Source organism: Saccopteryx leptura, chromosome 3 (assembly GCF_036850995.1).
Source record: "Saccopteryx leptura isolate mSacLep1 chromosome 3, mSacLep1_pri_phased_curated, whole genome shotgun sequence".
In the NCBI taxonomy this organism is placed as follows: Eukaryota; Metazoa; Chordata; class Mammalia; order Chiroptera; family Emballonuridae; genus Saccopteryx; species Saccopteryx leptura.
The window spans coordinates 370,035,156-370,086,902 of NC_089505.1; the positions used below are offsets into that span (position 1 = coordinate 370,035,156).

General features: G+C 57.5%; 1 protein-coding gene across 2 annotated transcripts; it reads left to right on the top strand.

The window, feature by feature from the left end:
• Window positions 1-318: 318 nt before the first annotated feature.
• On the top strand, window positions 319-46,512 carry DENND3 (DENN domain containing 3). 2 transcript variants are annotated; one of them, XM_066379577.1, is made up of 23 exons: window positions 319-546; window positions 6,972-7,251; window positions 7,911-8,026; window positions 8,769-8,911; window positions 9,446-9,557; window positions 10,305-10,424; window positions 11,321-11,539; window positions 14,303-14,418; window positions 17,432-17,587; window positions 18,808-18,904; window positions 20,091-20,194; window positions 20,655-20,854; window positions 23,250-23,771; window positions 26,943-27,199; window positions 28,370-28,540; window positions 29,389-29,518; window positions 30,826-30,933; window positions 32,578-32,717; window positions 41,852-42,012; window positions 42,629-42,765; window positions 45,827-45,939; window positions 46,012-46,149; window positions 46,296-46,512. In XM_066379577.1, the coding sequence occupies exons 1-23, from the start codon at window positions 445-447 to the stop codon at window positions 46,494-46,496; spliced, it is 3,843 nt and encodes a 1,280-aa protein (XP_066235674.1). In that variant the 5' UTR covers window positions 319-444; the 3' UTR covers window positions 46,497-46,512. The 2 variants fall into 2 exon arrangements, with proteins under 2 accessions (XP_066235674.1, XP_066235675.1); XM_066379578.1 differs by having other exon boundaries at window positions 46,015-46,149.
• Window positions 46,513-51,747: the final 5,235 nt, after the last annotated feature.

Here is a 51,747-nt window from a genome sequence, read left to right on the forward strand (position 1 = left end):
TCCAGGGTGAGTTCGGGAACTTGCCAGAACACGGGATGCTTTCGCTCTCAGCGTGGGGGGACTGAGTGCCGTCACCCACCACCTGGGGACCTCACCCATTCCTTCTTTGGTGGCCGGGAGAGGGAAGCGCGCGCGCACGCGCCGGGACCCGCCAGTCCGGTTCGGAAATGACATCCCCGCACCGGGCCCTGTGTCCGCCCCTGCCAGCCAGGCCCCGCCCCTCTTTAATCGGCCAGCTCGGCCTCTCCAGACCCCGCCCCCGAGCAGGCCGGGTCTTTGCTCAGGTCCCGCCCCGCCGACGGCGCTCTTGGCGGATCCGGCCAGTTGCGGGTTGTGCGCGCGAGGCCGGGCGGCGGCGCTGCAGGGGCGCGGGGTCGTTGCCGAGAGGCCCGAGCGGCCCGAGCAGTGCTCCCAGCTGGCCGTGGCCGCGGCCCCGGAGGAGCCATGGCGGAGGCGGCGCCGCAGCATCTAGCGCTGCCCTCCGGGCTGTTGGAGCTGTGCGCGCTGCTGGGGGCCCCCCGGGACAGCCTCCGCGGCCTGGAGCCGGTAAGGACCCCGCGGGGAAACTGAGGCGGGGCGACGGTGGCAGAGCGGCGTCAGGACCCTGAGCAGCACCCCGAGACAGTGCCTGGAGGACCCCTTCCCCCCCCCCTGCACCCCCTCCCTGTACCTGCGCCGTCTTCGTGGTGTGGACCGTGCGCCCGAGGCCCTTCCAGGCCCGGCTGCCTCCAGCCTGCCTGGTGCCGAGAACAACAGGTGTTCTCCCCAGAGGTGGAGTCGCGGGTGGCTGCCGCTAGGCCCCCCCCCCCCCAGCACCCCTGGGTGGGGACCCGCTGGAGTTGGTCCAGAGATGACCGGGCAGGAGACCGCTGGCGTCCATCCCGCGTTTCTCTAGGACGCTTCACCTCCCTGGCTGCGGGTCTTAAGGACTCCGACCAGGGCGAAGTCGGGATGGGCGAGACCCAAGCGGCCTCTTGTACCGAGTCCTGGCCTGTTACCATTAAGTAATTTAACTCGTTGCACACGTTCACTGTTCAGAGCATAATGAGTTCTTTTAGATGTGAGAGCCTTTAAATAGCCCGCATTTAGTGGTTTTACGACGAAACCTAGCTGTTTCTCTCACTTGCAGTCGAGACTGTCCCGCCGGCCGCGCCCCGCCCCCCTTCTCTCCCTCTCTGCACGGAGCAGCCCAGGCGATAAAACTCACGTCCCTTTTTCCCGGAAAGCGGCAGTGTGGACATTCTCACTCCTCGTTTCTTTTCTGTGTTCTCACTTTTTCTGTTTTGGAACCCGGCTGTCTTTTGAACGGGTCCAAGGCTGTTTTTCTCTTGCCGAGGGTGCCCCTGACTCTGTCTTTTTTCCTCTGGTTAGAGGTGATGCTGCCTGTATCAGAGACTCCCCGACTTGACCGGCCAGTTCTGTGGGCAAGTCCATGAAAGGGCAGAGAAGGGAGTTGGTGTATTTTAAGACTGGTGGAGCCGATGCCACCAAAGGTTTAGATAAAAGTTGCCAACATTAACCAGATTTAATGTCTGCAAATGCATTGCTGGTCTCTACTCCTTGGCCAATAGCGATGCTTTCTGCATTTCCCTCCCCATGCTCACTCCCCGAACCCCCAAAATGTGTGTGCCCCCTTTTTAATCTGCCTCCTCTGACCCTTATGGGTTTGGTTAAGTTGTCTCCCTACCTCTAATTTGTCAAGTGGCTGTTCTTCTTTTTTCTTTTTTTTCTAATAGGAAATGGTCTGTTTTCTGCTGTGGTGTTCCCGCAGTTGGGCGTCTTTCTTTGCTTCTTGGGCAATTACCACACAGGGGTTAGTTGCCTCCATGGGAGACGTGTTTTGAGAGCAGGTGGAGTCCACGGAGTGTCCGCAGCACTGCTTCTGAGCCAGCCAGACGGCGACATCTTCCCAGGCCGAGTGGGCAGTGTGCTGTGCTGCCTGTTAGGGGTTTGGCAAAGGGCGGGGAGAGAAGTATATCGTTGAAGGAGTAGGAAAAACAGAGTGTGAAGACAAGAGTTACACTTCCTGGGATGATCCTCCTTGTATGATGCACATTAATGTGAAAATGAACCAAACATATTCTTTTATTTAGTTTTTATTTATTTGTTTATTTTTCTTCTTTTTTCCAAGTAAGAGGAGGGGAGGCAGAGAGACTCCTGTATGCAATCGAACTGGGATCCACCTGGCAACCCTCCATCTGGGGCCAATGCTCTGCCCATCTTGGGCCATGCTCTGCAACCAAGCTATTTTTAGCACCTAAGGTGGAGACTCCTTGGAGCCACCCTCATGGCTGGGGCTGATGCGTTCGAACCAATGGAGCCATGGCTGTGGGAGGAGAAGACAACAGAGAGACAGAAAGGGGAGGAGGAGGGGTAAAGAAACAAATGGGCACTTCTCCTGTGTGCCCTGGCCAGGAATCGAACCTGGGACATCCACACACTGGGCAGATGTTCTACCGCTGAGTCAACCAGCCAAGGCTTTGTTTTATTATTTTTTTAAAAATAGCAGTTCTGTTTTGAATGTCTAACGCTTTTAAATAACTTTTAATTTTGCTTTTTTAGAAAATACTTACTATTTCTCTGTGATTCAGGCATGCCTCTTTGGGGAGCCTAGAGGTATGAGAATATCCAGCTTAATTCCTAGGCTGGTGCAGTGTCCTAACATTTGGGTTTTTTTTTTTTTTTTTTTTTTTTTCATTTTTCTTAAGCTGGAAACAGGGAGAGACAGTCAGACAGACTCCCGCATGCGCCCGACCGGGATCCACCCGGCACGCCCACCATGGGGTGACGCTCTGCCCACCAGGGGGCGATGCTCTGCCCATCCTGGGCGTCGCCATGTTGCGACCAGAGCCACTCTAGCGCCTGAGGCAGTGGCCACAGAGCCATCCCCAGCGCCCGGGCCATCCTTGCTCCAATGGAGCCTTGGCTGCAGGAGGGAAAGAGAGAGACAGAGAGGAAAGTGCGGCGGAGGGGTGGAGAAGCAAATGGGTGCTTCTCCTATGTGCCCTGGCCGGGAATCGAACCCGGGTCCTCCGCACGCTAGGCCGACGCTCTTGGGCTTTTTTAAAAAAAAATTATTTCTTAGAGGAGGTGGTGTTTGTTTTGTTGATGGTCGTGAGAGAATTGGAGGATGCAGTTCAATCCCCATGTGAGTTACATGGTCAGTGACATTTCCTCGGTTGCTGTGGAGACCAAGCATAGATCCGTTCGCACAGTGAAGTAGGTGCACCGTTCCTCGTGCAGGCCACTCGCGTCGTACTTGTGCGTGAAGGCGCGTTTGTGGTTTTTAGCGGGGGGCATCCTGGCTCTCTGTTTCTAGGCCAGCACTACCCAAGAACTCTGTTGGTGACGGTCTGTGTTCTTCATCTCTGCCGTCCAGTCCGGGGGCTGCTGCTACGGAGGAACTGGATGTTTCATTTGATTCCATTTAAATGTAAAGAGCCATGTGTGGCTACTGGCCAAGTAGTTCTAGAGCTTTAAAAAATAATCACTGATTTCTGTTCCATTTTACAAACAAGGCGCCTTGCACAGTAAAGGTCAGGGCTGCTGTGTACTCAGTCCAACAGAAACCTGTGACTCAAATGAGTTAACAGTGTTGTGGTTTTTACTTGTTAGATATTAAGTGAGAGGAGGGGAGATAGACAGACTCTCACATGCGCCCTAACAGGGATCCACCCGGCAACTCTGGGGCTGATGCTCACAACTGAGCTATTTTTAGCACCTGAGTGGAGGCTCCACAGAGCCGTGCTCAACACCTGGGGCCAGTGTGCTCAAATCAATCGAGCCATGGCTGAAAGAGAGGAAGAGAGAGAGAGAGAGGGAAGGGGAGGGGTGGAGAATCAGATGGTCGCCACTCCTGTGTGCCCCAACTGGGAATCAAGCCTGGGACATCCATTCACCAGGTTGACACTCTACCACTGAGCCAACCAGCCAGGGACTAATTAGATTAAAAAAACCCACAAAAAACGAAAATGATGTTTTTTGGGAAGGGATTTACTAAGTCCCCGTCTGCAAGAAAAGAGCAGGAAATCACTTGGGCAGAGTCTGTGGGAATGGAACTGCCTTCCCAGGGTTAGGGTGGCAGCAATGTGTGTCAGAAAGTAAGAGCTAGACGCCCTGGGATTAAGGGTTGTGCTTTCAGGGGTTGATCCTGATTAAGGAGTTCTCACACCTGCAGACACGCATCAGTTTATTGGCGGGAAGACTTGGGAGCAACCCAGCTGTCCCTCAGTAGGGGGCTGGGCAAATATATTGCAGAATTGTCACAGTGTGACACCATGCAGTGTGAACAGGGAAGTTAGCCACAGTATGTGGTTAAGGGGGGGGGGGACCCATGGCTACATTTAAATAGGATGACTGTATTTATGGAAAAAAAATGCTATTTATATATTCATAAAAAGCAGGAAGAATGTAGGCCAGGCTGTGCAAAGTGTGTCCCCTGTGAACCATGGAACTGTGGGGGAAGGCCTCATTTCTAGAAAGAGCCTGTACCTGCTTATCCAGTCAGAAGGAGGAACAACGGAAAAGATGTCCACTTTGGGGGAAAAAGAAAAAGCTAGATGAGTGTTGACCTGCTGAAGGCCCAGCTTGGCTGGATTGGGCCACATCACTCTTAAGTGACCACAGATAAAGAAAGGGAACCACAGGCAGTTTATTGGCTTCAGTGTTCAAACCAGATGAGGGTGCCCCTGGCAGAGGGGGTCACCGAGTGCACAGGGGCAGCCACTAAGCCATCAGCTCAATCTGGGGACACAGAGGAGCACAGGGCGGTCCCTGCCTCACTCCACACACACCTCCAAACTCCACAGGTGATGCGGTCCCACTGCACAGGGCAGCCATGCTCTGGAGGGGACCAGGGAGGGGAGGTGGAGGGGGTGATGGGGGAGGGGGACGGAGAGCAGACGCTTGATTTTTGAAACTAAATTTAAAGGACTCCCGCAGGTCCATCAGAGGCACTTGAATGTTGTCTGGGACTGGGAAGGGGTCTAGGCTGGGCTTAGGACCCTGGGAGCCGTCCCCATGTGTGTAGATGGAACCACGTGAGTTTTGAGAGTATGTGAGGAGGGACTGAGGCCAAGGGCTCAGCCAGAAGGGGGTGTGCAGGGGGCCTGTGAGGAGCAGGAGGGGACTCGGGGAGGCTTCCAGAAAGGGGCCCATCAGCTGTCTCCTGTGTTGCCAGGAGTGAACCTGTGTGCTCCGCTGGCTGTCATATCCGTGGAGACTGTTCACATGTGCCATCTCGCCCACTCTGCGGATGTAACTCTCGCGTGAGGAAGAAATAGGAAGCATAGGTTCATAGTTAAATAGGTCCGAGCCGCTGGAGTTTGACAGTTGTACAGAAGAATTCATATAACCAAAGAAATGGTTTTCTCTGGGTACGATACGCAGAGATTTTAAAATTATACAGTGATTTGGATTTGCCCTGTTTGGGCTCGGTTCCTACTGGTATTAAATTCTATCCCCAAGTGTAAAGAAATGACTGTGTTTGAATTCTGTAGCCTAACGACAAGAGTGCTGGCTTCACATTGGATTTAGTGACTGAAAATGCCGTCACCCTATACATATACGTATACACACACACACACACACACACACACACACGTCATCTTGGGCGTGAGAGTCCCCCTGTGGGAACCGCTGGTTCTAACCCAGATGTTGATGTGGGCTGTGCCCTTTCTGCTGGTCAAGGTCATATTCCTCCTGGCGACAATTATGTCCATCCTGATGCTCTTCCTAGGGTCCCGTAGACCTTCATTACCCACCCCCACCCCAGCCTGGCTGTCTCTCCCCTCCACTTACCATTCTATCCAGAGGATTCTGCTTTAGGTGTGTCTATTTTTAGCTGGCTGGTCACCTGACCACTTCCTTCTCACACAGGCTGTTTCCTACCGGCCTTTTTTTTTTTTTTTTTTTTCCATTGATTTGAGGCAGGGGAAGGGAGAGAAAGTGAGAGAGAGAGAGAGAGAGCAAGAGAGAGAGAGAGAGAGAGAGAGAGAAGCATCAACTCACTGTTCCACTTAGTTGTGTACTCACTGCTTGCTTCTCGTATGTGCCCTGACTGGAGATCAAACGCATGACCTCGGTGCGCCCGGACAGTGCTCTATCCACTGACCAACCCAGCCAGGGCCCCTACGGTTCCTTTGAGACATGTGAAATGAGTCTGGCCAGCAATATGTGGAGTCCTAACTCGACTAAAGAAATCCATCAGTCCTCTACTAGGGAGCCCATGTTCATCATTTGGGGGAAGGGTAAAAAGAGGTTAAAAAAAAAAATCTTGTCCCACGTTAAAGTTTAGAAGAATTCAGGTGACAGGACCCCCTTTGAGTGGTTCCGAGAGACGTCTGGCTGAGTGGGGAAGGACATGTGTCCTTCCTCTGTGTCCTCACCGCTCTCTCCGTCTTCCCGGGTCAGTGGGGACGGCCCTGCTGGCGTGGCGGGCGTGGTGTCCGTAACACCACGTGTATGTCGGGCTGGACACAATACAGAGCCTGTCGCTGCACGGCCTTCCTCCCCCACCTGGGAGGAGATATGGGGACTCCCTGGGGACCCAGAGGGGTCGAGCACTTGACCTGTGGCCTCTCCTGTATTTCCCGCGCTCACCCCTGGGAAGGGAAGCTCAAGGCTGTGAGGACGTAACTCGCTGTCCTGGTTGGAGACAGCGCCTGTAGATGAAGTTTGAGGTCAGGTCTGTCCATCACAGGACCGAGCTTTTGTTCAGGACGGACGCATCGTCGTGTCTGTTGTTAGCAGCTGTAGAACCGGGCTCTGGGTCGGACCTACTGGCCTGCGTGTCAGGCCTGAGAGGTTCCTAAACGCCGCTGCCAAGGGGCCCACCCTGTCCTGAGTCCCCGGTGGGAGAGGCCACAGCCACGACCGCACTGCTGCCCGTGGAGCGCCCGCGGGGGCGGAGGGGAGATGCAGACGGACAAGGGCCGGCGCCCTCGCAGTCACTGTCCCCTCTCCCGTTCCAGGGTGCCCGGAGGAGGGGAGCCCACGGCCTCTCTTCCCTCGACCCGGAGGTCCTGTCCGTCTTCGTGCCTCCGTTTGTCGGCAGGGAGGACCGCCAGTCTGCCGCGGCGAACTGCGGGACTCTGAGCAAAACCCAGAGGCGCTCCTTCCGGAAGAAGAGGGAGAAGCCCAGAGCAGAGCCCGGCGAGGGCCTCGCGGCGGCCCCGCGGGGGCTGGACGCCGACAACGTCAGTGTCCCCAACGGCGTGGACCTGCTGGCCCTGCCTCAGCTCTGCTTCCCAGGTACCCCGCGCCCACGGGCCACACCCAAGGGCCACGCCCGCGGGCCACCCCTGAGGGCCACACCCGGGTTTCCATCTGGAGGTCAGCCTGTGTCCGGAACGGGCAGCCACAGGCGAGCTGGCCGCCCCTCAGGCCCCCGTGTCCTGTCACAGGACTGAGCTTCCTCGTTCTTGGGGGTTTCGAAGCTAAAAGAATTTAGCCCAGCCCTGTATTTTTTTTTTAACTTGAGTGTTAGAAGCCAGGGATGGCCGGGTCAGGCTGTATGTTGCTGGTGCTTTCCAAGGCTTTTCAGCTCCGGCAGGGAGCTAAGTGGTGTCCAGTTAGCCAGTTCTGCCCCCTCCTGCCCACCCTGTTTCCTGGGTCCCTGGGTTCAGAAGCACGGGTTGTGTCCCCCCCCTCCCCCAACTGGCCAGTTCAGCAAACCGGGGGCTCCTGTTTTGGCTGGTCTGGGAGAAATGTTCAAGCAGGTGATGTGGAAAACTCAGAGTGTGGCCTTGACGTCCGTGCCCGTCTGGTCGTCTCCACGAGAAACTGAGGCTGCCGCTGCCTGGTCTCGGGGAGTATACACCGGGGATCAGGTGGGACATGGCACCCCGTGGTGCTCGGCAAACAGCTGCCACCCCAGGCGTCATAAATTCTCTTTTTTTTTTCGTCTACAGGGGGCCTGTGTGTGGCCTCTGAACCGAAGGAGGATTATGTCCACTTCCTGGTGCTGACCGACGTCTGTGGGAACAGGACACACGGCGTGGTCGCCCAGTTCTACCGACCGCTGCACGTAGGTGGCTCCCACGCCTTCCCCCGGGAGATTGGGTGTGGGTTAGGGTATCAGGACCATCCCATTTTACAGACGAGACCATGGTGGCACAGAGAGGCCGGGTAACTTGCCTGAGGTCACACAGCAGCCAGGATTTGAACTTAGGCAGACCTACTGTAGAGCAGAAGGCACTCATTAAATGGTGGTGGGCAGGTGATGACATAGCCAGCTGTTTCCCGGCTCCTCCCCTTACCTGGCCATCTTACAGTCCCCTCAGGTTCAACAGGTCCCAAACGGAAGCTGTTGTCATGACCCCCATCCCTACCCAAACCCCCAGAGAGCCCCCTACTGAGGGCCCAGGTTAGCAGCCCACGTGTTGTACCGTCTATGGGCTGTGCCTTCTGCTGCGTGGCTTCTCTGGCTGGGGTCCCCTTGCTCCCGCCGGTGACAGCCACCTGGTGCCCGGGCACCCACGAATGCGGCATTTGTCCCTTCTCAAGCCAAGCTCCATGGCCCCTTCTGCTGCCTTGCTGTGTTCTAACTGAGCGTCCTTCTCGCCTGAGGCTGTGAGGTCTCCAGGGTGGGGACGCACCCACTGGGTCACCACGGCTGAAAGGCTGGTGCTCGCTGGGACTGGGCGGTGGGAGGGGAGGACTCCGTCCAGCCCCGGCCGTCCTGTTTGTCTGGGGACGCTGGCGCTACGGAGGATACCTGCCGAGATCCGGGGACCGGGGGTGACCGGTCGCGGCTGCCTTTTCTCCAGGACGAGCACTGTTTCTACAACGGCACGCCGCACTGGGAGTCGTCCAGGCCGGCCGTGAGCGCTGCCGGCCGCTTTGTGCCCTTCGCCGTCTGCGTGGTCTCCAGGTTCCCCTATTACAACGCCCTCAGGGACTGCCTGTCCTGGTGAGCCGCCCCCCACCCCCACCCCGTGCCCATGGACCCGGGGGGGGGGGGGCTACCTCCTAAAACTGACGGCTCGTGAGGGCGGGCTCAGGGTGGGCCCCACGCACTTGTGAGAACCCAAATCTTCCGGAAATGGGACTGACGTGGGGACTAGTGTGGGGAGGGCGTGTCGGGGTGAGTTTTGGAAACAAGCTGCTAAGTGCTCTCCTTTGAGAAGTGGTTCGGTCCTTCCTGGAGTGTGGCCTCTACTGAGAAACGCAGGCACTCTAGCAACTTCCGCAAGGGGAACACAGGCGTGTAACCAGCACCGGGTCAAGGAAAAGAACATGGCCAACCCCCCAACTCCCCCACATCCCCTCACGTCCCCTCCAGGCACTGCCCCGGCCCCGGGAAGCCGCGGTCCTGCAGGCTGACGCGCTGTCCAAGCCCTAGAATTGCAGATTTCCGCTTCGATCAGATATGCCGAGGGGGGTGGCTGGATTCTCAGACTTATTTTGTGAAACGACGTGACGTCTTTTTCTTTTTAAATTTCAGTTTATTGACGCATCTGAAGCTCTGCAAAGACTTTGAAGTAGACAACCATATAAAAGACTTTGCCGCCAAGCTGTCTCTGATACCTAGCCCCCCGCCGGGACCGCTGCACTTGGTAAGACTGTGTTTTCTTTTCCTTTGCAGAGTTAAAGGAACGCGCTGGAGGTGGGTTACAGGCATTCCAAGGCTTCGTAAGCTCTAGCCGTGTTTAGATTTTGCTTCTCGAGTTCCTCACGAGCATTTTATGCACGATCTCTCAAGGTCAAAAACCAGAAATTTGTTCCCTCATGGATGTGTGTGTGTCCCCTGTGTACGCGCTCACTGGTTGCTCCGTCGGTGCCGTGACCGGGGATGGAACCCGCGGTCCTTGGCCTGTCGGGACGACGCTCTAACCAACTGAGCCACCCGGCCAGGGTGACATGTTATTTTAAAATAACATTCAGGGGGAAAAAAATGGAGCGTCTCTCTTAAAATTTTTAAAATGTCACGTCTCTACGGAACTTTGTTAAGTTGCACACCAAGAGGAGACATGCTACATGGTAACGGGGGTGAGGTCCCCTCGCTACGAGTCAGTCGGACGCGTTTGGTTCAGAGCTGGTGCCCGTGGGGACGGCTGTGGTTCTTTTCGTCAGAGCGGGAGGGAGGTTGGCTGAGAGAACCGTGCCGTGCCCCGTTGACGTGCCTGCACGGTGGCCGGCCCCGTGTCCGTCTGGACTGTTCCTCTGTCACACGCGCGGGGACGGCCCGTGTCCTCTACGTGCTTCCTGGCTCGGCGCCGTCTGAGCCGCGGCCGGGAGTCTCGGCGCCTGTCCGCCTCCGCTGGGCGCAGCCCCCTGATCCTCACGGGAACGGGTGTTTGCAGGTCTTCAACATGAAGCCGCTACAGATCGTGTTCCCCTCGCGAGCCGACCCCGAGAGCCCCCTCGTCGACCTGGACCTCCACCTGCCCTTGCTGTGCTTCCGTCCCGAGAAGGTGCTGCAGGTGCGTGTCCGGCCACCCTGGAGCGCCTCGTGCCCATCGGCCCCCGGGGGCACGGCGGGAACTGCTGTCGTGTCAAAGATGATTCGAGCCCACGGCGTGTCGAGACCCCGGACTCGAGATGTTAATGTTTTGGCTTAAAGCCGACATGCACTACAGCACATGTTATTTGCAAATGGCACTTTTTCGGGGGAGAGGGGGCATGGGGGGGTCCCAGTGGCTATGCTTACGGCAAACGGAGCTGGGAAACCTGGTAGAACCTGTACCCCAGGTGCTGGCTTTGTTGTGGGGGGCGTGCTCACAAGCGTCCTGAGTGGGCTGTGCCCAGTGGGATGCGTGCCCCATGCCCTCCCCCCAGGTCCTGACCCCAGGTGCTGGCTTTGTTGTGGGGGGCGTGCTCACAAGCATCTTGAGTGGGCTGTGCCCAGCGGACGCGTGCCCACGGTCTGCCGTGCCCTCCCCCCAGGTCCCGACCCCGGGTGCTGGCTTTGCTGTGGGGGGCGTGCTCACAAGCGTCCTGAGCGGGCTGTGCCCAGCGGGACGCGTGCCCACGGTCTGCCGTGCCCTCCCCCCAGGTCCCGACCCTGGGTGCTGGCTTTGCTGTGGGGGGCGTGCTCACAAGCATCTTGAGTGGGCTGTGCCCAGCGGGACGCGTGCCCACGGTCTGCCGTGCCCTCCCCCCAGGTCCCGACCTCGGGTGCTGGCTTTGCTGTGGGGGGCGTGCTCACAAGCGTCCTGAGCGGGCTGTGCCCAGCGGGACGCGTGCCCACGGTCTGCCGTGCCCTCCCCCCAGGTCCCGACCCCGGGTGCTGGCTTTGCTGTGGGGGGCGTGCTCACAAGCGTCCTGAGCGGGCTGTGCGCAGCGGGACGTGCCCACGGTCTGCCGTGCCTCCCCCCAGGTCCTGACGTGCCTCCTGACGGAGCAGCGGCTGGTGCTCTTCTCCGCCAGCTGGGCGCTGCTGACGCTGGTGGCGGAGTGCTTCCTGGCGTACCTGCACCCCCTGCAGTGGCAGCACACATTCGTGCCCATCCTGTCGGGGCAGATGCTGGACTTCGTCATGGCTCCTACATCCTTCCTCATGGGCTGCCACGTCAGCCACTTCGAAGAAGTCAGCAAGGTCAGGTGTGGAGCCCCTGCGGGCCCTCCTGGTGGGGACTCACGGGAAGCTGCTTATCAGCAGGTGCTCAGAGCGAGGGCTGAGTCCCCAGAGCCACAGAGAGGTCACGTCACTTCCGTCTCGTGTCCCTCCTTGTCCTTGGGTGCCTGACACACACAGTGCGCTCTCCCATTGTCCTCACTCCGGCCCCCTGCGGGCCTCGTGTCTGCTCAAGGCCACCGTGTTCTCAATGCTGTGTCACTTCTCCATCCACGTGGGGTCGCGGCGCCTCTACTGGCTTCCCAGAGATGGTCCGTGAGGAGAGTGTAGGCGTGGGAGTCAATAGAACCCTATTTCAAGTGTCACCTCTGCTGTTAACTAGTTCTGCAACTGGGAGTTACCTGCCTTTGTCAAGCCTCAGTTTCCCTCTCTGTGAAATGGGCAGGGCTCTGAGCTGCGGACACTCCCACGCCCCCATCCAGTGCCCGGCATGTGACTGGGTCTTGGACGACAGCAGCTGCCGTGGTGACTGCTCCGTAGTCTTTCTTCTAAGAAACTTTCATTAGGCTTCTGTTATTCTGTGGACCTTCTTCCTAGAAAATACAGGTGGAGACTGTGTGTGGCTCAGCGTTAGTGAGGCTCATGGGCCTTGCTGAGGTCAGTGGCCACGCTCCTGCTGTGTGGCTGGCCTGTGACAGAGTGTGGAACCCTTTGGTGTCCTAGTTGTGAAAGGACATTAAGTGAGCTGGCCTCGTTGTTATGGCGACGATCAAAGGAGTGGATGGATCTTTGTGGAGGTAGCTGTTTGTACTGTTACGCTGCCCAGGGATGGCGTGCATTTTGACAGTGAACCAGCGCCACGGATTTGTGATAAATAGGGAGAGGGCAGAGCGGGTTAGGTTGTTTCAAAATAGCTTCATTCAGATACAGTGTATGTCCATGAGGTGTGCCCAGTTACAATGTACAGTTCAGTGGCTTTTGGTAACTTTATATCGTGTTGTGCCAGCTAATGTTAGATGTTTTCTTTACCCCCACAAAGAAACTCCGTCTCATCCACCCCCGGCCCCCCGGCCACCACTGTCTTCTTTCTGTGTCTCTGGACTCTCCTGTCCCACGTCCATGGGTTTTATATCAATGGAGTCGGTCGATACGGCCTTTCGTGCCTGGCTCATGCACTCAGCACAACGCTCTGAGGGCGTCCACGCTGCGTGCACCTGGACTTCGCCCCTCCTGCCGAGTGGGACTTCCTGGGGCCAGCGTAGCGCAGTCAGTCTCTCCGTTCACCAGCTGATGGGCACTGGAGCTGTCTCTACCTCTTCGCTATTTCGAATAGTGCCGCTGAGAAGGCCCCTGTGCACGTCTGTGTGTGGACACACTCTCCATCCCCGCAGGAGTGGGGTGGCTGGCCGGTAGCAGCCGTGTTGACCCCTCTCAGATGCGGCCAGACTGTTTTCCGCCCCATTTTACAGCCCCTCCCCCCCCAGCTGCCTGGAGCATTCCAACTTCCCCACATCCTCACCAGCACTTGTCACTGTCTGCCTTTTGCAGTTTAGCCGTCCTGGTGGTGGGCGGTGGGGTGTCATTGTGGCTGTGATGTGTGTTTCCGCAGTGGCAGCCAGTATGGAGCACTGCCCACGGGCAGTTCCTACAGGGCAGGTTTCCAGGTGAACTCCTCACTTGGGAGGTCCTTTTAGTCCTTTTAGAGCAAGGCCCAGAAGGCGGAAGGTGCGGTGCTGGCCCGCGTCCTGGGGAGGAGCCTGGCGTCTCCTGGTGCCTGCCAATGCCCGTGACTCACCAGGATACAAACACACTTTGAGAAAAGGCCATTCAGACCTTCACGGAAGGAACGGAAAAATCTCGCCCGGTCCGCCCTGCACATTAAAAAAAACAAAAACAAAAACATGGCCATACTCTGAGGTTTAAAATTGTTTCTTTTGCCATTGGGGGGGGGGGGGGCGGGTAGAGAGAAACCATCTTGTTTCAGACCCTTGAGAAAGGAACACTTTGTTGCATTTACTTAACGGCTGCAGTCAGCCTCCGGGGAGGAGCCGTTAATGATTTCCCTGTTCCAGAGGGTACAGGTCGGGCAGCTGGATTAACAGATAGCCGCTGGCAGCTCGGATGCCAGCCTGTAGCACGTCTGTGCCGTGGCCTGCGGCATCCGCACGGATGATGCTGGCCCCCAGGCTGACTCGGTACCCTGTGCGTTCGCCCTGGAAGACGTCGTCTGCGTGTTTCACGCGAGGTGGGACCCCCCCGCATGGGAGCTGGGAGTGGCGACCTGCTGGGGACCCCACGCCACATTCCAGGGACTGTGGAATCTCAGGACCCTAGGGCGTGACGCATTACTTGTGTATTTTGACCCAGATAAGACTTCACAAGTAAGCCATGTCCCTATTTAAAAAATTTTAAGTGTGCGCGGGCAGAGATCCCAGGGCCCTGCCCATGCCGCTGAACGGCCTGGTTGGGTGTTGAATGTTGGTGTTGCTCTCACCGGGGTTCTGGAATGTTCTCTCCGGCTCCCTGAAGTAGCCCCGGCAGTGTTTGTCCCTGGGCAGGGAAAGCTTGATGGTGTGTATTATTGGATTCTTGACTCAGAGACAGAGGCATGTAGCTCATTGACGTAACTCGTGGTGTTGACTGCACCCTGGGGGGGGGGGGGGGTCATGTCCAGCTCTGTGTCCACACGACGCGACGACACCGTGTCAGCGGGTGTGGGACGGATGGCTGTGTGTTCAAGGATGTGCTCAGGTTCTTACGTCCATCTGTGCGCGTCTTTTCCAGGAAGCTGACGGTTTAGTTCTGATCAATATCGATAGCGGGAGCATCACCTCCTCGAGTGACGATGGCCTGGACGTCCCTGACATCCCCTTCCTGGCTGCGCAGACGTTCATTCAGAGGTAGAGCTGGAGGTCGCCTCTGGTCCGGTTCTTCCGGGCTGACCTCGAGTCCCTTTCCCAGTCTTATGTTATTTTTTTTTTTGTATTTTTCTTATGTTATTGATAGATGGCTTATGTATTTATAGTTTGGGAAATTATTTGCGATTTTCTTTTCAAACTAAAAGTCCTCTGTCTTTTTTCTGAGCTTATCTAAGTATTAATTATGGCCTTGTAGAGACTGGGGATGTCACCTCTCTCCCAGGGACCCTGCCTCTTCTGTGCCCCACGATCCTGTGCCTGTGATCTTAGAAGTTCTCTCTTGTTCATTCACCCAACCATCCATCTGTCCGTCCATCCATCCATCCATCCATCCATCCATCCATCCATCCCTCACCCCTTCCTCTCCATCTGTCCATCCATCTGTCTATCCATCCATCACCCATCCATCCCTCACCCCTCACCCCTCCCTCTCTCCCTCTCTCCCCATCCATCTGTCCATCCATCCATCCGTCCACCCCTGGGTAGGTTTCTAGTGCTGGTTATGCACGGCCCTGGGACACGGTCAGTCCTGGGGTCCCACGTGGATGTTCTTCCCCCCTCCCCACACTTGGTTGGTGCTCTTATGTTTTCACACCTGGTTATACAGCTGTGGTGGGTTTTTGCATCTCTTTTGCTAGGCATCAGCAACCTTCGTCAAAAAAGGACCAGGTTAGACCCTGGCCAGTTGGCTCAGTGGTAGAGCATCGGCCTAGCGTGCAGGAGTTCCGGGTTTGATTCCCGGCCAGGGCACACAGGAGAAGCATCCATCTGCTTCTCCACCCCTCCACTTCTCCTTCCTCTCTGTCTCTCTCTTCCCCTCCCACAGCCGAGGCTCCATTGGAGCAAAGTTGGCCCGGGCGCTAAGGATGGCTCTGTGGCCTCTGCCTCAGGCGCTAGACTGGCTCTGGATGCAACAGAGTGACGCCCTAGATGGGCAGAGCATCGCCCCCTGGTAGGCAGAGCATCGACCCCTGGTGGGCATGCCGGGTGGATCCCGGTCTGGTGCATGCGGGAGTCTGTCTGACTGCCTCCCCGTTTCCAACTTCGGAAAAATACAAAAAACACACACACACACAAAAAGGACCAGGTTATAAATGTTGTAGGCTTCGCAGGTCCTGTGGCCTCTGTCGTGGTGCTGAGAGGCTTGGCGGGGGCCTTCTGGGGAGGACAGAAGGGGTGTGGTGACTGTTGTGTCGTGTTGAGGTGCGTCCCAGGCGTCTGCCAGGCGGGAGAGCAGGTGCGGACGGGTGGGGAGGGGCGGGCGCGGTCTGCCCCTGGTTTCCGACTCGGTGCTGTAGTCACCTCGGGCTGTCACCCACACCTGTGTTGTCCAACGGTGCTGGAGGCCGGGGTCTGAGGTCAAGGTGTGGGCAGGGCTGGCTCCTCCGGACGCCTCTCTCCTTGGTGTGTAGATGGCTGTCCCATCCTGGTGTCCTCACATGGTCGTCCCCTCTGTCTGTGTCCTAAGCACCTTCTCCTCTAAAGACACCAGTCACAGTGGGGGGTCCCACCCCACCCCACCCCACCCCAGTGACCTCACTTTAACATAATCACTTTCCCCCTACGACAGTCACATCTGAGCAACTAGGGGTTAGGACCCCAACGTGACTTTGAGGGACGTAATTCAACCAATTGTCCTTCTGCCTGTGAGGTTTCTGCAGAAGATACAGGGGCCCCACCTCTGTGAGCACCCCACCCGCTTAAAGAGTGTGGCGGACCCTGCACCCAGGCGAGGGACACCCGTCCTCCCAGGGGGCTGTGCCGTGGAGTCCTGCACCCAGACGAGGCACACCCGTCCTCCCAGGGGGCTGTGCCGTGGAGTCCTGCACCCAGGCGAGGCACACCCGTCCTCCCAGGGGGCTGTGCCGTGGAGTCCTGCACCCAGGCGAGACACACCCGTCCTCCCAGGGGGCTGTGCCGTGGAGTCCGCACAGCTGTCCTCTGGGGCCGCTGGCCAGCTCGTGCCCAGGGGCCTCAGCCATGTGTCCTGGGGGGCACGTGTGTCTATAGAGCCGATATTCCCAGTCGCCTGATCACTTTCCGATCAGCAAAAGCCACTCGGCCGTGGTGTTCGGGGGCGACATGCGGGGGCTGGGGTTTGCTCGTGTTTGGAGGGGCGTCTTGTGCTCCCATTGGTTAGGGGTCCCCATGGGGACTGTCTGCTCCCCCAGCAAGCCCACGCGCCCCACGAGGCCCTTTGGCAGCCGGTGCCCTCCCCCCGTCACTCACGGCTGGGTACACGCTGCCTCTCACTGCCCAGGACCACCGGGGCCTCTCTCCTCGAGCACCCGCTAGGCCGCCTCCTGGCTGTCTCCTCACTGACTCCCCACTTCACTCTCGTGAGCTCGGGTGTTGTGGGGCACCTGTCCGTTTTCCTGTTCCTTCCCGCTCAAACGTGAGCTCCACATACCACACAGCTGACCGGGCTGGCGTCCATGTTGTCTCCCACTCACACAGACGGTGCCCGGATTGGCTGGTCAGGGCTCGGAAATACTGGTGGGACGTGTGTGGGGGGTGCGTTTATTTTGTGTATTTCAACCTGGGAACGCCTGGGTTTCCCAAGTGTCAAGTGCAGCTGTGGGTAGTGTTGGGGAGGCTGGGACCAGCTCATGGTTTAGGACCTCTGGACATGTAAGTGGCTGTCCCCCGGCAGGCCAGGGGTAGGGACTCACAGGACGTTGGGCGCATCTGAGCATGCCTGGCAGGGTGTGCGGTCAGGAGGCCGGGCGGCAAACCCTTTGGCCACTAGGAAGGGGTGTGTATGCCCTCACCGGGCAGAGCATGGGCCTCAGAATGGTTCACTTTGGGTAAAAATGTGCAAAGTCGTGGCCTCCCCTCCGTGAGTTCTGCACTGACTATCCCTTTGTGTTGGGAGGGGACACACTCATGGGGGGGTGTTGTTAACGCCCCCCACCCGCCGTTACTGGTGGGCATTCTGAGCACCTGGGTTCCCGCGTGTTCTCCCCACCGTGACCCCCGCGCCTGCCCCTTCCAGGGTCCAGAGCCTGCAGCTGCACCACGAGCTGGACCTCGCCCACCTGGGCGCCAGCACCGACCTCGGCGACTGGCGAGCCCGCCGGCGGGCCTGGCAGCACCGGCTCAACGGCCAGATACAGCAGCTCAGCCTGCAGCTGCTCGTCGGCATCTTCAGGTGCGTCCCGCGTCCCCGGGTCTGTGAGGGGCGCGTCCTGTCAGAGGGGGCGGCCGGAAGGGCCCTCCGCCCCGAGGGGCTTAGGCCAGAGCTGGCCGGCTGGTCCACACGCCATTCTAATGGCCGAATTCCTGTGTGTGTGTGTGTGTGAGAGAAAGAGACAGAGAGGAAGGGAGAGAGACGAGAAGCATCGATTCTTCGTTGTGGCTCCTTAGTCTCCTTACTTGTTCATTGATTGCTTTCTCATCTGTGCCTTGACCGGGGGGTGGGGTGGGGCTACAGCAGAGCAAGTGACCCCTCGCTCAAGCCAGCGACCTTGGGCTTCAAGCCAGTGGCTGTGGTTTTGAACCTGGGACCTCAGTGTCCCGGGTTAATGCTCTGTCCACTGCTCCACCACCAGTCAGACTGGCCACATTCCTCAGATGTGTATATTTACATAAAACAAATCATGGACTAGGAGGAAACGGGATGGTGTCTCACAGACAAGTTGTGTTACCTTTTTGCTCAAAGCAGTATAATTTGGTCGTAGAAATGTTTTCCTTTTCTTCTTTTAAGAGGAAATCTTTCACGAGCAAGGTTTTTTGTGTTTTTTTTTTAAAACACTTGAAAAGCTTTCTGAGTTCCTAAAAAAAAGCAGAAGGTGTGGTTATGTTATAGATAATAAAACTTTGTCCACTCCTCACAATGGAAGAAAACACCCTATTCCGTACTGACTGTCACTGTGAGATCATGGGTTGTATTTGCAGATTGTTACTTTAGATCTGGGAGACCGTCTGCCAAAGTCCCCATGGATTTATAGACGAGGACATGTGTAGGGCGGGAAGGTGGCCTGGGGTGGGGGGTCAGGCGGCAGCCTCGCGGGGTTAACACCCGGAGTGCGGCTGCCCTTCCTGGCTCGCCACCGGAACCTGGGTTGGTTTGTGCGAACAGTTATGGGTTGTTGCACCTTCAACTGTGTAAGGGACACTGTCCGGGGGCCGGACGATGACAGTGACATGCTCTCCTGGGTCCTCATCCCGGTTGGAGGGGAAAGGCGCACCTGATGTGGCTGAACAGCGCGGCCACAGAGCACAGCCACGCGCGTCCCTCCCGCGGCCGGAGCGGTCTCCCCGGGGGCGGGCTCTGCTCGTGTCTCCTGTGGCCGCTCTGCTTCCGGTCGGGACGCGCGTTTGGTGTGTTGAGAGATGCTTCCCCCGCCGGACGCGCTCTGTCTTTGTCAGGGAGGTGAAGAACCATCTCAACTACGAGCACCGAGTGTTCAACAGCGAGGAGTTTCTCAAGTCGCGGGCTCCCGGGGACCAGCGCTTCTACAAGCAGGTCAGAGGCGTGCGGGCGCGCGGGCTGGTGGGCGGGCCCGCTGGTCACGGGTTTCCGTGGTTAAGTGCGCGTGCGGGCCGGTGGGCGGGGCCCACTGCTCACGTGTTCCCGTGGTTAAGTGCGCGTGCGGGCCGGTGGGCGGGGCCCACTGCTCACGTGTTCCCGTGGTTAAGTGCGCGCAGGCCAGCGGGGCGGGGCCCGCTGCTCACGTGTTCCCGCGGTTAAGTGCGCGTGCGGGCCGGTGGGCGGGACCCACTGCTCACGTGTTTCCGTGGTTCGACCGCGCTCCACGGCCGGCGTCGGCGTCATAGGTGCCTGTTAATACTGAAGGGCGTGTGAGCCTTCCCCGGGGGTCGTTTAGCCTGGCTCCTGTCCGTCCTCTGGCCGCGTCTTCTTTGTAGAATAATTAACGAGGCGCACCCGTGTTACGTGTTGCGTGTGATGAGTTTTGACACGGGTGCCCACCTGGGCCACCTCCGCAGCCTGGAGGGAGACTGGCGAGTCGCCCACACCGCCCCACGCTCCCCTGTCCCCCCCCACATGTCACCGCGGGTGCGTCCGTCGCTGGCAGCACTCCGCCGTCAGGGGCAGCGGTCAGCGTCCCTCTCCACCTGCTCACGGGCGTGCGGCTCGGCTCAGGTCTTGTCTGCCGCGAGGGGGTGGTGTTCTGGGGCCTCTTCGGGGGCCTCGCAGCACAGCTCTGAGCCCTCAGGGCGTCTCCACACTTCCAGGGGCGGCCGAGCCCCTGCACGTCCCCCTCTGTGGGCCGGCTCCGTGGCTGCCCCTTTGTTCCTGGCCTGCTGCGGCCCGCCGACCCCTCCGGCCGTGGAGGCAGCGCCCACGCCGCGTCCTTCTGCACGGCCCCTCTCTCCCTTCACCTTCCTGCGGGCGCTCGCTCGCTCGCCTGCGGGGCTCCCCAGCCCCCCTGCGTGGACCCCAGTGTGGTGGCCGCCCCCTCCTGCCTGTTCTTGTCCTTCCCGGCATGCCCGCCCACATCCCAGGGGCTGCAGGACGCGGGTGTCGCCGTGGAAACAGCCCCGCTGTGGGAGGCTCGTCCTCGTGTGGGAGGCGGGAGCTCGGGCCGTCCCTCTGCAGACCCGATGGAAGGCGGGCGGGGGGCTGCTGGGAGGGACGGGGGCAGGGAGGGTTGCGGTCCCCACTGAGCCACCTCTGTCTTCTCCTCCAGGTCTTGGACACCTACATGTTCCATTCCTTCCTCAAAGCCCGGCTCAGCCGCAGGATGGACGCCTTTGCTCAGATGGAGCTCAGCACGCAGTCCGAGGAGGACAGGTGTGGCCGCGGTGCGCGGGCGCACGGCTCTCTGGGGACAGACCCTCCCGCCCTGTAGCCTCACCTGCACGGATGAGCGGTAGATTCGGTGGGAAGACTCACCTTCAGCAGCTCGTGAGGAGCTGGGCCACAGGCAGGCTCCGCCCTGCGCTGCGCGCACACGGCGGGGTCCGCGGTCAGCCCCACCCCCCGGCTTCCTTCTCGCTCCCGGTCGCGGTGCTTTCCCTGAAGCCTCCCACGTGCACCCCTGCGGGCGATGCCCTCGCTGGTTCTGCGTGCCGTGGCCTCTGGGGGGCGCCGTCCACCCTCCAGCCTTCAGTGTCCCCCTCCCCGGGGAGATGGAGACACGCCCCATCCGCTGGTGTGGGAGCGCTGACCACCCCCCCAGGGACCGCCTGCAGTTGAGGCTCGTTCCTCTGTCACTGTTCTGCCTACAAAGCGTTGTTTCTTTCTCCCCCAGAGTAAACGGGATGCTTCTGAGTCCTAGACGACCAACCATAGAGAAAATGGCCTCCCGCAAATCTTCGCCCCAGCGCGCGGCCCAGCGGCGCATGGTGGTCAGCATGCCCAACCTGCAGGACATCGCCATCCCCGAGCTGCCGCCCAGGAACTCGTCGCTCCGGAAGATGGACGCCACGGGCTGTGGCGGCGGCAGCACAGGTGACGGAGCCCCCGCCCCTCTCTCCGGGCTGTGGGCGCGCACATCGCAGGTCGTGGGGAGACAGCAGAGCTCGCGTTCGTAGGAGGGGGCAGGCGCGCTGTTTAAAAATTTTAACAGTGTATCTGTGATATTTTTAGATGATTCACTTTGCAAAAATGTTTCTTGCCCAAATATCCCATAACCGATCTCGCTGCCCAAGGTCACAGCTCTGTGCGGGGTGTCTTGCGCCCATACGTGCGGACGTGTGCGTGTACAGTACACGGTGACATCTGATGGCCCCAGTAAGTGCCAAGTCCATCCTGACCCCGGAGCGCAAGGGGCCTGTGCGCCCGCCCTGTGGCAGTGACGCTCGTGGGGGGAGCAGACGCCGCCCGGATCAGCCCGGACGTGGGTCCTCATGTCACCGTGCGGAGGTGGCAGGGTCGGGGACGCGATGGGGCTCCGAGTGTGGGAGCGACGTTTCAGCAGAGACAGGAGGGCGCGGTCCCTGGGGGGAGTGACGTTTCAGCCGAGTCATGAGGGCGTGGTCCCTGGGGGAGTGACGTTTCAGCAAAGACAGGAGGGCGTGGTCCCTGGGGGAGTGACGTTTCAGCAGAGACAGGAGGGCGTGGTCCCTGGGGGAGTGACGTTTCAGCAGAGACAGGAGGGCGCGGTCCCTGGGGGAGTGACGTTTCAGCAGAGACAGGAGGGCGCGGTCCCTGGGGGGAGTGACGTTTCAGCAGAGACAGGAGGGCGCGGTCCCTGGGGGGAGTGACGTTTCGGCAGAGTCAGGAGGGCGCGGTCCCTGGGGGTGTGACATTTGGGCAGAGACAGGAGGGCGCGGTCCCTGGGGGGAGTGACGTTTCGGCAGAGTCAGGAGGGCGCGGTCCCTGGGGGGAGTGACATTTGGGCAGAGACAGGAGGGCGCGGTCCCTGGGGGGAGTGACATTTGGGCAGAGACAGGAGGGCACGGTCCCTGGGGGAGTGACATTTGGGCAGAGACAGGAGGGCGCGGTCCCTGGGGGGAGTGACATTTGGGCAGAGACAGGAGGGCGCGGTCCCTGGGGGGAGTGACATTTGGGCAGAGACAGGAGGGCGCGGTCCCTGGGGGGAGTGACGTTTCAGCAGAGACAGGAGGGCGCGGTCCCTGGGGGGAGTGACATTTGGGCAGAGACAGGAGGGCGCGGTCCCTGGGGGGAGTGACATTTGGGCAGAGACAGGAGGGCGCGGTCCCTGGGGGGAGTGACGTTTCAGCAGAGACAGGAGGGCGCGGTCCCTGGGGGGAGAGACAGGAGGGCGTGGTCCCAGGGGGGAGGTGTTCAGCAGGACACGGGCACGCGGGAGCCCATCTCCGCGCTGTGAGACTCGGTGGCTGTGTCTCTGAAGCAAACCCATGAGCGCAGCTCCCAATGGTGGCGTGGGGCCTCCTCGGCACACGGACTGCTGTGAGACATCTTTGGACGTGTGTGAGCCCGTCTTATTTCTGTGTGACCTGCAGCCAGCCGTGTGACACCGGGGAATTACACTCAGGGCCCCTCTCCGAGCGGGTGGACTCTCACTCCCCCCAGGGCGCTGAGGCCGGGCGCTGTGAGCCGCGTGGGCCCCCGTGGCTGCTGTCTCGGGCTAAGGCTCCAGGTACCGGTCGGTGCCTCCTGATGACGGAGGGCTGGGGACTGGACGCGGAGCCGCCGCCCGGACACCAGAGTGTCCTCTCTGAGAGGACCTGGAAGGCAGAGCCAGCGTTCTGGGGCGACTGTGGGGCCCGTGTGCTGCACCCCAGCTCCCGGCTGTGACCTGCGCACCTGTGTCGCGTCTCCTCCCCGGGCCTCTGCACCACGCCCGCTCCTCTGTGGGGACAGTTCTGTGGCCTCTGGGCTGTCGCCCCGAGCTCCCTGCCCCCCTCCTCCAGGCCGCACGGCCGAGACCCCAGTCCCCTGGCCGAGCGCCTGCCGGCAGGGGCTCCCGGGAGGTCCTTGGTGGCATTTGCTGAAGGACAAGGTGTGGCTCTGGCACTGAGTACCGGTGTCGGTTGGGAGCCTGTCTCCACATCTGTAAGATGGGTGTAACCACACCCGTCTCTGGAGCTGCGGCTGAGGGAGTGAGACGGCGCCGTTCCAGGGCGGAGCCTGGCCTGGTGGGGACACCTCAGTCCTCCCCTGGAGACTCGCTGACCGCTGCCACTCAGCACGATCGTTCCACCAGATACAGTCGCCCGGTCTGGTCTCCCAGGTGCCCTGGAAGCAAAGCGTGGGCCTCCTGCTCAGCTGGGGGCTCTGCGGAGCTTCCTGGAAGAGGCCGCGGGTTCTCGCTTGACGTTGCCAGGGGTCCCCGTTTTCCCGGGACGATGTGAGGGGTGGGGGATGCGGGGTCGTCGGCAGGTCTGTGCTAACGGTCTGCTTCTCCCCCTTTGCTTAGTTCTGAGCGTGAGCCCCGCGACGACGCACACATTCAAGATCCCGGAGATCCACTTCCCGCTGGTGAGCCAGTGCGTGCGGGCCTACTACGCGGACTGCGTCGCCCTGCTGAGCAAAGCCATGGGCTGCCTGGCTCCCGACAGCTCCGTGCTGCTGGCCCGGTACCTGTACCTGCGGGGCCTCGTCCACCTGATGCAGGGCCAGCGGCTGGAGGCCCTGCTGGACTTCCAGAGCCTGTACAAGACGGACCTCCGGATCTTCCCCGCCGACCTGGTGAGGAGCACGGTGCAGTCCCTGGCGGGCCCGGCGCGCGCCCAGGCCGAGCGCACTCCCGAGCTGCGGAGGCTGGTGAGCCAGGTCCTGGACAAGCCCGGCGAGGCCCCCAAGGCCGACGAGCACGTGAAGAACTTCGAGCTGCCCAGCAAACACCTGCCGCTGGAAGACTTCGTGCAGAGGGTCCAGGAGTCGGGCATCGTCAGGGACATCCACATCATCGGCCGCCTGTTTGAGGCCTTGACCGTAGGTGAGAGGGGGCATGCGTGAGAGCCGGTCGGCTCCCGGGCGAGACCGTGCAGTGCAGGGCCATGCCGGAATGGGCCGTGCTGCCGGCCTGGGCGCTGACCGGAACGGGCGGGGTGCCATGCCTTTCGGGCAGCAATCCTCCCGCCATGTCCGACAGCAGAGGCCGCCTTGGGGTGGGAAGGTCTCGGGCAGTCTGATGGGGGACCAGGAAGCCCCTGCAGGTCCCCTCCTGTCCTGTGGGGTCTACTCCCAGTGTGACGGTCCCTTCCTCGGATGTGTGGCAACGTGGTGTCACCTGGAGCACTTCAGACACACATGGAGGGCACAGGATCGGCGTGACAGACGCCACCCCCCGCCACCGTCCCGAGCGCTGCAGTTTCGCATTCACTGCACTTGTCTGCTTTGCTCAGCACCCTTCTGCCCTCAGCCCAAAGGGACCCCTGTCCCCAACTCGAGGGTCTCCTCTGACCACGTTCCGATGCACTTTCCACAAACGGGTGTGCTAGAGAACTGTCCTCAGGTTTGTGTGTTTCACTGTGTCTGAGTCGACACGTGTCTGCGGACGGGGTGGTCGTGGGCGGGAGTTCACCTCCAGGCGCTGTCCTGCGTGTTTGTCCTCTCGTTGCCGGCACGGTGACTCCACTCTGCCTGTCCCCGGGTGTGCACGTGGACAGCTTTCCCCAGGATCTGTGCAGGAAGCCCGGCCTCGGGAGCGGGGACCCGTCCTGACAGTGGGTGGCCTTGTCCCTTGGGGGGGCCACAGCCCCTGTGAAGTGCGTGTTTCCCACGCCTGGGCGTCACTTCCTGCTGCAGCCTGCCTGTCGGGTGACGTGGTGTGGTGGCTCTCGGGAACGTCTGCTCACAGCTGGGAGACACTCTGGGTCTTTTCCTGAGCTGCCTTTGTGTCATCTTTGTCCATCTCTATGTGGGGACACGGCTCTTTCCCTCTGCTGTGTGGGTGCTCCCGTGCACCCAGGAAGGTCCTCCTTTGCAGGTAGCAGGGCTGGCAAGGTCCCCCGGTGACCACAGACTGCGGCGTGGGGCGTTTCTGTACACGTATGCGCTGTCTTCCTCCAGGCGGCGGTGGGCTAGTTCGCTGCTCTGTTCACGGCCCCGGTTAGTCTGACGAAGGGGCCAGCTGGTCCGTGCTCCCTGGTCACTCCACGTGCTGCTCTGTGTGGACACTGAGAGCAAACGGCATGTGCTGGCGCAGGCAGGTGTGGGCGGCGCGTGTCATTGGGGGTCTTGGTTTGGATGGATGTGCCCAGAAGATACCCATGGGGCCAGGCAGCATGGGGCAGTGAGCTGTGCCCAAGGGGGACAGGAACCCACAGGGACCCGAGTAACAGTACCCGGGGCTGCCGTGAATGGAAGCCAGGACATCTGGGGGCTCCGCGCCTCTCAGGGTCCCCTCCCCCTGTGGGGTCGTACCAGGACACGTGGGACCGTCAGCAGACTGAGCCCCGTGGTCACTGTGGCTTCGTTCACACTGCAGAGGTCACTGAATGGGCTTGACTCTGGGACGTGGGTACCACCAGAGTGTGGCTCCAAATGTACATTTCGGTCTCAGGACCACGTGGTAGAAAAGAGTTATTAAGTCAAAGCTGCATGTCACCCACTTGGAATGAACTGGTGTGAATAAGAACACACCTGCTATTTTATTCCAGTGGCGTCAGTCAGGACTGGGCTCTGCAGACGGGGAGAGTGCAGGTGGGCGCCCCCTGGTGGAGATTCTCCTGACAGCGCGGCGCCTGCGCCTGGCATCTGACTGCCGGTTTTTAATTCCAGCAGTGCCAGCCTTTCTTCTGCTGAACCCCTCCTCTCACAGTTGGCTGCTGTGACTGCTGAGCTGGGCTGGGCTGGCTCGCTGCAGCGTGGTACCAGGTCCCCTGATCCCTGTTGCCCAACACTGTTATGTGGGGACATGGCCACACACCAGGCTGGGGACAGGGGGCTCCCGCCGCAGAGCGGGGCTCCAGCAGGGAGGCAGATCGAGAGCGCACAGCAGTGGGGCTGCCCGCCTGGCCTCAGGCCTGCCAGCAGAGGCTTCCCGCCCCATGCCTCAGTTTCCCCACTCGGGCACGCGCCCGACAGGAGTGCTGCCTCCGAAGGCGGCTGGGAGGATTCCACGGGACCCGTGTCGTAGGTGGAGCGCAGGGAGTGTTGCTGGACGTGGCGGCCGCGAGGCGTTTGATCTGGGCCTTGGAGGATGGGTAGGAGTTTTCCAGCCCAAGCACTCCACACCCAGGTGTGCTCCTGCACGTGACAACATGGCCCTCTCAGGGCACACTGGGTGAGACTGGAGTGTGGGGTGTGGAGGAATCTGGGGCCTGCCGTGGATGAGGAGCCCCGAATGTTTGCACAAGGCAGTGGGGCCCCTGCTTGTGTCTGGTAAGCAGACTGGGAGCGGGGTGGGCCATCTAGGAGCGGCTTCCTGCGCAGGACAACGGTGGTGGATGGACCGAGCTGGGGCGCGGCACGGAGGCAGGACGGGAGATCAGAATGGGCCGGACCTCCCAGCGGCCGTGCGGTGTCTTGCCAGGGTTGTGGGGTGCGTTGTGCGGGGTTGTCGGGGATGGGGTCGTCCCACCTCTGCGGAGCTGGGCATGGAGACATGTCTGTAAAGGGTGCCGCGTCCATCAAGGTCACCTTGGTCAATAGTAACAGAAGTAATTTGTTCGCTCGTGTAACCGAAGATAGTGAGCTGGCTTCTAGCACGGCTTGACCGATCCTGGGCCATGGGAGCGTCGCCAAGGACCTGGGCTCTTTGCCGTTAGCTTCATCCGGGCACTGGCTCCCCTCCTGGCCCCGAGGTGGCTGCCACCAGTCCTCGTGGTGGCACAGATCCTTGCCACCATAGTGTCCTCGTCCCAGTGTTCCCACCAGATGTCCTAAGTTACAGTGACTACCTGGGTTAGGTCACACGAGGATCCCCGTCCCTGGTCAGGGGCTGGGCAGGGGAAGGGCAGCTGGGCTGGGTCTAGACCCAGTGCCCACCCTGGGTACCTCAGGTTGCAGGGCACAGGAGGGGAGAACGCCCCCCCAGGTGTTGTTTCCCGTCCAGTGGGCGAGCACTGGCGCCACCCACTGCCCCGTTCGGGGACTGCGCTAGTTCTTCAGGTAACGTGAAAGTTCTTGCCGTAAGAAATCTCTTTTTCTCCATAAAACTCAGGACAGCAGAAACTGATCGACCCAGAGACCTTCAGAGATTTCTACACCTGCTGGAAGGAGACGGAAGCGGAGGCCCAGGAGGTCAACCTGCCTGCGTCGGTGATGGAGCACCTAGACAAGAACGAGTGTGTCTACAAGCTGTCCAGCTCCGTGAAGACGAACCGCGGCGTGGGCAAGATCGCCATGACCCAGAAGCGCCTGTTCCTCCTGACGGAAGGGAGGGGCTACGTGGAGATCTCTACCTTCAGGGACATAGAGGTGGGCGGAGCCGGCGGCCCCTTGGTCACGGGGATGCTCTGCTGCCCAGTCAGTGTCTGTCCTTTCCCCGGGGTGGGGGGGGAATCCAGGTTGAATCGGACTCAGCTCGTGCCTGGTCTTTATTTTCCAAACCCATGCGCTGGCTGGAGGCGTGCTTTTTGCTGGCTGTTCAGAGGCAGGGGGCAGGGACCCGGCTGTGCTGTGGCAGGTGTGGGGCCCATGGACCCATCTCTTGTGTGGTTCCCACCGGCTTTCTTTTTTTTAATTTAACTTTTATTTTTATTCTTTTTCAGAGACAGAGAGAGAGTCAGAGAGAGAGGGATAGACAAGGACAGACAGGAAGGGAGAGAGATGAGAAGCATTAATCATCAGTTTTTTGTTGCGACACCTTAGTTGTCATTGATTGCTTTCTCATATGTGCCCTGACCACGGGCCTTCAGCAGACCGAGTAACCCCTTGCTCAAGCCAGCAACCTTGGGCTCAAGCTGGTGAGCTTTGCTCAAACCAGATGAGCCCGTGCTCAAGCTGGCGACCTCGGGGTCTCGAACCTGGGTCCTCCGCATCCCGGTCCGATGCTCCATCCACTGCACCATTGCCTAGTCAGGTGTTCCCACAGGCTTTGCTCGACTAGCCCCCTGAACCCACAGGGAGAGCTGCCTAAGGAGGTACAAGAAGGAACCCCATGTAAACGTGTGGACGAGTCCGTGTGTGGACGAGTTTGTGTGTGTGTGAGTCTGTGTGGACAAGTGTGTGTGTGTGGACGAGTCCATGTGTGGATGCATCTGTGTGGATGAGTCCGTGGATGTGTGGATGTGTTGATGAGATCTTGTTCGTTTCTGAGGCCAGGGTCACATGGAGGCTCCTGCCCCTCCCGGCCCCTCCACTCCCTTCTGGGAACAGGGTCATTTCAGGGTCTTCTCTGTCCTGCCCGGACCCCTCTCCCGCCCCCCAGCAGCCCAGCGCTGGCCAAGCCCCAAGGGCTCTGGGCCTGCCTTCACGCGAGGACGGCGCCCGCAGGCCCCTCGGCGTGCGTGGATGAGGACGGCGATGTCATTAGATGGCCACCTCTGCTTTATTCCCCGTCCTCCGTGCCGCCCGTCTCAGCCCCGTGTCCCTGGAGGGGAGGGTGTGGCGTGCTCACTGTCTTCCTCCCTTTCTCTGTCTCCGCAGCAAGTCAGGAGCACCACGGTGGCCGTCCTGTTTCTCCGAATACCCACCTTAAAAATTAAAATGGTGTCCAAGAAGGAAGTCTTCGAAGCTAACCTTAAGACGGAGTGTGACCTGTGGCACCTGATGGTGAAGGAGATGTGGGCTGGGAAGAAGCTGGCGGATGACCACAAGGTCCGGGGACAGGACTGCCCCTGCTCCCCCCCACCCCGCCCCGGCACCCGCCTGTCCCTGCGGGAACGCTCGGCCCCTAGAGCTCAGCGGCCTCGGTCTGGCCAGGAGCCCCCAGAGAGGCCACGGTTGGCGAGATCCAGTAAAAGGCCTTGTGGGTGGCTGCTCTGTGTCCCCTTCGTGTCTCCACTTCCCCCATTCTGATGACGTCCCAGGAGTGGAGGGACGGGAGCTGGCCTCGGCAGGTCCGGGGTGTCTGCGCTGGGTGCTGGCCTTGGGCTGGGCGGGGGCACCCTGGGTTCCTGCCACAGCGCCACGTTGACGGGCCGACTCCTTCACTCACTTCGGGCCCATCGTTGACCACTCCATGGTCACAGAGGAGACCATGCACAGCGGCGAGGGAGGGAAGACACGGGGGAAACGAGGTGTTGTGTCGAAATGGCAGAGGAGACAGGAACACCGTCAGAAAACGGGCCGAGAGCGTGGACAGGGAACTCCCCCGGGGACGCGTGTGTAAGACGCCCCCTGATCAGCGAGGTGGGCGACAGCAGCTCCCGTCGCAGCGGCAGACGTTAGGCAGACCGCGTGTGCAGCGGGGAAGTCACTCGGGACGGGGTGTCCTCATCACGGGAGGTGCTCCAGACGCGGATCCCGAGCGAGCGACTCTGTGTGGCGTGGGCGGGGCTGCAGTGACCGCGCGGGGCACCTGGCCCCACTCTGAACGGCCGTGAGACGTGACGTGACGTGACGTGACGTGAGGTGACGCCCCTCCCGGGCTCCGGCTTCTCGTGCTGCGTGGAGAGCCTAGTCCCCGGGACGTCGGCCGGCGCTCAGGGGCCTTGTCTCCACAGGACCCTCAGTACATCCAGCAGGCGCTGACGCACGTGCTGCTGATGGACGCCGTCGTGGGCACGCTGCAGTCGCCCGGGGCCATCTACGCTGCCTCCAAGCTGTCCTACTTCGATAAGATGAGGAACGAGCGTAAGAGCCGCTTCCTGACTCGCTTTTGTCTTGGGTGACGTGCGTCGTGTGTCACCCGGACCCACAGTCGGCAGACGCTTCTCTTCTGCGCTTTGTAAATCTGGCTGTCCCGTGTGCCTGTTCCGCCCCTGTCCTCACCGCGCCTCTGAGGACCGCCCAACCCTGGGCGCTCTGCTTCCCGGGGTCCCACCCCCCGGGGTCCCATCCCCCGGGGTCCCACCCCCTGGGCTCAGCCAGGTCACCCGCCAGCCAGCGCTACCCCCCCACCCCATGCTGGACGGCTGCAGTGTGTGCCCTCACGGGGTGGGCTTGGGGGGGTCCCCACTTCCCGCTGTTGGCACTCGTGCCGGAAACACGTCTGCCTGGAAGTTTGGCCGTTTCTCTTGCGGCTGCAGCCAGGGGCTCTGGTGTCCAGAACGACCCAGCATGAGGACAGACCTCGGGAGCGTCTTCACTTCGGCATGTTCGGCCCTTGGCCATCTCTGTCCCTGCTCCCTCAGGCTTCCTGTCCCGTACTCCCTCTCTCCTGGACAGTCAGACGCTCCGGTTGTCACCCGACGGGCACCCCTGGGTGGCCCGGGGGAAGCCCTTGTCAGTCGTCTAGAATGAGATGTTGAACGTGGTCTTTTTCGCAGTTAGAAGCAAAATCAAGCCAACCCTGCAGTCAGGTGTTAGAGCCCCCCCAAACTCATGCCTCATCTGCATGAAGTCCGCAGACAGTGCCCGAACGTCCTGCTGTCACCCAGCAGGGGCAGCTCCCTGTCAGCGGGCAGAGGGACACCCACCTGGGCTCTGCATGCGCCTGGGTCCCTCGTTACAAACCAAGAACTGGTTTCCTGTCTGTGGCGCTAGTGGGGCCTGGTGCCTGTCCCAGGTCACGTTAGTAGCTCACGGTGGGAATTCTGAAAACTCACTTCTCAAGTTCTCACCCTCCGCCTGGTGGGGGGGGGGGGCACTGGCGCCTCCTGGGCGGGGCAGGGATGCTGGTGAACACGCTTCCGCGCTGGGACGGCCCCAGCCAGGCTGAGGACCCCGCGTCCCCAGTGCCGAGGCTGAGCAGCGGCCCCTGGCTCTGGGGACTCCTTAGTTGTCGAGACACGTTTTCTGTCTTCTCTGCCAGGCCCAGGGTGACGGTGGCGTGCGGTGGAGGTCAGGCTGGGGAGTGGCTTTGCCCCAGGGTCTGCTTCCAAAGAGCCTCCGCTCACAGACGGCGAAGTCCCCCCGGGGCCTCTCCCGCAAGCCACAGCGCGCCCGTGGGCTCACGGCGGGTTCCGAATCCGGCACACCGACCGCGGTGTCTGTTTCAGTGCCCATGGCTGTTCCCAAGACCACCTCGGAGACCCTGAAGCACAAGATCAACCCCTCGGCTGGAGAGACGGTCCCGCAGGCCGTGGACGTGCTGCTGTACACGCCAGGTACGCGGCTCCCCCCGCCCGTCTGGTGTCCGCACGGTTGGACGCGTGCAGACTCGCGTTCCAGGGTCACGGGGCGGCGACGCAGGGTGAACGGGGCCAGGTGGGTTCTGTGTGACCCTTCGTGACCGTCACCTCGCGGGGGCCAGACCTCAGGGAGCCCAGGGGAGAGAGGGAAACGGGCCAGGCGCTCCGCCCGGGGCCCACTCCACGGTGACCGTCCCCTGACTCTCCCGTGGTGGCACGGCTCACAGAGCACAGGCACTCACGTCCTCTCCTGTGCACTCACTCAGTCCGGCCCTGCTGTCACTGTCCCAACGTGACGACACCCCAGATTCCCGTCTCAGAAAACAGCGACCCGCTTCCTGTGCTGATCGGGCGGCTGGCAGGACGGCCCTGTCTGCATCCAGGGGTCTGAGCTGCCTGCGGCTCGCGTCGGGATGAGGCCAAGGAGACGGCTGTGGCCGTCATCTAGGGAGACACAGGCCGCCCGGGCGTCACAGGTTTAACACTGTCAGCACGCTTCGTTGACTTCTGACGTCAGAGGCGCAGCTGCCGCGCTTCCCTGGAGGGTTTGGCGTGTCGAAGAGAAAGGCCAGTGAGGCCTGGCACACGGACCCCTCCCTGGAACAATGACAGAGGGGGTCCACAGCACAGGGCTGGGGACAGTCGTCAGCAGGAACAGCGTGGGGACGTTGTGCCTCGTGTGGGTAACGTGGAGCTTGTCTGCTCCTTGGATCATAGTCACCCGTCCCACATGGACTGAAATCCCAGCAGAAAGCCCGAAACAGACGTCAGCAAAGCCCGTGGATGGCTGGAAGGCCACGGAGAATGTGGCCACGAGCCCGTGGTGAGGAAGACACTCTGCATATGAAATACACCGTCGGGACCCAGAGACGGACGATACTGACGAGGTGACGTGTTTCACAAAAACGCTCTCCAGAGCAGAAACGGGAGTCGCGGCCGTGAAAGGACATTCCTACATGCAGCCTACACGCAGCCTACACACTCGTGTCAAGGATAGAAAGGGGAAGGAATGGAGGGGAAGAAGACCAGCCAATTCAGGGGCGGGTGAGAGGGACACGCTTCACTCGGGGTACCCAGCTGGCCAATTAGGGCCACCAGCCTCGTGAGCAATTAGGGAAATGCATATCAGCCACAAGGGAAAAACCAAAGTCTTCACCCGTCAGAACGGTCCAGAGGAAGCAGACTGACCACACCTGCTGGCGAGGACGGGGCCGGGGCTCCACCGCGGTCTAGGCGGGCGTGCTGGGTGCGGGCGGTGCTGCTGCCTGGTCTCCGCGCTTACCTCCCTCCTCCCTCGCTGGTGCCTCCCGCTCCTGTTCCCTTGCCCCTAAACACCCCTGGGTAATAAGCTATCTGGTGCCCCCCTCCCCCCGGTCCTGGCTCGGTGACACCGCTCACCCACGTGCCCTCCTGACTTGTCAGTGTGGGTGGGTCTCTGACCGGAGCCAGCGAGCTCCCAGGGCTCGATGCTCCCTCCGGGGAGGGCACGGTGGTCCTGGTGGCACTGGTCTTTGTGCCCTGGGTGCCCAGCGTGGCACCTGGTGGGGCCTCCTGAGCCACAGGCACAGCCCCGATGCCCTGCAGGGGTTTCCTCCACACATTCTCGGGCTTTCTCTTCAGGGCGGCTTGACCCGGCAGAGAAAGTCGGAGACGCCCACCCCAAGCTGTGGTGTGCCCTCCACGAGGGCAAAGTGGTCGTCTTCGACGCCTCGTCCTGGACCATTCACCAGCACTGCGTCAGAGTGGGCACCGCGAAGCTGGTGAGTCGGCGGGGCGCCGTGAAAGGCACACAGTTTTCGGGGAGCCTCCAGGCCGAGCTGTGGTCTTAGACAAGGGGGCCCGTCGGCCCGGCCACGGCGGCAGGACCCTCGGTTCTGGAAGTGGGAGGAGATGTCATTTCTCGCTTGAGTTCTTAAATTCAGTGTCAGCTGGTTCCAGCCTTTACTCAAACGTTCTTCTTTCCATGAGCGGGTGAAAGCCACCCCCCACTCCACAGTGTTCACCTGGACTTAAGTGACATGGAGCTCACCAGGGCAGACAGACACTTGGAGTTTTAACTGCTTGGGGGTGGAAACCAAGAACAATTTAAGTCAGATTTGCAAGATACTATCATCTCTTGGTGGAGAAACCTTAATCCTTGGAGCTTTTAGACTGATTGTTTTTTTTTTTTTTTGACTTTGCAAGATATGCTTTTTTTTTTTTAATTAATTTTAATGGGCTGACATTGATAAATCAGGGTAGATATGTTCAGAGAAAACATCTCCAGGTTATTTTGACATTTGATTATGCTGCATTCCCATCACCCAAAGTCCAATTGTCTTCCGTCACCTTCTAACTGATTTTCTTTGTGCCCCTCCCCTCCCCCAACCCCCTCCCTCTCCTCCCCCCCTCCCCATAACCCCCACACTCTTGTCCATGTCTCTGAGTCTCATTTTTATGTCCCACCTATGTATGGAATCATATAGTTCTTATTTTTTTCTGATTTACTTATTTCACTCAGTATAATGTTATCAAGGTCCATCCATGTTGTTGTAAAAGATCCGATGTCATCATTTCTTATGGCTGAGTAGTATTCCATAGTATATATGTACCAAAGCTTTTTAATCCACTCGTCCTCTGATGGACACTTGGGCTGTTTCCAGATCTTCGCTATTGTGAACAATGTGCCATAAACATGATGGTGCATTTCTTCTTTTCAAATAGTGCTATGGTGTTCTTGGGGTATATTCCTAAAAGTAGGATAGCTGGGTCAAAAGGCAGTTCAATTTTTAATTTTTTGAGGAATCTCCATACTGTTTTCCACAGTGGCTCCACCAGTCTGCATTCCCACCAGCAGTGCAGGAGGGTTCCCTTTTCTCCACATCCTCGCCAGCACTTATTCTGTGTTGTTTTGTTGATGAGCGCCATTCTAACTGGTGTGAGGTGATATCTCATTGTGGTTTTAATTTGTGTTTCTCTAATGATTAGTGATGTTGAGCATTTTTTCATATGCCTATTGACCATCGATCTGTATGTCCTCTTTGGAGAAGTGTCTATTCATTTCTTTCGCCCATTTTTTAATTGGATTGTTTGTCTTCCTGGTATTGAGGTTTATAAGTTCTTTATAAATTTTGGTTATTAACCCCTTATCAGACGTATTGTCAAATATATTCTCCCATTGTGTAGTTTGTCTTTTTATTCTGTTCTTATTGTCTTTAGCTGTGCAGAAGCTTTTTAGTTTGATATAGTCCCATTTGTTTATCCTGTCTTTTATTTCACTTGCCCTCGGAGATAAATCGGCAAATATATTGCTGAGATAGATGTCAGAGAGCTTACTGCCTATGTTTTCTTCTAAGATACTTATGGTTTTACGGCTTACATTTAAGTCTTTCATCCATTTTGAGTTTATTTTTGTGAATGGTGTAAGTTGGTGGTCTAGTTTCATTTTTTTGAGGTAGCTGTCCAATTTTCCCAACACCATTTGTTGAAGAGGCTGTCTTTACTCCAATGTATGCTCTTACCTCCTTTGTCAAATATCAATTGTCCATAAAAGTGTGGGTTTATTTCTGGGTTCTCAGTTCTGTTCCATTGATCTATATGCCTGTTCTTATGCCAGTACCAGGCTGTTTTGAGTACAATGGCTTTGTAGTATAACTTGATATCCGGAAGTGTGATACCTCCCACTTTATTCTTCCTTTTCAAGATTGCTGAGGCTATTCGTGTTCTCTTTTGGTTCCATATAAATTTTTGGAATATGTCTTCTATATCTTTGAAGTAAGTCATTGGTATTTTAATCGGTATTGCATTGAATTTATAAATTGCTTTGGGTAATATAGACATTTTAATGATGTTTTAACCTAACCATGAGCATGGTATATGCTTCCACTTGTCTGTATCTTCCCTGATTTCTTTTATCAAAGTTTTATAATTTTCTGAGTACAAGTCTTTAATCTCCCTGGTTAAATGTACTCCTAGGTACTTTATTTTTTTGGTTGCAATGGTAAAGGGGATTGCTTCCTTAATTTCTCTTTCTGACAGTTCATTGTTAGTATATAAAAATGCCTCTGATTTCTGAGTATTAATTTTATATCCTGCCACCTTGCTGAATTCATTTATCAGGGCTAGTAGTTTTTTGACTGAGACTTTAGGGTTTTCTATATATAATATCGTATCATCTGCAAATAATGATAGTTTTACTTCTTCTTTTCTAATTTGGATGCCTTTTATTTCTTCTTCTTGTCTGATTGCTGTGGCTATGACTTCCAGGACTATGTTAAATAAGAGTGGTAAAAGGGGGCACCCCTGCCTTGTTCCCGATCTTCAGGGGATTGCTTTTAATTTTTGCCCATTGAGTATGATGTTGGCTGTGGGTTTGTCATAGATGGCCTTTATCATGTTGAGGTATGTTCCCTGTACTCCCACTTTGCTGAGAGTTTTGATCATGAATGGGTGCTGGATTTTATCAAATGCTTTTTCTGCATTTATTGAAATTATCATGTGGTTTTTCTCTTTCCTTTTGTTTATGTGATGAATCACATTGATTGATTTGCAAATATTGTACCATCCTTACCTCCCCAGAATAAATCCCACTTGATCATGGTATATAATTTTTTTCATATATTGCTGGATCCGGTTTGCTAATATTTTATTGAGGATTTTAGCATCTAAATTCATCAAGGATATTGGCCTATAATTTTCTTTCTTTGTGTTGTCTTTGCCTGGTTTTGGAATCAGAATTATACTCGCCTCATAAAAGGAGCTTGGAAGTCTTCCTTCCTCTTGAATTTTTTGAAATAACTTTAGAAGGATAGGAGTTAGTTCTTCTTTGAATATTTGGTAGAATTCACTTGTGAAGCCATCTGGCCCAGGTCTTTTCTTTTTGGGGAGATTTTTGATAACTGTTTCAATCTCATTTGTTGTAATCGGTCTGTTTAGGTTTTCTGATTCTTCCAGATTAATTTTTGGAAGATTATGTGTTTCAAGGAATTTGTCCATTTCATCTAGGTTGTCTAGTTTTTTGGCGTACAGTTCTTCATAGTATTTTCTTACAATATTTTGTATTTCTGTTGTGTCAGTTGTTATTTCTCCACTCTCATTTCTAATTTTATTTATTTGAGTCCTCTCTCTTTTTTTCTTGGTGAGTCTGGTTAAAGGTTCATCGATCTTCTTTACCTTTTCAAAGAACCAGCTCCTGGTTTCATTGATCCTCTGTATCGTTTCTTTAGCCTCTATGTCATTTATCTCTGCTCTGATCTTTATTATTTCCTTCCTTCTACTAGCTTTGGGCTTTACTTGCTGTTCTTTTTCTAGTTTTTTTAGATGCAGAGTCATGTTGTTTATTTGAGGGTTTTTTTAGCTTCTTGAGGTATACCTATAATACTATGAACTTCCCTCTCAAGACTGCTTATGCTGTGTCCCATAAATTTTGAGTTGATATATACTCATTATCGTTCGTTTCTAGGAATTTTTAAATTTATTCTTTGATCTCATTGTTAACCCATTCATTATTTAATAACATGCTATTTAGTTTCCAAGTGTTTGAGTATTTTTCAGTTTTTCTGTTGTGGTTGATTTTTAGTTTCATGCCATTGTGATCAGAGAAAGTGCTCGATATGATTTCAATCTTCTTAAATTTGCTGAGACCGCTTTTGTGCCCTAACATGTGGTCTATCCTACAGAATGTACCATGAGCGCTTGAAAAGAATGTATATTCTGCTGATTTAGGATGAAAGGTTCTGAAGATATGTATTAAATTGAGTTGATCTAGTATGTCCTTTAAGTCTACTTTTTCTTTGTTAATTTTCTTTCTTGAGGATCTATCTAGTGATGTTAGTGGAGTATTGAAATCCCCTACTATTATAGTATTGCTGTTGATCTCACCCTTTAAATCCATCAAAGTCTGCTTTATATATTTAGGTGCTCCTATATTAGGTGCGTAGATATTTATAACAGTTATATCTTCCTGTTGGATTGCTCCCTTTATCATTATGTAGTGACCTTCTTTATCTCTTACTATAGTCTTTGTTTTAAAGTCCATTTTGTCTGATATAAGTATTGCTACCCCAGCTTTTTTTTCATTTCCATTTGCATGAAATATCTTTTTCCATCCTTTTATCTTCAGTCTATGTGCATCTTTTGTTTTAAGGTGTGCCTCTTGTAGACAGCATATGTATGGGTCCTGTTTTCTTATCCATGCAGCTACCCTATGTCTTTTGATCGGATCATTTAATCCATTTACATTTAAGGTTGTTATTGATATGTAATTGTTTATTGCCATTTTATTCTTTAAAATTGTATTCCTCTTTTGCTATATTCTTTTTCTCCTTTGATCTGTTTACAACAGGCCCCTTAGCATTTCTAGCAGCCTTGGTTTGGTTGTAGTGAATTCCTGGAGTTTTGTTTGTTTTTTTGTCTGGAAAGCTTTTTATTTCTCCTTCAATTTTAAACGATTGCCTTGCTGGATAAAGTAGTCTTGGTTGTAGGCTCTTGTTCTGCATTACTTTGAATATTTCTTGCCATTCCCTTCTGGCCTCAAGTTTTTCTGTTGAGAAGTTGGAAGTCATCCTTATGGGGGCTCCTTTATAAGTGATAGCCTTTTTTTCTCTATCAGCTTTTAATATTTTCTCTTTATCACTTAGCTTTGGTATTTTAATTATGATGTGTCTTGGTGTAGATTTCCTTGGGTTTCTCTTTAATGGAGTTCTCTGTGCTTCTTGAACTTGTAAGATGTTTTGCTGCCTTAATTGAGGGAAGTTTTCAGCTATGATATGATTGAACAAAGCCTCTATCCCTTGTTCTTTCTCTTCTCCTTCAGGAACCCCTATAATGTGGATGTTATTTCTCTTCATGTCACAGAGCTCTCTTAGAGTTTCCTCAGACTTTTTGAGTCTCTTTTCTTTTTCTGCTCTGCTTCCGTGCCTTCATTTATCTTGTCCTCTAACTCACTGATTTGAGTCTCAGCTTCATCCATCCTGCTTTTAATTCCTTCCATTGTGTTCTTGATTTCTGATATTATATTTGTCATTTCTGACTGATTCTTTTTTATTATTTCAATATCCTTTTTTATATTTGCTATCTCTTTATTTAGGTGTTTGTAATAACCGTCTATTGTTCTAATATCTTTGAGTATCCTAATAATCATTATTTTAAACTCTGCATCTGGTAATTTGATTATATCTGACTCATTCAGATCCTTTTCTGGGGATTTCTCTTGATTCATTTGTGTTGCATTTCTCTGCCTTCTCATTCTGTCTGTGTAAAAGAAGGTTTTGGTCACTGGAGTCCACTGGGTGTGGCCTCTGTGTTCCCTAGGTGTGGTCTGTGTGCAAGCCGGCCACTCCCTCTGCTGCTGCTGCCTAAGGCGTTCGGGTATGGGCATTGCCGGTGCCTGCCCACTGGGGCTGTTGCTGTGTTCTCTACCTCTCCTTCACCGGAGTGGCTGTGATCACGTGCTTGGGTGTACAAGCCTCAGTGGCCTTGGCTTTCACCCTGCCCCAACAGGTGGCGTTATGCTCGGCCCTGAGGGCAGGGGTGACCACCTTTGCTCAGCTGCAGGTCTCCGCCTGATTCCGGGCTTTCACCCCGCCCTTGCAGGAGGAGCCCGCTTGTGGGAGGGCTGCAAGCCTTAGCTCCACAGGCCGGGTGGGACTGCGTGCCCATTCTCAGTAGCAGGACTCCACCTGTTCTGGGCTTTTGGCTCCACCCCTGTGGGAAGAGCTGGCTCCCAAGTCAGGCCACAAGCCTCGGTTCTGCGGGTGGGGCAAGGCTGTGCTCCTGCGCCCTTGCTCAGGGCGGGTCTCCACCCCTTCCAGGGCTCCTGCCCTTCCCCCGCAGGCTAGATTACAGACGGCCAGCAGCTGGGCTTGACCACTTTTGCATGCTCCCTCCTCCCTAGCTGGGCAAGATTGAGCTCACACCTGGGCCTCAGTGGCCAGCCAGCTTCCGCCCTTGCCGACAGAACCATGCTTCCATGTCCCGCTGCCGCCCGCCCTCGGGCGAGCCCTCAGCTGTGTGGGTGGGGGTGCTGCAGCTCAGACCCTAAGACTCACTACTGTAGTCCTGAAAGCTCCCTCCTTCTAAGCGACTCTGCTCTGAGTGCCACGGGAGGGTTTGTTTGGCTGGTGTCCTGCTTCCCTTTGCTGGTATTGCTATTTCCAGGGGAAATATTTGCTTCAGATTTGGGGAGTGACTTGTCCCAGAGGTTAGGGTGGCTGTCTTTCTCTCTGTGCCTCCTAGATTACACTCTCTTCCTGCTACTCTGGTCCTCTCCTCTCTCCCCATTCCCTGGAGCCCCAGGTGAGTGGTTGTGAGAGGTGTTCTATGCGGTCCCTTTAAGAATTCTGGGTATGAGAAATCAGTCTCTTTTTCACAAACAGTATCCTGAGTGTTTCCAGCTAAATACTGTCCATACGCCTCTTCTAGGCTCTGGGGCTGCAGGCTGGGGCTTTGTTCCTGGGGCTCAGGACCCTCCTCTCTCTGCTAAACTCACTTCCCACCACGCGAGCCTCTCCCACTGCCGTTCACTCCGGGGAGCTGGGCAGCCCTCTCCGCATTTCTGCTTTTTCTACCAGTCTCGGTGTGGCTTCTTCAGTGTTCCTTGGTTGAAGAGTTCTCTTAGTTTAGTCCAAAGTTGGTTTTTCCAGATGATGGTTCTTAAAATTAGTTTGTAATCCACATTGGTTCTGGGAGGTGGAAGTTGGTACGTCCGCCTACTCTATCACCATTTTGTCTCTCCCCTGATTGCTTTTTTTTTAAGTTAGATAAAATTAATTCCTGCAAACCCTGCCCCCTTCCCCTCCTCCATCACACATACAGATAGCCAAAGACAGGTTTCAGACCTGCAGCCCTCAGACCCACAGAAATCGGCCTACTGCTTACCAGAGACTTCCGAGGGCCCTGTGTGGACCTCTGAAAATCGCTCCTTACGTCCCACAATGCGTGACAAGTGTCCGCCCTACACACACACTCCAGGGCCTTAAGATGACCCGGGGCCGGGGCATTGCAGGAGAATCCTGGTGTTTCCAGGCAAGAAGGTGACCAGACTAAAAGACAAGGCGCTATGACCACCAACCCGATGGTAAAGTGACAGGGTGTAAGATACAGTAAACTAGAATAGTTAGTGGAACAATGCTTTAGACCAGACAATCAAGCCAGGAGTAATTAAGGGAATCGTTCTTAGTCTACACTTAACTTTGTTCATTCTCAGTTGCAAGCATTTCAAAGACTTTTTAATGTATAGTAGAGCAGCGAGCACCAAGTGGAAGCAGAAGGCTGCGTGTGCTCACCGCGCCTGTCACCTCTGCTTCAGGCCAGGTCACAAGGTGGATGCTGTCCCAGCTGTGAGAGGATGTCTCCCTACTGGTTTCTTTCTTTCTTTTTTTTTTAGCAAGAGAGAGATGAGAAGCATTAATTCTTTGTTGCGGCACCTTCGTTGTTCGTTGATTGCTTTCTCATTTGTGCCTTGGCCAGGGGAGAGGGTGCAGGAAGACTCCAGCAGAGCCAGTGACCTCTTGCTCAAGCCAGTGACCTTGGGCTCAATTCAGCTACTGTGGGGTCATGTCTATGATCCCACGCTCAAGTCGGCGACCCCGTGGCTCAAGCTGGGTGAGCCTGTGCTCAAGCCGACAACCTCGGGGTTTCAACCCTGGGCCCTCCACATCCCAGGCTAATACTTTATCCACTGTGCCACCGCCTGGTTGGGCCCTGCTGGTTTCACAGAGGAATTCTGTACTGTTGAACAAGAAACCAGCCTGGATAATTGTCCCAAGATGCTGCGTCCTCTGAAACTTGAAGTTCAGAGTAGGTGACGCACGGTGGCTGTGGGCCCTGAAGGAATGGCGTTCTACTAAAATCGTGCCGACGCCCAGGGAGGCAGGCGCCTCTGTTGGAAGGGCTGTTTTAAAAGCGAGTGATTGTGAAATCAGTCAGTGAGCATCTTTCTCAGACTTTCATCTTCACTGGTAACGTCAGGACCCTCCACTTTTGTAAGCGCTCTCTCCTGACGTCAGTGGCAACCTCATCAATGCCCCTCGGAGCTGGGGTGCGACTGGCCCGAGCCCCGGCACCGTGGTACCTCGTTCTGCTCTACGACACGTGCGTGGGGAAACGGAAGGCATCTGTTCACTTACCAGAAACACGCTGCACGTGCTGTGAAGGCAGCCCAGGCGCTTGAAACAAGGAGGCGGGGCCGCTCGCCTGGTGTCCCTGTCCCGCCGATGCCCGGGGGGTGGGGGGGACAGAGGGAGGGACTTTCCAGCGCTGCGGGTGGGCTGGCCGAGGGCTCTGCACGCACAGCTGCATCTCACGTGTTGTTAGTTGAACCTTGTATTACTAGTTTTGGAACCCAATGCCATCTCGGGCTGCGGGAAGGTGCAGAGCCCCTGGGTTTGCAGATTCCAAGACTGCCGTTCATGTGCTTGCTAGAACCTGTCATGCCAAGACTTACACGCAGGGCGCCCTCGTGGTGACGCACAGAGGGGGACATGCGAGTTTCTGGGTGCGGAGGTCCCAGCCGGGGTGGGACAGGTCAGTGCCTGGCCTCATCCTGGCGCCTCCTGTAGACAGGTGTCCTTCCCACGCCCTGTGCAGGGCCAGGGCTGGTCCTCACATTTCTGTGCTTTGTACTTGGTGCTGCGGCTGTTGGAAGGGGCCCCCACGTGTGGAGCCGAAGGACTCTACCGAGTTCCCCAGGGAGGAGGGCGGAGCCGTGCCTTCGGACGGGGCAGGAGGGCGGGTCAGCTGCTCAGACACGAGGCCAGTGTCATTGGCCGGGAGCTCTGTGTTAACGAGTCAGCGGTTCATAGAGGATCTGATGTGACGATGACAGTGTGAACAGGAGCCCCCTGCCCGCCCCCCAGGAGCGGCGGCGGGACCCCCGTGAGTGACGGGGCCACCCCCATTCCCCTGCTGTCCGCAGAACTGCATGGCGCCGGTGGAGCAGAACCAGGTGTGGGTCGGCTCCGAGGACTCCGTCATCTACATCATCAGCATCCACAGCATGTCCTGCAACAAGCAGCTCACTGACCACCGCGCCAGCGTCACGGGCCTGGTGGTGCAGGACGGGCCGGAGGCGCCCAGGTACGCACGGCTCCGCGGGAGGAGGGCTCGCTGTCGCTGTGGACGGCTGGTCACCTGTAGGGCCGGCATGGCGAGTGAAGCGGATCTGGGATGAGACGTCAGGTGACCTTGGTCCGTTTCTGGTCCGGGGTACAGAGAGGCGTGGCTCTCCTGCGGGAACAAGTGGGGGGTTTCGGCTGGTTCCCTGCGCCACCTTCCCCCTTGCTCCCTAAGTCTCAGGGGTGCTGTCTGTGCTCAGTCGGGGGGACGTAAGTTGCTAACGATCTGAAGGTAAGGGCCATGCCTTGCACTGGCTAGAGCCCACCCTTCCCGCAGGTGCCAGTCACCCACTGGGCTGACCCCTGAGCCTGGGCAGGGGGAGCGCACGTGCTCTCCAGCCCCTTGTGGAGGGGGTGACATTGTAGCTTATAAGGTGCTGTTGAGGTTGGGCTCACAGACCTGCCTTTCCCCACTGACTCGGTTACATTTTAACCGAGGCTGTCTGTCATTCAGTCCATGTTGCCAATCGTGAATGGCAACTTTGTTCATGACTGGATTAGATTACAACGGGAGGTGGGGATGGGGACACGCTCAGGTTTGTTCGGGGCCCAAGTGGAAAACGTGTTTGTGCCTCCAGCCAGGTGTACTCGTGCAGCGTGGACGGGACGGTCCTGGTGTGGAACGTGAGCACGCTGCGGGCGACCAGGAGGTTCCAGCTGCCCGGCGGGGTCGGCCTCTCGTCCATCAGCCTGCACAGCGGCTGCCTGTGGTGCTGTGAGTCAGCCCCCTGGTGTCCGCCCCGTTCCAGGGAGAGCAGAGGGAGCGCTGGGCCCGTGTGCTTCGCTTTACGTGTTTCCAGCCTCTTGTTCTAGAAGTGCGCCGTCTCGTACAGCTCTGGCCCCTTCTCTCTGCACCCTGCTCCCCCAGGGTCCCCACACACAGCCTCTTGTTCTAGAAGTGCGCCGTCTCGTACAGCTCTGGCCCCTTCTCTCTGCACCCTGCTCCCCCAGGGTCCCCACACACAGCCTCTTGTTCTAGAAGTGCGCCGTCTCGTACTGCTCTGGCCCCTTCTCTCTGCACCCTGCTCCCCCAGGGTCCCCACACACAGCCTCTTGTTCTAGAAGTGCGCCATCTCGTACAGCTCTGGCCCCTTCTCTCTGCACCCTGCTCCCCCAGGGTCCCCACACACAGCCTCTTGTTCTAGAAGTGCGCCGTCTCGTACAGCTCTGGCCCCTTCTCTCTGCACCCTGCTCCCCCAGGGTCCCCACACACAGCCGACGGGACGCCTCTGGGGCCCGCCCCTCCTCCCCCTTCTCTCGCTCTGCCCTGCTCCCAGCGTGAACACAGCCCCTGTGCCTCGGGAGTCCTGTCTGTGGGGCCCACGGGCCACCGTGGCGGAGGGGAGGCCAGGAGCTGAGCCTGCCTTTTGCCAGGGGTGTGACGGGAGACTGAGCATCTCAGGGCACAGAAGCCGCTGGCACGTGAAGTCTTCCCTAGTGTTTGCTGGATGACACGGGGGGTGGCCACTAATGCTTTAGTAGAATATTCTACATAGGGTCACATGCACAGTGTCCAGTTCTTTTTGGCTCTGACAACAGCGGACGCCACACGGCCTGCCAACTGTTAAGATACAGAGAGCTCTGCCACCCCAGCTAGACGTCCCACAGTGCCCCCTGCGGGCTGCGCCCCTCCAAGGCACCCCTGTTCTGACTTGCTACTCGGGACCTGTTTTGTTTGTTCCTGAGCTTTCTGTAAACGGACACCAGGGCACATGCCCCTTCTGTCTGGTCCTGATCAGTCATCGTGACGCTGCTAGGATGGACCTGTGCTGACCCGAGCACCGGGAGCCGAGCAGGGCCTCCACGGACGGGGCGCCACGTGGGTGACCCGTTCTCCAGGGCATCTTTGGAGAGATGCCTCTGCCCACTGGTCAGCTCACACTTTCCACGCCGCTAGTGAGATAGGTGCCCGGAGGGCTACTCCTGTGGCCTGAGGTCTGGCCCTTCCCCTCCCCCTTTCCCACCTTCTTTCAGGTTGAGTGTCTTTCATATTCAATTCAGAATTGTCCTTTTTCAGCTCCATGGCTTTTGTGTGGCTCCCTCTAGTGGCTGCTGTAAGGGTTGCAATGTGTAGCCGTCCCCGGCACAGTCCCCCTTAAATGACCATCCCCCCCCCACCGATCCCGGGTGGCGGCAGCTCTCAGTGAGGTCAACCCCGTTACCTCCGTCCGGCCCTCATGCTGTTGTTAAAGGCAGGATTTTGGTTTCCACAGGCGTGTGGTAAACCGCATACTAGACCGTGAAGGTTTTTGACTCCAATGCCTGGTCAGAGGTCTGCATCTGGGAGGTGCCGGCGGTGCCCGTGGGTCAGGCTTCAGTCTTCGTGTGCGTTCGGAGTCAGAGCCAGGCTCTGTCCCGAGGCGGGTGGTGACCCTGGTCAGGTCCCTTAAGCTCCCGGTGTCTGGGCAAGCCACCCATCTACCTGAGCGCTCAGGGCTGCGATGCCAGGGGCAAGAGTGGCTCGGGCCTGGGCCGGTGCACGTGAGGGTTACTGACAGCGGCTCTGATGAGACGGGCACCACACCCAGGACACAGAACTGGCCAGGCCAGAGGGTGAGGACAGGACAGGGTGTCCCAGGGGGATAGGCAGCAGGGCAGTGGGAGAGGGCCTCCCCTCATGGGGTCATTTCCTGGAAGAGCCTCCAGATCCTCCCCCTCCCACCTACCAGCCCACCCACACAGGTCACCCCAGGCCAGCGCCCCCGCCATTCGGGCCTCAGTGTTAGCACAGGCCGAGCCTGGAGCCGGCTGAGCAGCTGGTTGGAACTCAAGAGGGAACCGTAGCCAGAGGACCTCTGGAGGCCTCCAGGGGGCGGGGGCTTCCCGCCGGGCCAGCATCTGAGAGGGCCCAATGCCTTCCCCCACGGAGGTGACAGCCTCCCTGGACACGAGGCTTCCTGCAGGGGGCACTGTGGCTGCCCGGCCTCGGGAAACGCCTCAACCAACAGCTTCCTGCAGGGGGCACTGTGGCTGCCCGGCCTCGGGAAACACCTCCACCAGTGGCTCCTAGAGGCAGGAGAAGTGACCATGGCAACTCTGAAAGCCCAGATGTCCCGTCCTCAGGGCAGCCTGGGACAGAGGCTGGTCACTTCACTGTCAGGCCGAGTGCTGGGGGGGCCAGCCGGGGGGCCCCCTCTGCCTCCCAAGCTGCTGCTGCTCCGGCCTCACCCCACCAACCACGCCCAAGGGCAGGGCTGTGTCTTCCTGACCTGGGACGCTGGCTTGGTGGCTGCAGCTCGTGGAGCAGGGGTGGGGTCACATGCCTCAGACTCGGACAGAAGGACAGGCCCGCACACTCCTGCCGCCCGGTCCCCGCAGACACGGTCACCTCCTCCCCGGGGGCCTGGCTGGGAGGACCTGTGCTCTCGGGATGTGGGTGGAGACGCCTGGTTTGTCAAAGACATTTGCGCTGAGTGACAGCAGCAGGTGGACAGAGGCACCTGAGCACAGACAGGTGTGCGTGGGTATGGGGGGCTTTGAGGCTGGGCTTCTTCTCACCACGTCTCCCAGAGCCGCAGACGCAGGCTCCTCCTCCCTGAACAGGGGTTGATGGTCACGTGTGTCCCTGGGAGGAGCAGCGTGGGTGAGAGCGTGGGCGCACCCTCCCCGGGCTGGAGCCGGCCTCGTGTGGCAGAGTGCGGGTCACAGGTGGCAGCTGTGCGGCCAGAGCCTGGGGCCGGGACCGATGGCCCAGTCACACCGTCACCTCCCGGCTGCGGGAGCCCGAGGCTGGGCCCTTGCTCTGCCTGTCCCTCAGCCACGCTTCCCGGCCACAGGTACCGGCAGCAGCATCGTGGTTGTGGATGGCTCCCTCCGTCAAGAACTGAAGGTCGACGAGAGCTTCACGGAGAAGAGCACCTCCTTCGTGGCCTTCCAGCTCGTCCCCGAGGTACCGGCAGCGTCCGCCTGCGCGGGCCACAGCCCCCGGCCACGGCCACCGGCGTCATGACTTCTGTCTCAGCAGGGGCAGCTGTGGGCGGCGTGCTCGGGATACGACCACGTCTATGTCTGGGGCCTGCAGGACCTGGCCCAGCCCCCCGGGAGGGTCCACCTGCCCGACTGCTCCAAGATCAACTGCATGATCAGGGTGAAGCGGCAGGTAGGGTGGGGCCGCGCCTCCCCGGGGCGCCCGCGGGAAGGGCTTGGTTTGGGGCGAGCCGTTCCACCCCAAAGTGTGCACCGCCCGGGCACGAGGGGGTCCTTCCCGGGCCGGGTGCCCGCCTCACGCCCCGCTTCTCCCGGCAGGTCTGGGTGGGTGGCTCGGGGCCGTCGCAGGGGAGACCCAGAGGGAAGATCTACGTGATCGATGTGGAGAGGAGGGCGGTGGAGAAGGAGCTGGTGGCCCACGTGGACACGGTGACGACGCTGTGCTCGGCGGAGGACAGATACGTGCTGAGCGGGGCCGGCAGGGAGGAGGGCAAGATCGCCATCTGGAAGGTCGAGTGAACGCAGGCGAAGGCGGGCCACGTGCCCGTCGGTACCGTGCCCAGGGAGCCACGCCCACATGCCCACTTCCCGGGAGAGGGCCGGCCCAGAGCCCGTCTGGGAAGGGAGGGGCGTCCACGGCAGGGCCTTGTCTGGAAATGACGCTCCTGATTGACAACTGGACCAATGGTGGGTCAAGGTGGCTGCCTTCCAGGCAGGCAGCTGGGTCCACTCTGTGGGGACTCGGCCGAGACATGGCGTCTAGCAGGTTCCAGAGTCCACACCCGGCACCACGGCCAGGTGGGAGCCGTCCAGCCGGTCACACCTGACCTGCAGACGCCGTCCCATCCCTCTCTGGGTTGGCCTCTGCTGTACTCCGTTCACTCCCTCACCAGACACCACGCACCAGGCTCACGGGGGCCTGCAGCGGATGCAGACGTCCTGTCTGCAGCGAAACTTGGCAGCGGGGGTGTTTGAAGTGACCGCTGTGCCTGCCCCTGCGGTCCCCCATCACAGCTGGTGACTGAGGCCAGTCCGGGGAGGGGATGATACTGGGACGAGACTGCTGTGGGGCGGGGCTTGGGGCAGCGAAGGCAAGTCTGGGTTTTATTTATTTTCTTTTTAACTAATGCACATTTTTATAATGGAGAAACCTAGAGAAACCTTTTTCTACCCAAGTTCCCTCTGAAACAGCCTTAGATTCTACATTGTCTTCCAGTGGGCTGCTGGCAGGGAGCCCCTCACCAGATACTAACGTGCAACTCACTGCGTGGGTGTCGTGCGTGCACACGTATGTACATATATGTAGATGGTGCTGTATTATTTCACTAATGAGGATCTTATCAGCTATAAATAACTAAATATTTGCAAAAACCGACCTTCTGTGCGTTTTTACCATGGTGTTGAGGTTTCGGCCCGGTGGCTGGGCACAGGGAGCACGGCCGGCAGCGGGGCCGCCTCGGGGCCGCTGGACCCCCCAGGCAGGGCGCCAGCCCTCACTCACCCTGAGTTCTGAGGGGGCCAAGCGTCAGAAGCACCTGCCCAGCCTCTAGGATGAGACCCGAGTACTTGGGAAGGTCCTGACCACAGGCCGGCATTTCGGGGCGTTTGGGGAGTGGGGTGCGGAGAACTGCCCTGTGGCCCCAACCCCCCACCCCCACCCCGCGTCTGCTTACCCGTGAGCATGTGTCCCCGACTCCAGGATGGCTCGGCCAGCGGCAAAGCTGAAGGTTGAACTCTGCTTATGTCAACAAGTGATGAGGTCCGGTAAAAGCCTATCAGAAATAAATGGTGTAATGCCGCCGCCCACACGACCGGTATTTTCACCTTGCCAAGGATACACCTGTGTTTACCAAGCACAGACACCTGCCTCCCTCTGTGCCGCGAACACCTCTGGGAGAGCGTGCCGTCGCTGTCACCGTGGGGCCTTCCGGGGCAGCTCCCACGTCTTCCCGGGCGCCCGCCACGTGCTTGCAACACGCGATTTCCTCTGCTCTCGGGACAATTTCCAAGATCTCACTCGCCAGGTGTTGCATTTGAAACGGCCACAGAAAGCCCAAGGGCTTTCAGGAAAGGAGGGGACACGGGGGACGCCGCAGCTGAAGGGGACTCGGTGGACGGCAGCACGTGTGGGCCCCGCGTCACAGCTGGGCTCTCGCCGGGGGTGTGAGCTGGAAAGGGCACTCTGCCTCCGGGGCCCCCTCCGCGCTCTGGAGCGATCTCGTGGTGTCGAGCTGTCACAGGGCAGCCCCACCACGGGGACCTGAGCCAGACCCATCCCCTGAGCAGACAGTGACGCCCTCTGCCTTGGCTTTGGGGGCCTGAATCCAATAGGTAGCAAAACAGCATCCGTCTTCAGCTAGACGCGCCTCTGTGCAAACATAGTTGTGCAGTCGTATTTCAGGAGCCAGAAGAGCCGCCCGCTTGCCTCCACCGGGCTGGCACGGCTTGGACACACCGGGGAAGGCTGGCCCTGCCCCCAGGACCACCGTGGAAGCCGCATGATCACATGGTCACGTTCTCATGATTTGCTCTCGGAAGACGTGATCACACGGGTGGCTCTCAGATGCCAGCCTGGGAATCGGATGTCACTGTCACATCTGAATGAGAAGTGCATGACTTGGTCCCTCCTGGGACAGTCCTGAGGAAGAGGAGGGTGGCTTCCGCCCGCACGGCTGGGGGGACAGCAGGAGAGCCAGGCCGAGTTGCCCGGCGGTGTCTGCTGCCCGCTGATGCCTGTATTTCTTACAGTGAAGCCACAGGGTCGGAACAGAGGCAGCCTGGGCCCCCAGGGCAGGGCAGGTAGACTGGGCTGGCTCCAGGCCTCCTGGGGGCCATGCCACATGACTCGGCGCCTGTGACATGGAGGCGTTTTCTTACAGGGCTGGGTTGGAGACGGAGAAGGAGAAGGAGACTCCACTACGGGGCCTGAGAACCACGCAGGGAACACTCCGTCCTGGGCTCCTGGCTGGGCTCTGGTGGAACTATGAAGAACAGATAAAAACGGGATAGCTACTGTTTGGGCTAATCAGTGTCCCTCAGACAGACATGTCCACATCCTGACCATGCATACCTGTGACTGTGACCTTGCTCGGAAAAGGATCCTTACAGATATAATTAAGTTCAAGACCCTAAAGCCAGTGTCCTGGGCAGAGGAAACAGAGACAGACACGTGCGGGAGAGGCCCCACCACATGTTACTCAGGTGAACGTGCGCGTCAAAACTCACAGAGCTGCCTGACTGGGCGGTGGCGCAGTGGATAGAGCATCGAACTGGGATGTGGAGGACCCAGGTTCGAGACCCCAAGTTTGCCGGCTTGAGCACGGGTTCATCTGGTTTGAGCAAAGCTCACCAGCTTGAGCCCAAGGTCACTGTCTCGAGCAAGGGGTTACTTGGTCTGCTGTAGCCCCCTGGTCAAGGCACATACGAGAAAGCAATCAATGAACAACAAAAGTGTCACAATGAAAAGATGATTGATGCTTCTCATCTCTCTCCGTTCCTGTCTGTCTGTCCCTATCTATCCCTCTCTCTGACCCTGTCACACACATACAAAAAAAAACCCCCCAAAACTCACAGAACTGTACGTGTACACCTGTGCACATCACTCTCCGTAAATTCACCTCAATTAAAAGACAAAAGATGGCCTGGCCTGTGGTGGTGCAGTGGGTCCAGCATCTACCTGGAACCCTGAGGTTACCAGTTTGAAATCTCTGGGCTTTATAATCAACGAACTAAATAAAGTGAAACAACTATGAGTTGATACTTCTTGCTCCCCCAACCCCTCTCTCCTCTCTCTGTAAAATCAATAAAATATTTTTTAAAAATCACAACAAATCCTACAAGAGTATTTTAAATTTGACATGAATACATTTACTAGTTTAGACGGAATGGAAAAATTATTTGAAAGACACAACCAAAGTTCATTCAAGAACAAACAGATAACCTGAATAGTGTTAGTTACCACAAAAAAATTTAGCCCACGGTTTAAAACCTTCACATGAAGAAAAGCTGACAGAAGGAACTCACTGATCAGTTTTCCAGACCTGAGGAAGGAGAGGAGTGAATGCTCCCCGTCTCATTTTATCAGCCCAACATCACTTTGCTACCAAACCAGACGAGATACTACTTTTTTTTCTTTTTTTTTTTACAGAGACAGAGAGTCAAGAGAGAAGGGTAGACAGGGACAGACAGACAGAAACGCAGAGAGATGAGAAGCATCAATCATTAGTTTTTTGATGCGACACCTTAGTTGTTCATTGATTGCTTTCTCATATGTGCCTTGACCGTGGGCCTTCAGCAGACCGAGTAACCCCTTGCTCAAGCCAGTGACCTTGGGCTCAAGCTGGTGAGCTTTTTGCTCAAACCAGATGAGCCCGTGCTCAAGCTGGCGACCTCGGGGTCTCGAACCTGGGTCTTCCGCATCCCAGTCCGACGCTCTATCCACTGCGCCACCACCTGGTCAGGCGAGATACTACATTTTTATGAGGTCGTTGGTTAGAAACCCCAGGCTTGCCCGGTCAAGACCCATGCGAGAAGCAATCATTGAATAACTACAGCGAAGCAACTATGAGGTAATCTCTCTCATCCTCCTGCTCACCCCCATGTCCTCTCGCTGTAACATCAACTAAGTAAAAATCTTATTTTTTAAAAAAGGAACCAATCTCAAAAGACTGTACTGTGGGGTTCCATTTATATGAAGCTCAAGAAAAAGCAAAAATTGGAGTGACACAAAGCAATTCAGTACCTTCCCAGGAAAGGGTGGGAGGGGACGCCGACACAGGGCGCAGGGGACCTTTCTGGTGGCAGACACGCTGCCGTGACGTGGATGGAAGTTCTCGTGCAAACATGCGCTTTCAAGGGAGGTTGTATTCAAACAACGACACGTGTGTCGTGAACACAGTGGTGGTCACGCTTTCAGCACGGCTGCCGGAAGCTCTGCGCTTCAAGTGAGCTCTACTGCGTGTCAGGGACACGACACCATTCGTTTTAAAAGCAGAAAGAGAAATAAATCGGGATTAATCCTGGGTTACACGCTTGACTGATGCAGCGCTGAGAATAACAGGATGATGACCAGTCTACTCACCTTGTGCTGGCTGTGTAGACGCAGCGAGTCTGAAGCCCCCGCGGCAGTGCTGGGGCAGGTGTGCTGCGTGCTGGCACCTCCACGCCCCCCGCCCCCAGCACTCAGACCAGCTGCCTCTGCTCTCCAGCCTCCGGGAGTCCTGTCTGAGGTCCCTGGGTCCCTGCGGCGGTGCTGGGGCAGGTGTGCTGCGTGCTGGCACCTCCACGCCCCCCCCCCCCGCCCCCAGCACTCAGACCAGCTGCCTCTGCTCTCCAGCCTCCGGGAGTCCTGTCTGTGGTCCCTGGGAGAGTCCCACTCTCATCTTTGAATGTGCAGGTGTTCTCGGTCACTTCTGAGGACCTGGGATAGAACGAACATCTTTCCACCTCTGGTACCTCTCAGAGCTCCGTCTCTACAAGGACTGTCTCCTCTCCGCACGGTCGGAAGGACCAGTCACGTAATGACGTTGAAATGCACGCAGGCAGCAAGTAGGAGGCTCATCACGAAAGCCCAGGAGCCCCCCGGACTGAAGGCCGACCGCGGGCCTTCTCATCACGACGGACCTTCACCGATGAGCCCTCCTGTCCTGTGTATGTCCTACCTGAGGCCTCCCTCTCCTCCCAGAAAAAGCCTGAAGTGGTTTCACCCAGAAAGACAAACGAGTGTCGAGTTTTTAGAATGATTGAGGAGATACAAAGACACGTAAATATG

What these genes read in the sequence shown, in the direction of transcription:
- DENND3 (XM_066379577.1), top strand. Translation starts at nt 445, where the DNA reads ATGGCGGAGGCGGCGCCGCAGCATCTAGCGCTGCCCTCCGGGCTGTTG. An exon ending in CTGTGGCGGCGGCAGCACAG is followed by an intron (nt 20,855 to 23,249) that starts GTGACGGAGCCC and finishes CCCTTTGCTTAG; the next exon opens with TTCTGAGCGTGAGCCCCGCG. An exon ending in AGCTGGCGGATGACCACAAG is followed by an intron (nt 28,541 to 29,388) that starts GTCCGGGGACAG and finishes TTGTCTCCACAG; the next exon opens with GACCCTCAGTACATCCAGCA.